This window comes from Macaca fascicularis, chromosome 10 (genome assembly GCF_037993035.2).
Source record: "Macaca fascicularis isolate 582-1 chromosome 10, T2T-MFA8v1.1".
In the NCBI taxonomy this organism is placed as follows: domain Eukaryota; kingdom Metazoa; phylum Chordata; class Mammalia; order Primates; family Cercopithecidae; genus Macaca; species Macaca fascicularis.
This window is the reverse complement of record NC_088384.1, coordinates 75,590,289-75,662,377: the sequence shown is the minus strand read 5'-3', so window position 1 is coordinate 75,662,377 and position 72,089 is coordinate 75,590,289. Positions and strand designations below refer to the sequence as shown.

The 72,089-nt window shown below is 39.8% G+C and overlaps 1 long non-coding RNA gene across 5 annotated transcripts; it reads right to left on the bottom strand.

Moving 5' to 3' along the window:
* Positions 1 to 31,473: 31,473 nt before the first annotated feature.
* Positions 31,474 to 65,672, bottom strand: LOC123567291 (uncharacterized). Of its 5 annotated transcripts, none has more exons than XR_012418326.1 (4): positions 65,385 to 65,672; positions 62,429 to 62,625; positions 32,602 to 32,782; positions 31,474 to 31,618 (listed from the first exon to the last, which is right to left on the bottom strand). It is a non-coding gene; the product is annotated as an uncharacterized lncRNA (long non-coding RNA). The 5 variants fall into 5 exon arrangements; XR_006690217.2 differs by having other exon boundaries at positions 62,429 to 62,628; positions 65,385 to 65,670; XR_012418325.1 differs by lacking the exon at positions 65,385 to 65,672 and adding an exon at positions 64,565 to 64,674.
* Positions 65,673 to 72,089: the final 6,417 nt, after the last annotated feature.

Here is a 72,089-nt window from a genome sequence, read left to right as displayed (position 1 = left end):
GAGTTTAATATTTATGTTTTCTACTGACATACTATAAACCGCTTGATGGTGAGTTCTGTATCTGTCTCATTTTATGCAAAATACTGGCACAATGAGTATGGGTTGATTTGGAGGAATAGTGGGGGTTGACTTGGATCAATATTAAGTTATAAACCATATAAAGGTGGTAGTTATGTGTGGTTTTCATACTGATGTATCTCCATCTTCACTATTAGTTTGGCATACAGTAAAAATGAATGGCCATTGAAATGGCATAATGGCACAACTGCGGAGTAGATTAATTTCCAGGGCTTTTCAGTGATGGATGCTGGGAAAGTAAGTTTACTATGTTGTCTACAACTTCTCATTTCCTCGCTGTCCCTCTCAAGCTTCCACATTTGTGTTCATCATTAAATGTGTGTCCCTTCCTTACTGCCCATCTTTTCCTTCCTCCTCCTCCTCAGAGTGTGCTGTCAGAAGTTACCATAGTCACAAGACTATTGGTTATAAAAGTTTGAATTCCCTGTTGACTCTGCTCTCCTTCCCATCCCCAGAGAATTCAGATATTAAGATCTATTCATTTTCTATCATCCAGGAGATGTGAAGATGACTTGCTGAGAAAGCGATACATATTTCAAATTATTGTCATGTCAGTTAAGTATCCATAATGAAATCCCATTACATACTTCCAAAATGAGAGGATGAGAGCCTTTAATTTTTTAAGTCTCAGTTTTTTGCCTACTAAATTAAGTTTTAGTAGAAAATATTCAAAAATGTTTAAAACAGTAAAGTTGTAGTCAGATGCTTTTCTGGTAACATTCTTATAAGAGGTATACAAGGACTTAGGCACTTTGTCACTAGTAATTTTCAGTCATCTCTGTTCATCTCTGCTCTTTTCCAGTGCCTTCCACCTTACAGCTTGGTCTCTTGGGCAGCAAGGGATTAAGATAGAGCTATTCAGTGCGTGGTATCCATGCTATGTTCCCCAGAACTCTTTTGCTGCCAACCCGTCTACTTTGGCCAAGATGGGAAGGGAGGGGAGGGAAGGGAAGCAGAGGTGGGAGAGGAGGAGGAGAGGAGAGAAGAGGAGAGGAGAGAGAGAAATATTTAATTTTTATGAATAATGAGTAAGTTCATGCAGTATTTAGTGGTAGAAGAAGAGATTTCCACAAAACTCTAAAATGCTAAGACATGAATTACTCATCATAATATCAAAGTATTCAATATGCTTCTATGGAGATTTCCACAAAACTCTAAAATGCTAAGACATGAATTAGTCATCATAATATCCAAGTATTCAATATGCTTCTATGTTAAACTAATCATTTTGAAAAGGAGGAAGCAGGAAACAATGAGGCTTTGTATCAAATTAATTTGGGAATGGTGGTTCTTTTCCTTTCCTATTTTTTAATATAAATACTCCATGACTCCTGGAATAGTTGGATAAGATCCCCCTCGCCATCAATAATTGCCTAATGAGACGTGGAGCTCTCTCTCTCTCTCTCTCTCTCTCTGCCAAGGATTCTTGGAGAACAACGTGGGGTAGAGAATCACTGGCCCGGATGACTTGGTTCCTGGGGAATGAATCCAGGCTGTTGAGGCACTCGTGGAACCAAAGAGAAGGAAACATGAGCCTAAGAAGTTTAGGTTTCACTCTGGAGAAAATCCGAGAATGATTCTAGGAACCTTTCACCGTTCAATCCCTAGGTTTGCCAAACAGAAGCTATGGAGTCCTCTTCTCTTGTGCTAACAAGCTACACCCCAAGCAGTGAAACTGCTGCTATAGAACAAAGGAGATCTCCAAACCCACTCTATTCTAGATCCATAATCCTGATAGCTGAAGGCACGAAGCTAGAAGCAGTGTCTTGTGGCTTAAACTTCAGGCCTTGTCCCTGGACGCATGACGCTTCCAGCAATGCTGCTGGCTTGCCGAGGCTCATGGCAATCGGATTCTCTTTCTGAACCTGAGTTATCTCACCTATAAAAAGTGAGTAGTACCAGATACATAAATTATAGACCATTATTATGTGAAGTCTCTAATATTGTCCAAAGAAACGCCTGAGGAATTATTTTTTCCCAGCACATTTACTTTACCTGGGAGTGGAGTGGGTTGGGATGGAGGGTAAGAGTACCAGGATATTCCTCTGCCTGACTCCAGGGGGCAGCAGCTACTTGGGTAAAGGGAGGTCTATGAGCCAATATCCACTGGATGGGTCACCTTAGTTGTCTTAAACCCTAAGGTAGAGACAGATCCAACAAAACGGACTTTTTAAAAGAAACATAAAATCCTCAGAAGTCATGCCCCATTTCTAAAGAAACTATGGCTCCCAGGAGATCCTCAGAACATGAAAATCATTGGTGAAAGGATAGTATTTCTGCTGAAGTGTTTTCCTTAGATTTTCCTGGATAGGTTTTTGGTGAGAGCAGATTTATTTTTAACAAATGCACACACATGGCATCCTCTTTCTTGATGACAAGGACTTTTTATTTTTTCCAAAATGTGCCTGGCAAGCCCCGGAGCCAGAGAAACAAGATTGGGAAGCCTGATGTTACACAATGCATTGCAAGTGATAGCCGAAACTGGTCTGGTTTCCAGACACCTCCTGATTCAACAGAAATGTGTTGCATTAGCACTCAGAGTTTCTAACCTAGTAGCAAATCTGCATCTTTACTCTATTTTTCCATCTCATTAGTAGGAAGGAAGGAAGGTAACTTAATAGCAGAGGACTCAGAGAATTCTAACAGAATTGCCAGCTCTTTTTTTTTTTCTCTCCTGTGTGGCTTTAAGCCTGGTGCTTGCCGCAGAAGAAGCCCGTGAAATTCTTGAAGCTAGGAAGCTAAGGTTTCTGAAAGAATGAATATGCACGGCACACATAATCTACAATTTATTAGCCTGCTTCACTGGTCATTACTGAGATTTGATTGTAATGCTTAGTGGCGTTAACATCCCTTCCACATCCCCCTAACAACATTTATGGTCAGTAATAATATTAGTTCAGTGCTTGAGCTGTGCTCTGAAGAATGAATCTGCTAGAGCTCATCTTGCCTCATTACTTCTAACAGGGCTCCTGTAGTCATGTCACACTCTGGTGACATGCCAGACAGAACGACATCTTTTAAATATTATCTCTGACATATTTCATTTGAAATGCTAGCCTTTCAATTAGTGCTATAGACCAGGAAGTGACAGATTCTGGAGGAAGCATTGCTTCTCTAGATGAACATAATGATAGTAGGGTATCACAACAGTGTGGCGGGACCAGAGAAGATTCCCATGAACGAATCCATGAAAGCCTCTTTGAACTTGTTTCCTCACCGCAGGTGGACATTGTTGGTGCTCTCTTTGGATGTCCTCATATCCCTCTTATTGGCAGTGTGCACCTGTTCCCCCAGTTTCCACTTGCTTTGCTACTAATGGCTGCCTTCTGCTCCCATGGGCACCTGCACAGAGCCTGAGTCTCACAGGCACCCATAGCTAGTGACTAACTGGTGGAGAAGTACAAAAGCTTGGCTCCTCTGCTTTAAGGCTGGGCAAACTCTGGGGTGTAATTTATGCTCCAGAGCCCCCAGCAGAAGCAAGCTGAGGTTGGGGTTTCACTTGAAATCACACTTTCGCTTGGCTTCCTCCCCCTCTTTTTCCTGCTTCCCACAATCCCTTATTGGCCTTTCCAGGGCATCTTTTCTTAATAAATCACTTGCCAGGAAGGTTTGGCTCAGGGTCCGTTTTGGGGAGAAGATGATATCAGATGCATCAGGCGGGGTCTTGAATCTCCAGCTGTGTGCAAGCCTTGTAACCATTCTGCTTCTGAATTTGCTCCCCTGCAGTGGGAACATCTCCTAGCAGCACAAACTCTATATCTTCCCCAAACACCCGTCTCCCTCCTTTACCTCCACTCAAGGTATGAGCTGTTCCAGCAGCTTGGGCCTTTTATGCAAGACAGCCTAAAGGGAATCAACACATTTTTTTTTTTTTTTAATAAAATGGGTCTCGCTCTGTCACCCAGGCTGGAGTGCAGTGGTGCGATCATAGCTCACAGCTTCTTCAAACTCCTAAGCTCAAGCCTCTGCCTCCTGTGTAGCTGCGACTACAGGCATGCATCACCAAGCTTTCAACACATTTTTAATTGCTTACTATTGTCATCAGTATTTGCATTTCCATCTTGTCTTCTCACTAACCAATTCAAATGTTTATTAGTAGATCCACTTTACAGTTAAAGAAACTGAAGTTCAGAAAGTTTATGAAAACTGAACAAATCCCACACCCAAAAGATGTGTGGCTTTTAACCCAGGCTTTCAACTCCAATCCACTGAATTTTTCACATATTGTACTACAATGGCCCCACTGGCAACCAGGCCATGATGTTCCCAATTAATATTTAGATAAGTTCACATCATAATCATGTTTGCAATGTGACAGAGACAAGTTTACTCCACAACCACAATGACTAGACACCCTCTTTTGACGAATGTGAGTAACTAGTGTTGTTTTTCTTTTCTTTTTCTGCCAATGACAACCTTAGCTTCACTTTAATTTTTCTGCCTCCTAGATGAAATTTGCCCTAATCTCTTGACAGCATTTAATCTAGAGCAAATCCCTGCTTTATTAATTTCTCCTTAAATTCATCCAAAGCCCTAACTCCATCAGAAACCTTCCTTCAATCCCCCTTACTGAGATTCTCCAAGGCTTCCTCTGAGTTCTATTCTCCCTTTGCTGCAGCAAACTAATAAACCTAACTTTGTTGACTTCAGATATGACCCTGATGGTTTCATCATCCAGGTTTCATCAACCCCTCAAGTTGTTTTCCAAAATAATTTTGCATAAGATCGACTATGCTGTTGACTAGCACCATGTTTTATGAAACGTTAGTCCCTATTCATTGTAAAATGTAAATGTACTGATAAAACCTTTAAAAAACAGACTGCCAGTTAAACTACATCAAAATACCTTTATGTTAGTCCTGAGCAACGCACAAATCAGTCACATCGCTTATCAGTTTATTTATTTTTACATATTTCAGAGGATGCGACTGTTTCTCCTAAGTTCAGTTGCACTGGTTGGCACAGGATAGATAATGTTTTTGCTTGTGCCTTGGTAACAAAACCTAACTGCTTTACCTGTGAGTAGCTTCCTTTCTTATTAACATAAAGCCCTTGGTGTAGCTTTGCAAGAAAATGTGGAATTGCATTCATTCCTCCAACATCAAACATATGCTTCATTAATATCAAATTAATATCCCAAAGCCTTATCCTTCTGCATTTCTGCCTTCAAGATATTTTGAGACCAAATTATTGATGGCAATTAAACAGAAACCAGATAGTAACAACATTGTACATAAAACAAATGAAGTGGTAACCAAGTTTTTATAAGTACAGGTAATGCTGCTAGGTTCTGACTTTCACCTGATGCAAAGGGATAGTAAAGGGCAACATCCATTCTAATTTTGGCAATAGTAAAGTGTGGGAAAACATTCACCTTAGTATCAATGAAATATGTGAATGTGGCTGCAATTAGTTATTTGAAATAGAATTTTTCTTCATATTACTTTACAAGTATAAAATAGAATAAACTTAGTAAAGGAGCAGAAACAAATAAAAATGGAATTAACTTTTCTCCCAACTAAAGGAAACATGAAAACACATTGTTTTTCTTCTTTTGGAAAAAGAAAAAAAACACATTTACATCTAGAGAGTCAAAATATTTCTAGGACCTACATCTGAAGAGTAATGTTAGTACTACTCTCTACTGCTTTTCAATGCATATTTAATTATGTTACCTGAAAAAAATAAATACTCCAAATAAATGATCTAATTCCGGTATTCCACGTACATAGATAGGCGAGAAAGGGAAATATTCCATGTACATAGATAGGTGAGGAAGGGAGACACTAGGTTTGGACGGAATAGAGCTTCCTTTGATTCAATCCCATGCCAGGAGTCAACTGCTTATAAGACATTGTCTACCCTCATCCCAACCCTAGTGACCCCTTCATTGTACCCAATACTGAGTGACCTAGTCATTACTTCTAAATGATCAAATCTTAGCATATGTGGGAGTAAGAATTGGTGCCCCACCCAAAACCTCTTTAATGTGCCATTTTACCCATCCCTCAGCTGCCATATTGATTGCTACTGACTTGGAGTTGTCCCCTACTTTAATTGACCTTGGACAACAGAAGTCACTTAACTTGTGGGCAGGTAGGGAGGAGGTAAGCAGGGTATTCATCCACTCCCTGGGAATGGTCTGCAGCTCGTGACTTCAGCCTCTGACATTAGGTACAAATTGGCTATCCTTGACCTCAAGGTGGGAATTACTCTGTGGTACAATTCATACTCCAGAAATCTCCATGAGGTTAGGCATGAAGTTAGGCTCACCTACTTACTTAACCCATTTTCCTGCCTCACCCTACTGAATTCACATCCCTTGCCCATGTTTTCCCCTAAGAGAGCCCCACTCTTACACTCACCTCAATAAATCACCTACACAAGAGTCCGCACCTCCAGCTCCAGGATCAAAGAAACTTAAACTAAGGAAACTCTATCCCAAGGGTCTTTGCATTTTTCTATTGAACCTGTTCCTTTCTCTGTCTCTCCATATGCAGTCAGTTCTACTCACAGAATCGAAATCAGAAAGACAAACCCGGCTTTGCCTTAGCTAAGTTACTTCATCTGCTACCACTCCTGTCTCATGAAGGGAAGAGAAAGAAAATTTCAAGCTGCATCCTCTACCAACCACCCCAAAGAAAGGAAATAAAGAGATAGAGACTTCTCAGCCATTGCCCAGAGATAATTTCAGAGCTTACAGAGAAAACCTTAAGGAAAGTCATTTTTGAAGCCCTGGACATTTGTCCATCCCCTTAGTAGGCTTCATTCTCATAAATGTGGTTTTAAAAGTTTTTCTTTGGATTCCATCATCTCTCCATCTATTATTGTCCTTTGTCCTTGGCCAGCTGTGCTGTGATTGGCAGATTTACGCGTGCAAAATTCAATTCCCTCTACAACTCTTTCCCTCCTCACCATGCTTATTTTCCCTAAATTCCTTCTTTTTCCACACTCGTCCGTGAGAGGGATGGTTGCTTTTTATCTGGGCAGTTCTTCTGAAAGCAAAGCCTTCAAAGGATGTGAATCAAAATATCTCTGTGTTGGAGAAAAATTTAAAAAAGAAATATCCTTTTGAATCAAAGACCTAAAATTTTCTTGGCCGTAATATTTTTTAAATTTATGCTAATTTTTTCCCTTCCCCTCATACTTTATTTGCATTACAAAAATACTTCTTTTTTTTTCACTGATGATTTAATTATCACTGTATCACAGTCTCTTAATAGATAGATGTTCACCTCAAATTACTCTTCAATTCCTTAAAGGTTTTACTCTTTAAATTCTTCCATTCTGTTCCTTTCACATAGTTTATGTAGGCATGTTTAACTTTTTTAAATATTCAGTTCCTGATTTATAGTTCTCAAACTCTTTTAGAAACCTTATATAAGATATAAATATAAAAAATAAAAGATTAGAAAAAAATTCTCTAAAATCCACTGTATTATGGAGTTTCCTTTGATCCCACTAGTCTGTCTTCTTTTTGATTTTATAAAGGACATGGATTTTGGTAAGCTCTTAAAGTCCTAAATAAACAGAAGGGTGATCAATTAGTAAGTCATAATGAAATGATTGTCCCTGAACCCAGATTTGTTTGCATTGGGAATCATAGCCTCTTTCCAGCCTTCCTGCCATGTTTCTATGCCATTTGACTCCTCTTGCTTTCTTGCATATCCCCAAAGTGTCAAGAGGGCACTAGGTGAGTCAAACAGGAGTCAATCAGGAGTCAAACATTTTCTGTAAAAGGCCACACAGTAAGAATTTTAGGCTTTGCTAGTCGTGTGGTCTCTGTCATGCTGCCCAACCCTGTGTTGGGATACAAAAACAGCTATAGACAATATGTAAACAAATGGAGCTATTTTATTCCAATAAAACTTTATTTACAAAAATGGGCCACAGGTTGGATTTAGACAATGGGCCATAGTTTGCTGACTCTTGAGTTAAAAGATAAGAGGACTCTGATATCTGAAGATATATATATACACACACACACACACATATATATATATACACATATATATACACATATATATATACATATATATATATATATATTTGGGCTGCTATAGTTATGAAAAGAAATTTTAGAAATACAAAGAGACACAGAAATACAAAAGAAAGGTCTCAAAATTTATCCATTAATTTAATATTATTGTTTAAGGGAATTCTCTAAATGGAAGTAATTTTGTCCTTGTATATTTCCTTTTCTATGGTCTGTTAATATTTGATGCAAGATTTCTGTTTTAAAGAAAAGATTTGGTACATTCACACTAAGGTGAGAATGGCTAATTAATTTATTATCTTTCCCAAAGTCATTTGCAATTTAACAGAGGCTAAGCCTGCTTTCTATAATCTAGGTCAGTGAAGGGGTAGGGAACTAATATTTGTTTGGCACTTACTAGGTTCCAGTTTCTGAATGTCAATCATGTCTTTTTTTTTTTTTTTTTTTTTTTTTTTTTGAGACAGAGTCTTGCTCTGTCACGCATGCTGGAGTACAGTGGCGCGATCTCAGCTCACTGCAACCTCCGCCTCTCGGATTCAAGCAATTCCCCTGCCTCAGTCCCACCGAGTAGCTGGAATTTACAGGCGTGTGCCACTATGCCTGACTAATTTTTTTGTATTTTTAGTAGAGATGGGACTTCACTATGTTAGCCAGGCTGGTCTTGAACTCCTGACCTCAGGCAATCCACCCGCCTCAGCCTCCCAAATTGCTGGAATTACAGGCGTGAGCCACCACACCCGGCCCATGTCATCTTTTTATTCCTCTCAGTAACCCTGTGAGATACAAAATACTGTGATATCGACTTTAAGGATATGGAAACTGAAACTTAGAGTAATTGAGTAACTTGGTCAGAAACAACTAGTTGGTAAGTTGCAGAACTGAAGCTCAATCCTAATACTCTCTTTTTCTAAAATCTGTTCCATACCCTTCAATGGTCCTACCTTACTTTGCAGTGGATCCAAAAGACCCTGGGATCCCAGTCCCCTTGGAGAATCTGCTGCAAGCTACAGGTTAAAAAAAAATTCTTATGAGTTTTGTACATAATTTCAGGAGCTTCACACAAGTGTGCACTAAATGTCAAAGGCTACACAAATCCCTCCAGGTCCCATCTTCCAGAGATATATTTCTCCGGAGCATTTCTTTAGAAGCTTAGAATCACATCACATGCCAGCTGCCTATGGACCCTTAGACTCAGCACTTCATTCCAGGTGGCCTTGAGATGCCAGATCAGCCCTGCAGTTACATTCGATAGAGAAAAGGAGAATGAGATAGGGCAAATCACTTATAAAAATTAGCTTTCTTAAATGTTTTTGCATTTATTATGCATTTCTCTCGTGCCAGACAGTGGTTTCAGGTTTTAGATGCATGCCCGGGAGGTAGATATATTATTATCCTAGTTTATGGAGGAGGATATTTTATTAGTCCGTTCTCATGCTGCAATAAAGAAATACCTGAGACTGGGGAGACTGGGTAATTTATAGAGAAAAGAGGTTAAACTGACTCACAGTTCTGCATGGCTGGGGAGGCTTCAGGAAACTAACAATCATGGTGGAAGATGAAGCAGAAGCAGGCACCTTCTTCACAAGGCGACAGGAGAGAGAGTGAGTGCAAGCAGAGGAAATGCCAGATGCTTATAAAACCATCAGATCTCCTGAGAACTCACTCACTATCACAAGAACTGCCTGGAGGAAACCGTCCCATGGTTCAATCATTTCCCACTGGGTCCTTCCTATGACACGTGGGGATTAGGGGATTACAATTCAAGATGAGATTTGGGTGGGGACACAGTCAAACCATATCAGATATTATGGTACATTACAGACGCAAGATAACTTGCCTTAAATCACACCCCTAGCAAAGAAAAGACCCAAACCAGGAAGTTTATTCTCCAGGGTGTCAGTTTTTATCCACCTTGACTGCCAGCAAGCCTTCCATAGACCTGTATGTGAAGAGAGGTCTCTGTGTCCTACATAGAAACAATTGGAAACCTCTGTGTTGAATATTTATACTTTAAAGCGCCTGGTATTTGTGCTATATAAATTGTCATCATTAAAAATGTGAAGGTAAATATTTATAAACAGCTGTTAAGGAAACTAGACTTCTGGGGAGAAATATTAAACTCCAATTTCTGCTTAGAGATTTTCTTTTAAAAATTGAAATACGCAGACTGACTCTAAATATAAACCTTTTTCCTATTGTAATTCTTCCTTTCATAGCCCAGCTAAATCTCTGCTAGAATTCAGCAATAGGTCCCCAGGAAAATAACTGCTTTGAAAAAATTTGGCTGAAATCAGATGCTACTTCTCACTTACTACAATGGCTAAAGCAAACAACACTAGCAATACCAATACTGTAACTGGACAAGATGTGGAGCAGCTGGAACTCTCAAATACTGCTGTGAGGGAATGATAAATGGTGCAAACCGTGTGCTAAATTGTTTGGCAGTTCCTAATAACGTTAAATTCGTTCACCTACCCTATGACCCATCAATTTCACTCCCAGGTATTTATCCAAGAGAACTGAAAAGATATATCCATCCAGATGAATCTAAAAGAATACTCATTGCAACTTTATTCATAAAAGCCACAAACCAGTAAACAACCCAAATGTCTATCAACAGATGAATGCATAAACAAATGGTGGTATAACCATATCATGGAATGTTACTCACCAATAAAATGAAACAAACTACATATAGATGCTCTAGATATATGTTCCTACATGAATGATCTTCAAAAACATCATTCTGAGCAAACAAAGCCAGAAAATGACTACGTAGTGTGTAGTTTCATTAATATGACATTAGAATATCCAAACTAATCTGTAATGACAGAAGGCAGATCCATCAGAGGTTTCCTTTGATGAGTGGAAGATTGAAACAAAGGGCACAGGCATGAGGGAATCCGTTGCAGTGATGAACAAGTTTTTTTTTTGTGGGGGGGGGAGATGGAGTCTTGTTCTGTCACCCAGGCCGGAGTGCGATGGTGCAATCCTGGCTCACTGCAACCTCCATCTCCCATGTTCAAGTGATTCTCCTGCCTCAGCTTCCCAAGTAGCTGGGACTACAAGGCATGTGCCACCATGCTCAGCTAATTTTTGTATTTTTTTTAGTAGAGATGGAGTTTCACTATATGTTAGGCTGGTCTTGAACTCCTGACCTCAGGTGATCTGCTGCCTCGGCCTCCCAAAGTGCTGGGATTACAGAGGTGAGCCACCGTGCCCAACGTAAGTTCTGTTTCTTGATTGGTGGTGGGTTCCATCATACTTGTCAAAATCCATACATCAGTATACTTAAAAATCTGTCTTTTATTGTATGTAAATTATACCTTAAAAAGTAACAGTACTGGAAGAAACACAAACACAGTTTTTCAATGAATGCCTGTCTTAATCCTTGGGAGGCTCAGCTGCGGGTCTGGCTTCCTATGCCACAGCCTTCCCTGCATGTTTACCGACCATGGCAGGTTCTTCTGCTGGTCCCCTCTGGTACTCAGAAGGGTTCAGGCAGGAAACAGATGCTTTTGAATACTTACTGCCCCACTTTTCCTGCTCTTTGAAGAATGCTAGAAAAAGGAGTCAATCTTTACATGCTTCCCTTTTCCAAAAAGTAGCTAGGATGGCAACACTCTGTCTTGACTTCCCCTGTGTTTAGATCCTCGAATCCAGACCTGAGAAATGACTGTGAAATTCTGACCAAGACTCACTGTTTTGGCAGCTTCCATTTCCTTTATTTGCTCCCCATCCAAAATTCTCCTCCCTCTTAGGGATATCTAATTTATATAATTTGTCTAGCAGGTATGGTACTGGTTTAGGCTACATTTGGGAATTCCAGCTGGGGCTGGGAGGAGGTGAAAGAGGAGGGCCGTTCCCGGAAGGTGCATAACAGGCATTTTCAGTGGGAGCTTTCCTCCTGCCACTCCGATAAGCCCCTCGGAGTTCCTGCCGCCTCCCTAGGAAAGTGTAAGCAAGACGGAAGGAAAGGTCAACAACCACAACCTAGGGAGTGAAAACGTCTCTGCCAATTTCGCTGGGGCCCGTCAGGGCGAGTAACCCTCCAACCCACTTAATGAATTTAGAGACACCTTAGCTTGATTTACATAACAATATTTTAAAGACCACGTGATTACTTTGGAGAATTAATTGTCTTTTTTTTTTTTTCCTTCCTTAACCTGATCTGCAGAGTTACAAATACTCTCCCAGAGAGCCTCAGAGGAGGCAGACTTGGCAGAGGAGAGAACGGAGAAAAATCCATGCCTTGCAAATGCCAAGCGGAAGAACAATGCCGTTAGCCGGCCGGTTGATGCTTAACTGCGGGATCGGGGCTCGGGCAGGGATCTTAAACATCATTTCGCGTGGGGAAACAGACATTCTCCTCTCCCGGAAGACAAGGCTGCGTGTAGGTTTATCTCGGCCTCCTGGAGGACCTGTGGTTTTCGGGAGAGCAGCTGCGAGGGGACAGAACGCTTCGCTGTGGTGGTTCCGCCGCGGGCTCCGCTGCCAGGAGGCCGGCGCGCGCGCAGCTCTGCCACGGGGCAGGCTGCCAGGGCCCGGGGAGCAGCGGCAGTCTTCCTCGGAGTAGCACCTGTTCTTCCTCTGCCTGCGCCGGGAACTCGCCACCTTCCCCCACCCCATGCTGCTTTCCCCTGCGTGGCTCCATTTTGTCTTTCCTGATGGCAGATGCCCCCGCGACCTTCCTCCCGAACACGTGCGGGGCGCTGGGGGAGGGGACGGCCACGTCAGGCGCATCCCCTTCCCCGACACCCCAAGGTAGCAGCAGCAGCAGGTGCTGTGACATTATGACAAACACTCAGGTCCCCGGTGACTGGATGCGTCACACGCTGTGTCTAACAGTCGCTGACATCTCATCAATCACGGCCTTGATTATGCTGCTGGGGTCCCTGGGCTCAGCTTTGGGCTCTTAACAGAATTTACTGCAAACTGAACATCCTTATTTCCAACGTAGGCAAACCCGTCTTGTTTAAAATGGCGTAATCCAGCTGGAAGATCACACTGGCACACTCAAATTGGCCCATCTTTTCTCTTGTCGATATTGCAATTAGGTGCGCATCCGGCAGCAGAAATTGCTGGGACGTTTTTCTCTCCTGCACTCTCCCACCGTTTGTTACAACTGAAGGACACATTTTGTTGTCCCTGAGAATGATGTATTTGAGGGAAGGCTGTGACTCAGTGTATGACAATTAAAGAGGAAAGGACACTGGTAATGATTAACTAGCTTGTCTACATGATGTGAGGCTGTTTTATCAACTAACATTGATTAAGCCAGTAGTCTGTGACCAGCCATGTGTGAGACTCTACTGGGAAACACAGGTAGGAAAAAAAATGATTATTGCCCTGAAGAGTCTCAAAATCTAGTTGATGAGATAATTGTGCAAATGTTTGGGTAGGAAAATATTGACCACTCTTCTTTGCCTGGTAACAAAGACAGTGGAGAGCCTGATCACAGTGCATGGATCTTCTCTTTTTCTAGATTGGTTCACTCCCTTTCCCCAGAATATTCCTGTGTGCTTTCTTCCTTTAGAAATAGGCTGATGGCATTGCTCTAACCTGAGGCCCCACCCCTCATGTATTTCTCTAAATCAAGGTCAGCAAGCTTTTTATATACAAGATCAAATAGTAAATAGTTAAAACTTTGTGAACCAAGAGGCAAAATGGAGCAACTGATATTGCTAAAAGATTAATAACCTTTTTTTACACTTTACATTTAAGAATTATAAAAACACTCTTTAGTTTATACACCATACAGAAAAAGGTGGTGGGCTGGATTTGGCCCAAGGTGCATAATTTGCTGTTTCGTTATCTAAATCCTATTTGTCTTTTAAGATCCAGCTCAAACCCCAGGTCCTATGTGAAATATATTTGACACTGCCCATCCAAAATTCTCCTCACTCGGGGGGCGGAGCAAGATGGCCGAATAGGAACAGCTCCAGTCTCCAACTCCCAGCGCGAGCGACACAGAAGACTGGTGATTTCTGCATTTTCAACTGAGGTACTGGGTTCATCTCACTGGGGAGTGCTGGACGATCGGTGCTGGTCAGCTGCTGCAGCCCAACCAGCGAGAGCTGAAGCAGAGCGAGGCATTGCCTCACCTGGGAAGCGCAAGGGGGAAGGGAATCCCTTTTCCTAGCCAGGGGAACTGAGACACACAACACCTGGAAAATCGGGTAACTCCCACCCCAATACTGCGCTTTAAGCAAACATGCACACCAGGAGATCATATCCCACACCTGGCCGGGAGGGTCCCACACCCACGGAGCCTCCCTCATTGCTAGCACAGCAGTCTGTGATCTACCGGCAAGGCCACAGGAGGCTGGGGGAGGGGCGCCCGCCATTGCTGAGGCTTAAGTAGGAAAACAAAGCTGCTGGGAAGCTCGAACTGGGTGGAGCTCACAGCAGCTCAAGGAAACCTGCCTGTCTCTGTAGACTCCACCTCTGGGGACAGGGCAATAACAAACGCAGCCGAAACCTCTGCAGACGCAAACGACTCTGTCTGACAGCTTTGAAGAGAGCAGTGGATCTCCCAACACGGAGGTTGAGATCTGAGAAGGGACAGACTCCCTGCTCAAGTGGGTCCCTGACCCCTGAGTAGCCTAACTGGGAGACATCCCCCACTAGGGGCAGTCTGACACCCCACACCTCACAGGGTGGAGTACACCCCTGAGAGGAAGCTTCCAAAGCAAGAATCAGACAGGTACACTCGCTGTTCAGAAATATTCTATCTTCTGCAGCCTCTGCTGCTGATACCCAGGCAAACAGGGTCTGGAGTGGACCTCAAGCAATCTCCAACAGACCTACAGCTGAGGGTCCTGACTGTTAGAAGGAAAACTATCAAACAGGAAGGACACCTACACCAAAACCAAATCAGTACATCACCATCATCAAAGACCAGAGGCAGATAAAACCACAAAGATGGGGAAAAAGCAGGGCAGAAAAGCTGGAAATTCAAAAAATCAGAGCGCATCTCCCCCGGCAAAGGAGCGCAGCTCATCGCCAGCAACGGATCAAAGCTGGACGGAGAATGACTTTGACGAGATGAGAGAAGAAGGCTTCAGTCCATCAAATTTCTCAGAGCTAAAGGAGGAATTACGTACCCAGCGCAAAGAAACTAAAAATCTTGAAAAAAAAGTGGAAGAATTGATGGCTAGAGTAATTAATGCAGAGAAGGTCATAAACGAAATGAAAGAGATGAAAACCATGACATGAGAAATACGTGACAAATGCACAAGCTTCAGTAACCGACTCGATCAACTGGAAGAAAGAGTATCTGCGATTGAGGATCAAATGAATGAAATGAAGCGAGAAGAGAAACCAAAAGAAAAAAGAAGAAAAAGAAATGAACAAAGCCTGCAAGAAGTATGGGATTATGTAAAAAGACCAAATCTACGTCTGATTGGGGTGCCTGAAAGTGAGGGGGAAGATGGAACCAAGTTGGAAAACACTCTTCAGGATATCATCCAGGAGAACTTCCCCAACCTAGTAGGGCAGGCCAACATTCAAATCCAGGAAATACAGAGAACGCCACAAAGGTACTCCTCGAGAAGAGCAACTCCAAGACACATAATTGCCAGATTCACCAAAGTTGAAATGAAGGAAAAAATCTTAAGGGCAGCCAGAGAGAAAGGTCGGGTTACCCACAAAGGGAAGCCCATCAGACTAACAGCAGATCTCTCGGCAGAAACTCTACAAGCCAGAAGAGAGTGGGGGCCAATATTCAACATTGTTAAAGGAAAGAATTTTCAACCCAGAATTTCATATCCAGCTAAACTAAGTTTCATAAGTGAAGGAGAAATAAAATCCTTTACAGATAAGCAAATGCTTAGAGATTTTGTCACCACTAGGCCTGCCTTACAAGAGACCCTGAAGGAAGCACTAAACATGGAAAGGAACAACCGGTACCAGCCATTGCAAAAACATGCCAAAATGTAAAGACCATCGAGGCTAGGAAGAAACTGCATCAACTAACGAGCAAAATAACCAGTTAATATCATAATGGCAGGATCAAGTTCACACATAACAATCTTAACTTTAAATATAAATGGACTAAATGCTCCAATTAAAAGACACAGACTGGCAAACTGGATAAAGAGTCAAGACCCATCAGTCTGCTGTATTCAGGAGACCCATCTCACATGCAGAGACATACATAGGCTCAAAATAAAGGGATGGAGGAAGATTTACCAAGCAAATGGAGAACAAAAAAAAGCGGGGGTTGCAATACTAGTCTCTGATAAAACAGACTTTAAACCATCAAAGATCAAAAGAGACAAAGAAGGCCATTACATAATGGTAAAGGGATCAATTCAACAGGAAGAGCTAACTATCCTAAATATATATGCACCCAATACAGGAGCACCCAGATTCATAAAGCAAGTCCTTAGAGACTTACAAAGAGACTTAGACTCCCATACAATAATAATGGGAGACTTCAACACTCCACTGTCAACATTAGACAGATCAACGAGACAGAAAGTTAACAAGGATATCCAGGAATTGAACTCATCTCTGCAGCAAGCAGACCTAATAGACATCTATAGAACTCTCCACCCCAAATCAACAGAATATACATTCTTCTCAGCACCACATCGTACTTACTCCAAAATTGACCACGTAATTGGAAGTAAAGCGCTCCTCAGCAAATGTACAAGAACAGAAATTATAACAAACTGTCTCTCAGACCACAGTGCAATCAAACTAGAACTCAGGACTAAGAAACTCAATCAAAACCGCTCAACTACATGGAAACTGAACAACCTGCTCCTGAATGACTACTGGGTACATAACGAAATGAAGGCAGAAATAAAGATGTTCTTTGAAACCAATGAGAACAAAGATACAACATACCAGAATCTCTGGGACACATTTAAAGCAGTGTGTAGAGGGAAATTTATAGCACTAAATGCCCACAAGAGAAAGCAGGAAAGATCTAAAATTGACACTCTAACATCACAATTAAAAGAACTAGAGAAGCAAGAGCAAACACATTCGAAAGCTAGCAGAAGGCAAGAAATAACTAAGATCAGAGCAGAACTGAAGGAGATAGAGACACAAAAAACTCTCCAAAAAATCAATGAATCCAGGAGTTGGTTTTTTGAAAAGATCAACAAAATTGACAGACCACTAGCAAGACTAATAAAGAAGAAAAGAGAGAAGAATCAAATCGACGCAATTAAAAATGATAAAGGGGATATCACCACCGACCCCACAGAAATACAAACTACCATCAGAGAATACTATAAACACCTCTACGCAAATAAACTGGAAAATCTAGAAGAAATGGATAATTTCCTGGACACGTACACTCTTCCAAGACTAAACCAGGAAGTTGAATCCCTGAATAGACCAATAGCAGGCTCTGAAATTGAGGCAATAATTAATAGCCTACCAACCAAAAAAAGTCCAGGACCAGATGGATTCACAGCTGAATTCTACCAGAGGTACAAGGAGGAGTTGGTACCATTCCTTCTGAAACTATTCCAATCAATAGAAAAAGAGGGAATCCTCCCTAACTCATTTTATGAGGCCAACATCATCCTGATACCAAAGCCTGGCAGAGACACAACAAAAAAAGAGAATTTTAGACCAATATCCCTGATGAACATCGATGCAAAAATCCTCAATAAAATACTGGCAAACCGGATTCAGCAACACATCAAAAAGCTTATCCACCATGATCAAGTGGGCTTCATCCCTGGGATGCAAGGCTGGTTCAACATTCGCAAATCAATAAACATAATCCAGCATATAAACAGAACCAAAGACAAGAACCACATGATTATCTCAATAGATGCAGAAAAGGCTTTTGACAAAATTCAACAGCCCTTCATGCTAAAAATGCTCAATAAATTCGGTATTGATGGAATGTACCTCAAAATAATAAGAGCTATTTATGACAAACCCACAGCCAATATCATACTGAATGGGCAAAAACTGGAAAAATTCCCTTTGAAAACTGGCACAAGACAGGGATGCCCTCTCTCACCACTCCTATTCAACATAGTGTTGGAAGTTCTGGCTAGGGCAATTAGGCAAGAGAAAGAAATCAAGGGTATTCAGTTAGGAAAAGAAGAAGTCAAATTGTCCCTGTTTGCAGATGACATGATTGTATATTTAGAAAACCCCATTGTCTCAGCCCAAAATCTCCTTAAGCTGAATAGCAACTTCAGCAAAGTCTCAGGATACAAAATTAATGTGCAAAAATCACAAGCATTCCTATACACCAGTAACAGACAAACAGAGAGCCAAATCATGAATGAACTTCCATTCACAATTGCTTCAAAGAGAATAAAATACCTAGGAATCCAACTTACAAGGGATGTAAAGGACCTCTTCAAGGAGAACTACAAACCACTGCTCAGTGAAATAAAAGAGGACACAAACAAATGGAAGAACATACCATGCTCATGGATAGGAAGAATCAATATCATGAAAATGGCCATACTGCCCAAGGTAATTTATAGATTCAATGCCATCCCCATCAAGCTACCAATGAGTTTCTTCACAGAATTGGAAAAAACTGCTTTAAAGTTCATATGGAACCAAAAAAGAGCCCACATCTCCAAGACAAACCTAAGTCAAAAGAACAAAGCTGGAGGCATCACGCTACCTGACTTCAAACTATACTACAAGGCTACAGTAACCAAAACAGCATGGTACTGGTACCAAAACAGAGATATAGACCAATGGAACAGAACAGAGTCCTCAGAAATAATACCACACATCTACAGCCATCTGATCTTTGACAAACCTGAGAGGAACAAGAAATGGGGAAAGGATTCCCTATTTAATAAATGGTGCTGGGAAAATTGGCTAGCCATAAGTAGAAAGCTGAAACTGGATCCTTTCCTTACTCCTTATACGAAAATTAATTCAAGATGGATTAGAGACTTAAATGTTAGACCTAATACCATAAAAATCCTAGAGGAAAACCTAGGTAGTACCATTCAGGACATAGGCATGGGCAAAGACTTCATGTCTAAAACACCAAAAGCAATGGCAGCAAAAGCCAAAATTGACAAATGGGATCTCATTAAACTAAAGAGCTTCTGCACAGCAAAAGAAACTACCATCAGAGTGAACAGGCAACCTACAGAATGGGAGAAAATTTTTGCAATCTACTCATCTGACAAAGGGCTAATATCCAGAACCTACAAAGAACTCAAACAAATTTACAAGAAAAAAACAAACAACCCCATCAAAAAGTGGGCAAAGGATATGAACAGACATTTCTCAAAAGAAGACATTCATACAGCCAACAGACACATGAAAAAATGCTCATCATCACTGGCCATCAGAGAAATGCAAATCAAAACCACAATGAGATACCATCTCATACCAGTTAGAATGGCGATCATTAAAAAGTCAGGAAACAACAGGTGCTGGAGAGGATGTGGAGAAATAGGAACACTTTTACACTGTTGGTGGGATTGTAAACTAGTTCAACCATTATGGAAAACAGTATGGCGATTCCTCAAGGATCTAGAACTAGATGTAACATATGACCCAGCCATCCCATTACTGGGTATATACCCAAAGGATTATAAATTATGCTGCTATAAAGACACATGCACACGTATGTTTATTGCAGCACTATTCACAATAGCAAAGACTTGGAATCAACCCAAATGTCCATCAGTGACAGATTGGATTAAGAAAATGTGGCACATATACACCATGGAATACTATGCAGCCATCAAAAAGGATGAGTTCGTGTCCTTTGTAGGGACATGGATGCAGCTGGAAACCATCATTCTTAGCAAACTATCACAAGAACAGAAAACCAAACACCGCATGTTCTCACTCATAGGTGGGAACTGAACAATGAGATCACTTGGACTCAGGAAGGGGAACATCACACACCGGGGCCTGTCATGGGGAGGGGGGCGGGGGGAGGGATTGCATTGGGAGTTATACCTGATGTAAATGATGAGTTGATGGGTGCAGCACACCAACATGGCACAAGTATACATATGTAACAAACCTGCACGTTATGCACATGTACCCTACAACTTAAAGTATAATAATAATAAATAAATTAAAAAAAAATTCTCCTCACTCTTAGGGATGTCTAATTTATACAATTTGTCTAGCAGGTAATCATATATCTATTTATCAGGTAGTATGGTGGGAAAAGGAAGAGTCTAAATTTTCAAATCAAACAGAATAATGTTCAAATTCTGATTTTTCAACTTACAACTGAGTGGCATTCTGAAAACTAACTTATCTGATTCTTGGTTTTCTTCTCTGTTCAGTTGGTAAAATGTCATATTAATAATTTATACAGAACATTATTAAAAGAAAATACATCAAAAAAGTTTATATCTATGTGTTAGTGTTTAGTTTTTTAAATTTCCTTACCTAGATTATCTAAAATTATTGACATAAAACATATACCTCCTTTACAGTACAAAGATTTAATTCATCTAATTCACAGGGCTATGTGCATGAAATAAAATGATATGTTTGAAATGTTGTAAAACCTTAGAAAATATTATATTTATCTCTTCATAAATTATTTCTATATCCTCATCAGGAAAATGCCTTGTGTTAGAAATTAAATTGCATTTTTCATAAGGACAAGTATACATCGTATACTTTAAGTTCTCCGCAATGCTTAATTAAGACCTGGTATTTGGCAGGTGGTAAGAATTATTTGCTATTAATTTAAATGATACCCAAAATGCTTTTATAATAAAACTTTTCCAAATAATGTTCTTTGTTTATTTCTATCTGATTGCCCTACTCCTCAATCTAATTCAATCTGTCTTCTCTCCCCAACACTCAATCAACTTCCATGTCTCTAAATCCAGTAAACATAATTCAGGACTCATCTTACTTGACTTTTCATTAGCACTCGATTCAAACATTCCCTTTTTTTGAAACCTGATCTCTTTGAATTTCATGACAGATATATACACTTCTTCCTAATTCTCTTCTGTCTCCATTCCTATCTCATTTGCATGATCACCCTCTTTTGGAAACAATTCACCATTAGCATTTCTAAAGACACAGTCCTTGTTGTTGTCTCTCCATGCTTTCCATCCATGCCTGTGGTTTCAGATAACACCTACACACAGATTCATCACTAAATTTAATATCTGGCCAAGAATTCTTGTCTCAGGTCTAGCTCACTCATGTCATTCAAAGAGCCCTGAAAGTCGACATGAGCAAGACTAAATCCAGGATCATGGTAACCACTCATCTCCAGCATCCACTAGTTTTTCTTTGGAGTTTTCTATCTCAGAAAATGGTGTCCCCATTCTTCCCCTCAAACAGGCCAGAAACCTGGGAATTATTCTGAACACCTCCCTCTTCTTCATCCCAGTAGGTAATCACCAAACTCTGCAGTTAGTCTCTTAAATAACTCTTGAATTCCTTGCACTCCCTTTTTTTCATGGTCAATGTCACCACCACAGACCTGATGCCTACGAACTGTGCTAGCTTACCTCCGCTTCCTCTGAACCTCCCCGATCTGTCCTCTACTCCACAGAATGATGTGCTCACAATGCAAAAATCCAAATTTGATCACATGACCTTCACACTTATGAACTCCTACTTACCCTTCATATCCATTCGTGTCAACCCTGAGGGACATCTCCCCTTAACTCCAGCTTTTACAGCATAATCTTAAACTGGTCCATCCTTCTTCTGAGTTGTTGTTTCAGCATGTCATTAATCACTCAGCAGGGTGATTATTTGGTAGTTTATCTCTCCTGCTAGGATCTTTGAGAGCATCTAATTGTCCCTGGGTCTACTGATGATTGAAATTCAAACATGGCACGGTGGTTGGCAAATACACACTCAATCAACATTTGTGCCATGAGTAAATGGATGGACACATTGGAAAGGATGGCTGGAAGAATTTGACCACCGAAACTCTCTGGTCTATATGAAGAGTCAACCATTAACCAGTTTTTTAAGTTGGAGTATTCATGTTTTTCTTTCAACAATGGATTATTTTGGGACTTCTAACATTCAACCATTCACACAGTGTCTAAATGCTTTTTTTTGCAGATCATTTGGCCTATTATGTTAGACAGTCAATCCCATTAGATGTAAGATGCAGAGACCCATCCAGGTGAACCCAAGTAATCAAAATTGATTATAAAAATAAAATGGAAATAAAGAACATAAAGCTTTTAGGAGTTTCTATCAAACCAGTTTACAAAATAACTGGGCCTCATGGGCGCCAGAAGTTAAGGGCTATTTGGCATCAGATTACCTCATGCTCTTTCATTTATGTGAGACAGGTGCTATCTGAGACCTGATGCTCTGAAGGTGACTTATACTCTAGTTACCAGTTGATTATTCCAGCTATGTCCCTTGGCTGACATGCTTATTTATGAGACAGAATCTGATCATCCCAGGTGGTGACCAGTTGGCCTGCTCAGATAGGCATCACTCAGCCAAAGGGCTGCGGCCACTGAATCAAGTCTGTGGGAATAAGAAAGGGAACACAGATATCAAACTGGCCTCTGCTTCCGTAGAGACACGTTGGGACTACCTCCCTCAGAGAGTGCTTGTAGGGCTGCACCCAGATCTCTTCTTGGAAGCCAGAACGTGCTTTTGTTGTTGAATGCTAGATTCACACCTGTACCCTCCCCCAGAGAACTGCCCTTAGCTATTAGAAGTGAATTTCTTTGGAATGGTTGATTTGACAGCACAGGGCCCTTAATTCTGCATTTGAAAAACTAGTACCTCACAAAATCAGAAGACAAGTCACAGAAGGGGAGAAAAAAATTGTAAATGACATATCTGGTGAAGGACCATTATCCCAAAAGTACAACAAACTCTTAAAATTCAATAATAAAAAAAAAATGAACAACTTAATGAAAAAAATGGGCAAAAGATCTGAACATCTCACCAATGAATGTCTACAGAGGACAAATAAGAATATAAAATGTTCAATATCATGTGTCAGTACAGATTGTAAATTAAAACAACAATGAGATATACCACTACATACCTATTAGAAAATCCAAAATGCTAACATCATATGCTGGTGAGGATGTAGAGCAACAGGAACTCTCATTTCTTGCTGATGGAAATGCAAAATGGCACAGCCATTTTGCAAGACGATTTGGCAGTTTCTTACAAAACTAAACATAGCCTTACCATATGATCCAGCAATCATGCTCCATGGTATTTATCCAAATGAGCTAAAAACTTACATGCACACAGAAACCTGCAAATAGATGTTTATAGCAGGTTTATTCATAATGGCCAAAACTTGCAAGCAACCAAAATGTCCTTCAGTAGGTGAATGGGTAAGTAAACTGTGGTACATCCAGACGTGGAGTATTATTCAGTGCTAAGAACAAATGAGCTACCAAGCCATGAAAATATATGGAAGAAACTTAAATGCATATTACCAATTGAAAAAGCCAATCTCAAAAGGCTGCACACTATTTTTCTAACCGTATGACATTCCTAGAAAGGACAAAACTATAAAAACAGTGAAAAGATCAGTGATTGCCAGGGGTTGGGGAAAGAGAGAAGTAAATAGAGCTCGAAGGACTTTTAGAGCAGAGAAAATATGCTGACTTTATAATGGTAGATACATGCCAGTGTGAACCCTAATGTAAACTATAAACTTTAGATGACAATGATGTGTTAACGAGAGTCATCTATTGTAACAAAAGTACCACTGTGGTGAGGGATGTTGACAGTTGCGGAGGTTGTGTATGTGTGTTCAGGGGTGTACATAGGAACTTTCTGTACTTTTTGCTCAATTTTGCTGTGAATCTAAAACTTCTCTTAAAAAAATAAAATGTATTAAATAAAAACTCTAAGGCCATTCATTCTGGTGGGATCAGGCCGAGGTCAGACTTCACAGGAATCCACATCTTTTGTTTAGCTTCTTCACCTGTCTTATCCTAGTTCCCCCGCTCCTTTCCCTGAGGTCATTCTCTCAATAAATCACTTGAGAAAAAACACCCGTCTCAGGCTCTGCTTCTAAGGAATCAACCTCAGACAGAGGTGCAGGCCTGGTGTACATTATTGTTGACCTGTTTCAAGCTTTTCTTCTACTTGAAGTAGTGGACCATGGCAGAGTGATTTTGATGGAAGAAGAGAGTTAACAGACATCACGAATATTGAAAAAAATAGAAAAAAAAAAATAGGCCTGAAGAGAGTTGAAAAGAAATCTCATCTGTGTTATCACCTGTTTTGAAGATTTGTCTGGGTGCCAGCTCCTAATTCTTTGGGAGGGAAACGAAATATTCTCAGTTTCTTTCACTCTTTGTGTTAGTTTCCTGTGGCTGTTCTAACAAATTAGCAGAAACTGGGTGGCTTAAAGAATAGATATTTATTGTGTCATAGTCCTGGAGGCCTGAAGTCCAAAACCATAGCTCGGCAAATCCACACTCTCTCTGGAGACTCTAGAAGAGAGTCCTTCCTTGTCTCTTCCAGTTTCTTGTGGCTTTGGAAATCCTTGGCTTGTGGCTGCATCACTCCAATCTTCACCTGTTTTCTTTTCTTTACTTTTTTGAGACGGAGTCTTGCCCTGTCGCCCAGGCTATAGTGCAGTGATCTCGGCTGACTGCAACCTCCGCCTCACGGGTTCAAGCGATTCTCCTTCCTCAGCCTCCCGAGTAACTGGCATTACAGGCGCCCACCACCACACCTGGCTAATTTTTTTTTGGATTTTTAGTAAAGACGGGGTTTCACCATCTTGGCCAGGCTGGTCTCAAATCCCTGATGTCGTGATCCACCTGCTTCGGCCTCCCAAACTGCTGGCATTACTGGCATGAGCCACTGCGCCCGGCCTTCACCTCTGTTTTCATGTGACCTTCTCTTCTGTGTCTGTCTTCTCCTCCATGTGTCTCATACAAGGAAAGACCTTTCTCACTGAATTTAAGCTTCACCCAGATAATACAGGATTATCTCATTTTTTAAGATCCTTAATTATATCTGCAAAGACTCTTATTCCAAATAAGGTCACATTCATAGTTTCCAGGGTTTAAGAGGGAGACCTATCTTTTGGAGGATCATCATTCAGCCCACTACACGCACTTAATTCGTTTTGACCCCCTACTTTGTTGTTGTTGTTGTTGTTTTGCTTTGTTTTTTTGTTTTTGGTTTTTTTGGTTTTTTTTTTGAGATGGAGTCTCACTCTGTCACCCAGTCTGGAGTGCAGTGGCATAATCTCGGCTCACTGCAACCTCCACCTCCTGGGTTCAAGCGATTCTCCTGCGTCAGCCTTCCCAATAGCTGAGATTACAGGCACCCAACACCATGCCCGGCTAATTTTTGTATTTTTAGTAGAGACAGTGTTTCTCCATTTTGGCCAGGCTGGTCTTGAACTCCTGACCTCAGGTGATCCACCCACCTCGGTCTCCCAAAGTGCTGGGATTACAGGCGTGAGCCACCATGCCCAGCCTTGCCCCAGAATTCTATATAATACTTCTGCTTACATATTGATGTCTGGTCTGCACAGTTCTTTCCACTAAATAACCTATTAATTACCATAGTAAACAAACATAAGAGTACCCACTGTCTAATGCCATTTTCCTATGCCCAGGCATAACCTGTGAGATGTTATTATTCCTATTGCACAGTTGAGGAAACTGAGTCTTGGGTGAGCTTTAATTTTTCACCTTTGGTATTTCAAACTTGGTATCTTCGCTGTGCTGCTCTCTCCTGTGATAATTAGAAATAGAAGGGGCTCCAGCAGGAAGAAACTTATCATGATCTTTGGGTAACCGTTTTATGTATAAGGCAAATAGTAATATTCATAGGAGCAGAATAGATTAAGAAGAGTTCAGGTCGGTATGCAAGGGCCCTCATTTGTCTTGTAAAGTGGTACGGTGGAATGAGAACAAGCTTTGAGTCTTACAGTAGTAACTGGAATCCTCACTGTTCTTTCACTGGCTTCCAGAACTTGAGCAAGCTGCAAATGTTTTCTAAGGCTGATTTCTAACCCATTAAATTAGGATGTCCCCACTTTGCTCACATGGCTGTTGAAAGAGTAATGGAATTAAGAATAAAATCATGCTCACCTGGCTCAATACATATTAATGTCCACATTCCTTGTTATGTACCTGCAGACCACAAGCAGGAAGGCACCTAGGATAGCTTTATATCTCTCCACGTATTAATTCTTTTCAAAGATCTCTTACCTACTCCTCCAGGCTGGCTCTCTCCTCTATCACACAGCTGGGAGAGAAAAGTCAGATATTATGCGTATTATAAATGTTTCCATTTCATCTCAATTGATGCTTCCTAGTTTATATAAGTTCTTTTCTTCAATTACCCCCAAAGCACCCATTTTTAAAAGATTGTGAGCCAATATAAACCTGGCATGAATTAAAGAGTGCTGTCAATTTTTTGGCACCCCCGCCCCACTATCCCCAGCAAATGGGCAAAATTTAATGTGTAAACCTGTTATACAAATGAGATAACAAGCTTGGTATTTGGAGAAAAAGGAAGTTATTCAGCAAATCAGTGGCTACTACGGAGGCTGTCAAGGCCTCTTTAGCCAGGGAGCTCAGACCAGCAGCATTAGCATCACCTGGAGGCTTGGAAGGCATGCACATCCATAGCACACCCCATACCTGCTGAATCAGAGTTTTTGTAGCAGGGCTCGGGAGTATGCCCTTAGCAAGATCTCCAAGTAATGATGCACACTAAATTTTTAGCAGCGCTCTATTGCAGCAATGGTTCTCAAATTTTAGTGTCCATCAGAATCACCTGGAGGCTTGTTAGAACAGATTGCTAGGTTTCACCTCCAGAGTTTGTGGTGCATGGATTTGGAGGAGGGCCAGAAAAGTCTGCATTTCTCACAGCCTTCCAGGTGACGGTGATGACGTTCAAGGTCCATAATTGGAAACAGTTGTACGAACACGTCCAGAGATTAAATTTATTAGTTTATTTTTCTCTTTGCATATGAATCCTTAAATAGGGAGTATTTTTTTTAAATTAATGATTTATATTACTTTTACACCTGGCCCATTACACGTAGGTTCTTTTACACTATCTTGATCACTGTTAAGTCAGCGCCTCCATTCTCTACAGACAGAAAGTCACCTGTCTCTTCTGTCTCCCTCAAGATATCTCTCGGACCATCCTCCTGACACTGGATATTGATCCAAGCTGATCGTCACTACCTCAAATCTATTGTATTCATCTGTTTTCTCCAGGGCACCACAAAACACACCTTCCCTCAACCACACCTTCCCTAAGCCACATTTTAGTTGCATTGCTCCCTGTCTGTAGAGTATTCAAGGACTCTTTAATTCCTACCATATTAAATATAAACTCTCTCTCTCTCTCTCTCTCTCTCTCTCCTGGGTTTTAAGTTCCCTGTGATATAATTTCTTTTTACAACCATTCCACTAACTCGGTAGCTCATTCTCTGCTCTGCTCAGATTGGTCCCCTCCCTGTGCCACACACCTGAAAATTCATTTTTCACCTCGACTACTGTTTTCACTCAGAATCCTCTGCTTTCCCATCCAAAACCAACATATCCTTCAAGGCCCAAATAAAGTGCTATCTCCAACCCAGGCTTCCACACCTGCCACCACCTCTCCCTATCCACTGCCCACGTTGCTATTCAGTGAAGCAACTCTTCAAGCTGAGATATCAGATACTTAACACTACACTCTAGGCCATTACCCCCAATCAAAATGGGCACAGAAATGAGCTTAGAAAATACATGGAAACTTTAATATTTCCTCAGTATTCTACCTCCTTATGAGGTTGGTTATTCAATGTATTTCTGAATCCACTCTCTCTTCATTGTTATTCACCAAATTAGAAACTCACCTAGAAGACTAATAGACTTAAAATATTTCTGTGCCTCTCCAAAATATCACATAATTCTGAGTATAAGGCCTGAAGATACCCGTTTGTATTCTAATTGAACAGAAGATATGCTAATAGATGTGCAGTGATGCTTGCACTTGATCTGGACGTCTTCACTTCATAGAGAGCCAGGTTCCTCTGACTTTCTCATTCACCACGTCGAAGAATAACACTAGAAATATTTGCTTAGTAAATTCCTTAGGATTCCACAGAACAAAATGGAGCTTATCTTCATCGCTTCAGTAAGGAGGGGAATACAAGGAGATGAAATTTATTATCAGGTCAAAAGCAGCAGATACCAAATAAAGCTGAAAATCAAGCATTGTGTCTAAGAGTAATAGTAAAAGAAATACAGTTTACAACTGAGGCATCATGTAAATACTGTGCCTTATCTTGGTTTAAATTAACATTTACAGGAGCTTTTTTTTTTAACCTAAAATATAATCTTGACCTCAACGCTATTTTTTTTTCCCCTTTTCATTTCTTGACATACACAATACTAAGGGGGATGTGAAGGAGGCACAGAGGCTGTGGTTAAATCTACTCCTAGCTACCATTATCTTCTCACTTTTCATGAGCTCTAATTTAAACATCTTATTTATAGTGCAATGTTCTTAAGAGTTTTCTGGGTGTATTTAAATGGGGATAGTTAATTGGAACTGTTCTAGCAGAAGCCAGCTTCAATCTCATCCTCCTAGGTGGCAGCCCTTCTCTGCTCCTGAAAAATAATGTAATTTTCTCTTCTTTCATCTAATTTTCATGTTTATTGTTACTACTCTGAATATTATGACCTAAAGTGTATGAGATTAATAATGTTTTTCTTTTTAATATTATTATTAATATTTTCAGTCTTCACATCATGAATTTGGCATTTTCCTACAGTACTTCCCACTGTTCTTGACATAAAAAATAAGTAAAGTCTAATGCAGGGAAAAACTTTAAAATAGTGTGAATTAGGAATTGAAAAGAAAAAGTGAAAACTACATGCTATGTTTTAAATATATGTTAAATGATCTTAGAAAACAAGCAGAAACTATTTCCCACTTCACAAAAATTTGCTCTACTCACCTACGCTTGTTCCCAGGTAATAAACACCTTAGATAAGAAGTACAATTGTATTATTTATGGCTAATTTGATGCCCAGTATGTAGGGCCACACGCAAAGTTAGGTTAACTTAAACATCAGCTTCTTTTGTTCTTCCCTAATCAATTGTCTTAAGGTGAGTTCTTCTGAAACAGATCCTGAGACAAGACTAAATTTTTTATGAGGAATGTGCTCAAGAAGAGACTGGTAAGAGAAGGAAAAGCAGGAGGAGGGAAGGGGCGGAGACCAGGCAGGAGATAATTTCAGGTGAGGCATCAACCTCTGCCTGATCTGCAGAGAGCTCCAGAGTACAAATAACACCTAGAGTTTATCCCTCCTTAAGACAAAGGATCTAGGTTTTCATACTCACCGGTCATTGACTGCTGATGACTTCTGGTGAACATTACTGCCCAGGCACTTCTGCCTCTCAGTATGTCTGTGCAAAGGTCACAGGTGCCTGGTATTGGCATTGATCAGCTTGCCCATCAAGTCAGCTACAAGAGTACTTTCTTGCTCCTCCTAAGGTTTGTGTTTTGGGGACGAGCCTCCAGCCATACTCTGTCCAGCCCATCAGAACTTCTGCACAGGAAGTTGTATGCAAGGAGGTCATAGTCTTCTAAAATGCTATTTGCTCATACTCCCAACTGAAGGGACACTCTATCTTTTCTTTGTCAGGGGTACTTCTCTCTTCAACCATGTATTAACTTAGTTACTGCTACATAACAAACCATCCCAAAATGTAATTGTCTTAAAACAACCACCATTTATTTAGCACAGGAGTCTATGGGTTGGCCAGTTGGGCTGGATTCAGCAGGGTGGTTCTTCTGGTCTTGGCTGGGCTCCCCCATGTTTCTGAGATCAGTTGCAGGTCAAATAAGAAATTTTCTGATTCTGGGTCAGGCGTAATCAGGTGGCTTTCAGGTGGCTTACGCCTGCAATCTCAGCACTTTGGGAGGCTGAGGCGGGCAGATCACCTGAGGTCGGGAGTTCGAGACCAACCTGACCAACATGGAGAAACTCCGTCTCTACTAAAAATACAAAATTAGCTGGGCATGGTGCCTGTAATCCCAGCTACTCAGGAAGGCTGAGGCAGGAGAATTTCTTGAACCCAGGAGGTGGAGGTTGTGGTGAGCCAAGATCACGCCATTGCACTCCAGCCTAGGCAACAAGAGTGAAACTCTGTCTCATAAAAAAAGAAAAGAAAAGAAAAAGAAAAGAAAGAAAGAAAGAAAGAAAGAAAGAAAGAAAGAAAGAAAGAAAAATTTTCTGATTCTGAATGAACTTTAGCTCATCTCTAGAGCCTCAGGTAAGACAAGTAGAATGACTCATGTCTCTTCCATATGGAATGTGTTCTCTCATCCTTCAGCAGAATATCCCAAGCTTACTCATGTGACAGTAACAGGGACACCAATATAATACATAGTGATGTGTAAGGTCTTTTAAGGTCTAGGCTTAGTACTAGCCCACTGTCATTTCTGCCACATTCTATTGGTAAAGCAAGTCACACAGCCAGGCTAGATTCAAGAGGTGGAAACTAGATACAGAGTTGTAATGCAAAGGGCATGGATACAAATGCAAGCAATTGAGCTTTTTTTCCAGCATACCACAGCCTTTCAACGCACAACCCTACTACTCCCAGAAATGTCAAATTAATTCCTGAACAAACCTAAATTTCCCAATGGAGAACCAAGAGGAGATTTCCTCTATCTTGTTTCCTGCCATCCAAAGAAGCTTCCAGTGCAAGTTCTTTTTTTCTGCAGGGATATGGAATAGAGATGGGCAGTTAAGTTCATTTCCTTTTTTCCCTAGCAGCAAGGACAAGACAGAAATTACTCTGAGTCAAATATCCCTCTAGATGCATTCAACAATGCTAATTTTCTATTTACAGGGTGTGTGTGTGTGTGTGTGTGTGTGTGTGTGTGTGTAAGGGGTAGTGTCATGCATCTTGTTTATCTTCGTGTGATATTTAATGATTAAAAATCACAAAAGTAAGTAAAGAACATAGTCAATGCGTATATTTAGCTCTTCTGCCAGGAGATAATTCCTCGTAGCTATGATTTGTGAATATAGATAAAGATAAATGTTCTTTATGCACTTTCATATGCAGGAGGCCATTTTACATAATTTGTAACCAAAGGCTGTCCATAGAGTGTGAAGTTAAGGGAAGGTCTTTATAAGCTTCAAATGTTGTTCCCAGGGAATTTCTTCACAATATGTAAAAGACATCCACTATTTAATCAGTTATGAGATATACCTCTTTTATATTTTAACATCTCTGAAATTGGGATACATCTTAAAATGAATGAGCTCTTAAAATTATTCATTACCATTTTCTTAATGGCCTATAAAATGGTGGTGAATCTTACAAACAATGTTGTCTTAGGTTCCATGATATATGATACCCAGAAATAATAGCTGTTTTATCATATAAAGCACTGGCCTGCAAAACACACACAAACTCATTAAAAAAGTAATAGGCAAGACTTTTGACACAAGTGCTCCATAATTTAACAGGTTTTACTTCTTAAACAATGAGTGAATTAAATTCCAAGTTCAGTCTAGTTGAGTGTATGCATGAGATACAATGACCAAGTTAATAAGATCAGAGGAATTCTTGAAATCTTCAGAATTATCCTTGAAATCTCTGGAGATAAAGGAAAAAAAAAACAACAACAAGTTAATAAGATCAGAGGAATCCTTGAAATCTTCAGAATTATCCTTGAAATCTCTGGAGATAAAGGAAAAAAAAAACTAAGTTAATAAGATCAGAGGAATTCTTGAAATCTTTAGAATCATCCTTGAAATCTCTGGAGATAAAGGAAAAAAAACCATTCTGGCTTCCTTAATTATCAGCTTAAATTTTAAGTTAGCTGTACACCGTAAAGGAGTATTACTGGATTACCATTAGAAAGTAGCCTCAGATGCATAAAATATGGCAATTCTCCTGGCTGATAATTTAGAAAAAGGGAATTGTGGAGGAATCAACTCAGATGTGGCATTTCCAACCTCACCCTCTAAGTTCATACCTCATATATTCTGTTAGAAAATATTTCTTCTCAGCTGGAGCAGTGGCTCATGCCTGTAATCCCGGCACTTTGGGACGTGGAGGCGGGTGGATCACAGGGTTAGGAGTTCAAGACCAGCCTGGCCACGTTGGTGAAGCCCTGTCTCTACTAAAAATATAAAAATTAGCCAGGCGTGGTAGCATGCACCTGTAATCCCAGTTACTCGGGATTCTGAGGCAGAGAATTGCTTAAATCTGGGAGGCAGAGGTTGGGTGACAGAACAAGACTCTGTCCCAAAAAAAAAAAAAAAAAAAAAAAAAATTTTTTCATTTCACAACTGATTACTAGTCTACAGCCCATCCAAATGTGCTCACTTTACATTTACATATACATATACATTTGAATCTATGTGTATGTTATAGTCTTAAGGGTATTTTTAAATGTTTATTTTTCTGAGTTTTCCACATCTTGCCAATTTTCCGTAGTACATATGTATTACCTTGATCATCAGAAATTTTTTTAGGTAAAGGAAAAATTATCTGCAGAAAAGCAAAACACAAGGGAACTAAATACTAAAAAAAACCCCAACAACAACAACAACCACCTCAATTGTTTCACTTACTGTATGCCAGGCCACTGACCAATGGAATCCTCACATTTTTATGTGGTCAGCACTGTTATCATCTTCACTTTACAGATGAGAATATCATAACACAGGATGAGTGCATCACTTGCCATAGACCACAGGTCTGGGTGTCAGCGGGGAGATTTGAGATCAGGCTCCAGAGTCCACACTACACACACTTTAATGGATAAGCAAGAAATGAACATGAATAAACAGGTCAGAGCCTCAAGAAGTCCTCCCACCTATTCCTAGCTGCATGACTGTGAATAGAGAATTTTATCTGCCTCAACCTCATTTTTCTTATTTATAATACAAGAATATGGGCATTAATAACTGTCCTTTTCAGAGGATCAAATGAAGTCACAGATATAATTATGGCTTGGAAACTATCAAGTGATGTTTAATATGCATTAGCAATATCGATCTCTTTTTTCCCTCAGAATTTAGGGAAAAAAAAAACAAACAGGAAGTGGTTATCTCCCTAGCACCTGTTTCCCAATCATATTGCTTCCCGCTTTCTGGCAATAAAGTAAATGTTAATTTAAACCAAGTTAAGGCACAGTGTTTACATGATGCCACAGTTGTAAACTGTATTTCTTTTACCATTACTCTTATCTTAGACACAATGATTGATTTTCAGCCTTATTTGGTATCTGCTGCTTTTGAGCTGATAATAAATTTCATCTCCTTGTATTCCCCTCCCTACTGAAGCAATGAGGATAAGCTCCATTTTGTTCTGTGGAATCCTAAGGAATTTACTAAGCAAATATTTCTAGTGTTATTCTTCGATGTGGTGAATGAGAAAGTCAGATGAACCTGGCTCTCTATGGAGTGAAGACGTCCAAATCAAGTGTAAGCATCACTGCACATCTATTAGCATACCTTCTGTTCAATTAGAATACAAACGGATATCTTCAGGCCTTATACTCAGAATTATGTGATACTTTGGAGAGGCACAGAAATATTTTAAGTCTATTAGTCTTCTAGTCTTCTAGGTGAGTTTCTAATTTGGTGAATAACAATGAAGACAGAGTGGATTCAGAAATACGTTGAATAATGTATTTGGCCTAAGCCCAGATACTGCCTCCGAATCCTTCCTAACAAGTGATCTAAGTAGCCATTTGCTATTGCCAATCAGACACAATGAACTTCTGAGATTAAATGTTTTTCCCATTCCTGTTGTAAATTAGTCTAAAATGCAATTACAAGCAGAATTGAGAGTTTAAAAATAAGGGGATTTTTTGAAACATGAACTTGATAGTAGACGTTGGCCTACCGCAGTTCTGTCACAAATTAGCTATTAGGCAGGTGGTTTCGCCTTTTGTTCTAAAGGAGGAGTTGGCTTCTGATCTCTAACAGAATCTATTATGTATTTTGAGCTGTAAATTATTTTTCTAACTTTTAACATGTTCCTAATTTATTTTTGCCTTTCTTCTTTCCCACCTGAAGTGCTATTTCTACTTATTTCTAATTATTTCTCATGGTGCATTTAAGCCACACTCCCATATTTTCAAATTCTGCATTCTTCACAAAGCAGTTTTTTCCAATTGATGGGGACCACATCTTTCACTGGCCAGCTCTAACTTTAATCATCCGTGGATTCAGCTAGCAGGATATGTTCTGGTGAACTAGATTGCAAGCTCCCCAGAGGGCAGGTAAAGGTATCATATTTCTTTGAACTGCAGTGCCCTGCAGAGAGTTATATACATAGTAGGTGCACACTGATAAATACCTAAGTTTAACAGCTTTATAATTTTCTTTTTTTTTTTTTTTTTGCAGTTGCAAGATTTAATAGAGTGAAAAGAGAGCTCCTATACGAAGGGAGGGACCTAAAGGGGGTTGCCAGTGCTGACTTGAATGCCTGGGTTTATATCCTGATCATTGTCCCTCCCGCTGTGCTCTCAGGCGATAGATGATTGGCTATTTCTTTACCTCCTGTTTTTGCTTACTTAGTATTTTAGTGAGCTCTCTGATTGGTCGGGTGTGAGCTAAGTTGCAAGCCCCATGTTTAAAGGTGGACACAGTCATCTTCCTAGCCAGGCTTAGGGATTCTTGGTCTAGGGAATCCAGCTAGTCCTGTCTCTCAGTGCCCCCTCTCAACAGAAAAACCCAAGTGCTATTGGGGATGTTGGCGACGACTGATCTAACTGCTTCCTGCTGAACTGGTGTGTAGTAGTGGTTGTGCAGCTGAGATTTCCTCAGGAGGGGTGCCTTCGATGTCATTAACATCAGAGCATGGGCTAGTAGGCCGGTCCAGGGGTCCACAGTAGATTTTAGTCATGGACTGCATCTGGGGCTCCATTTGAAAAACCATTTGTTGCTTTACAGCTTCAATTCTGGAAGAGACCAACTTAACAAGGAGGTTAAAGATACAGGGTCCAAAGAGGAATAACACTATTATAGCTGCTAGAGGTCCTAAGGAGGGGAGAATCCAGGGCATCCATTGGCTGAGGAGGCCCCAGGGTCCGGTGTTTTGAAACTCCTCTGCTCTACGTTGTATTCGATCTCAAATTTCTTTAACCTTCTCAGTGATGATTCCAGATTGATTAACATAATAACAGCATTCTTCCCCTAAAAATAAACAGGTTCCCTCTCTTTCAGCGGTTAGCAAGTCTAAAGCTCTTTGATTTTGAAGGACTACTGCTGCTAGGGCAAGGTGACTATAGAGTCAGCGACCTGTTCCATGTCACCATTTAGTTCTTGAGATACTTTGTAGTAGAACTGAGTAGAGGTTGTGATACCGCCAATGCCAGTACCTAGTCCACCTAGTACCCCTGCTCTGATAACAAAAGGAAGAATGGGTACTCTTTTGTTGCGGGGCTTAGGTTCGACATGATTGTATAAATCTTGTTCAGTGTAGATGGTCATAGGGGGCCCTAAGAACGAGAGGAAGCACGTAGATTCTGAAGAGCCATTCAAATAACAATAGGCTGAGGTACCACAGACAAAAAATATTCCTGAGGGTAGGCAGACTATTTGTGTGGGAGGGGTTACCCACCTGATGCATTGGGAGTTGGTTGTATCTACAGTATTGCTAAATTTTACATAAGTGAGATTTGAGGTATGGATTGTTTCCAGATTGGAAACAAGAGGTCCTACTAAAACGGAAGTGGTGTTTATTTCTGTGCTGAAGTTGTTCCATAGTTCAGGTACAGGGATTGAAATGTATGGCCTGAAGTGCAGGGGATTATTTGGCACACTTCACAGGCCCTATCTGTTTGATAGTTTTGAAAAGGCTTGGTCCAGTAAATAATAATTTGGCCATCTGATGGGTGCTGTCAATCACTAAGTGAAAGATTTGGTGAAGGGTTTTAAGTAATTTCCATTGGTTAGCTGCAGGCAAAAGTATTTTTCCTTCTTCGGTGGCTAGCCATCCTGAGGGGAGGAAACTGTCCTCGTGAGGTTCCCCATTCTATTTCTTCTTCTGAGTACTGGGGCTTGGTTTCCTGGAGGGGATTACCCCATACTAGGGGTCCTTCTATAATTTCTAATGGAGGGTCCTGCCTTGCAGCTCTTTTGGCTTCAGTATCCGCTTGGCGGTTACCTTCTATTTCCCTTTCCTTTCCGATGACCCCAGGAGTGTAAGACTGCCACCTCTTTAGGCTTCTGTAAACAGCTTTATAATTTTCAAAATGTTTTAAAGTTTGTTTGTTTGTTTGTTTTCAATTGATATAATTTCCCTGGTAGTTTTAACCCTAGAAATTTTGGTTAATACCAACATCTAGGGAAAAGACTGAAACTTCCTCTTCTAAGTTATAAACACATTTTGTTTTCTCATAAATACTAAGTCTAACTCATTATGCCAGGAGGATTAATGGATACAGAGAAGAGGTAAAAAAAAAAAAAAAAGGTCTCAAATAATAAACTTAAGATTTTTTAGGTTTCAGCTTTAACATGCATCACTCTGAGGCTGTTTTTAAGTGTTTTTAGTTATTGTATTTAATATTATTGTACATACTTAAGTATATTTTGTAGTTCATATGTAATTAATCCATAATGTGATCATATAAAATATAATATACATGCTATAATTTATAATGTATTTTATAACGTGAATATAGTTATTTTACAATTTATATAGTTGTACGAATTTTAGAATTATATTTAATTTTTGTATATAATCAATTGCTATTTATAACCTGTCTCTTTTTTAAAAAGTTGAAATTAATTTTCTAGAGTGTAGCTGACGTAATGAGATGTACTATAAAAAAACGGCTTTGTGATTTTTTACTTCCCACTTAGCCCCATGTCGTGTTGTTTGTTTTATTTTGATGTGAAATATTTTGCTTTTTTCTCTTTCCAATGCTGGCTTCCTCATTGTGGGCCCATCTAGTTAGTCAGGTCTCTGGGCCACATCAGGGAGTATTAAGAAAGTAGAGAGAATTAAGACACAGTTGGATTATATGATGAAGAATCTAACTGGAAAAAAAATTCCATTATCACCACCCTGGAAGCTGAGCTTTTTTCTTCACATCAAAGGAAGGGAGAGAAGGAGGGGAAATAAGTCTTCAAAATGGATTTCCTTTCAATTTCCACTTCAGTTCACTGTGGTTGGGTGTTTAGTACATTCCATACTCTCAGACCCTGAAAGAACTTGAATCTGACTTTCACACGTTGGGAACTTCAACTCAAGCAGATCTGACAGGAGAAGACAGACGCCCGAACAGATGCAGCTTGTGTAGAGACAGATTATTTTTTTAACCAAAAGTTGCTGATTTTTCTTCTAAAAAAACCTTTTCCCTGATGAGATAAGTTTTAAAGTGTGAAAATGTTGACATTTTTCTTTGCACATCACAGGTTTACTGTGCTTATTTTTATTTTTTATTTTTTTTTGTATCTAACGTAATCATCCTATGGTGACTCAAGAAGGCAATATTTAGATTCTGTCAAAACCCCTGGGCTATTGCCATGTTTTCTGAAACTTCTAGCATTTCACTGAGTGTACCAAGGGCCTTGTTTCCCCAATGTGTGAATTGCTGCAAATATTAAAACGTGGCCAATGCTGGAATCTTTATTGACAAGCTGATGAGGTTCATGTCCCCAGAGCTCCTTTCAAGTCTCACTACTCTTGTCAGAGAAATCACTACACCTGCTCCAAATTGCTACCTGCTGAGAAAATTAGAGCCTTACAGGCATCTGAAAAGGTTGTGAAAAAGAGGTGAGAATTCTGGACAAAGAAAGGAGATCTTCACATGCACAAGGTAAACTTAGTTGGTGTAAAATACGCATATGACCTTTTGTTCTGTATCTGACATGGAGAGAGATCTGAGAACAGAGATAATTATAGAGAAAATGGAGGAAAATGTTTGAAATGAGTATTCTCTCTGTTAGTCCAAGATCTACAGTTTCTGTAACCATGCAGCCAAACATACCACATAAGTTGGTTGAGTGACTTGTCCCTGAATGTAACAATGAGATAACAAAACCAAGAGAGAAAAACCCATATTCTCTGCCTCCATTTTCTTCTTTTTCTCAAGGACTTCATTTCCTTCTTTCTTTAGAGCAGGAGCCCCCAGAATGTGGTCCCTGGACCAGCCGTATCAGCATCACCTGGAAAGCTGTTAGGCCAACCAGTCTAGTGCCCTATCCCAGAACCCCAGGATCAGAAACTCTGGGGTAAAGCTCAGCAATCTGTGTGTTCCGAAGCTTGCCATATGTTCCCAATGCACACGAAAGTTTGCATGTCACTGCGCTAGTGTAGAGCATCAGCTGTCTCTGACTCAATTATTGATTTATTCTCATCAGCAAGCAATATGTCCTAGTATCTGCTACATTTTAAAGCAATTCTCCCATATCTTTATAACTTCTAGCTATCTTCCATCTCTCTCCTCTCTCACATCACTATTTTTTTGCTTGTTAAAATGTTGTCTATAGACCAAGTTACAGAATGGGAAACCTCAGACTTCATTGCCTCATAGAGACACTGACTTAACAATCTAGTGCCCAAGAAGTCATTAGAAGTATTCCAGAAATCAGATAAAAAGTTGCAGTACCCCAGACATGTTCAAATCTAAGAACAGATGCATTGAAATGGCTGTAAAAATAATTTTATTTCACTCATAATAGTTCTCCACCAAACTAGCATGGCGTGATGCAATGGGGAATAAAAGTCAAGCACACGACTTCTCCATCAGGAGTGAAGGACAAGAGCTGAACATTTGTACACCTTTCTAGCTTTTAGAGGGACTGCCTAAGGGACTGGATTCTCTGCCTCACCTGAATCAGGGTGCTGAGTAGGAACTGGCATACTTTCTGTGCCTGGGGCTGCTGAGAACAAAAGAGAGTTCAGTGGCATATTGAAGCACCAGGAAACCTTCAGTATTGCAGACAGAAGCCAGTACAACTCAGGGCAACTAGGAGAGAATGTTCAGTTCATAACTTTTCTTCCAGGAGCAAAGAGGAGAAGAGTGAAATATGCAGCCAATGTTTTAATTTTGGGGGGAGATTTATTGCCTAAGGAATTACCTTCTATCTCCCCTGACTAGAAGCTATGATGGAACAGGTATACTTTGGTTACCTAGAAGCTGATGAACTCAAAAGAGAGCTCAACAGCTTGCTGCAGTGCCAGAGGGAACAAAAGATTACAAGTTTCTGAAATAAAAAAAAAAAATAAAATAAAATAAAAAAGCTTGCAAACCACGCTTGGAAGTTACACATATAAATCAAGACAAGATGCATTTCCCAAGATATCTGAGAGTCCCCCGAATCTCTAGCTGAGAAGAGTGGGGAAGGTCTTCTGTACAAAACCAGTCCACAGAGACTGTGAAAAGAAGCAGTTTTTCCAAATGCAAAATTCCCACCAAAAAATAAGGCATACAAACAAACAGGGAACCATGGCCCAATCAAAGGAACAAACTGGATATCCAAAAACAGACTATAAACAAACAAAGATTTATTAATTTGAATTATCTGACAAAGAATTCAAATTTTTTTTTTTTTTTTGAGATGGAGTCTTGCTCTGTCGCCCGGGCTGGAGTACGGTGGCACGATCTCGGCTCACTGCAACCTCTACCTCCCTGGTTCAAGCAATTCCCTTGCCTCAGCCTCCCAAGTAGCTAGGATTACAGGCATGTGCCACCACACCCAGCTAATTTTTTTGTATTTTTAGTAGAGATGGGGTTTCACCATGTTGGCCAGACTGGCCTCGAATTGCTGGCCTCAGGCAATCCACCTGCCTAGGCCTCCCAAAGTGCTTACAAGCGTGAGCCACCGCGCCTGGCCCAATAATTTTCTTTTAAAAGGTCAATGCACTACAAAAAGCACAGACAGAAAACTAATGATAGCGAAAAAGAAAACACACACTCGCACACACACACTCGCACACACACACTTGAACCAAACAAGACTATTAACGAAGAGAAACTATAAAAGAAGAATCAGACAGTAATTCTGAAGAATACATTCACTGAATTAAAGAAAAAAATACTACAGAAATTCAACAGTACGACTTATGAAGCAGAAGAGTCAGCAAACCCTTACGAGAGCTGAGCAACATACACATTATGAAAATTCCAGAATGAGGAGAGGGAAATGGGTAGAAAGCTATTTTTTTTTTCAAATGATGACCAAAAACATCCTACCATGAAGGAAAAAAAAATGGAAAACAAATATGGAAAATTGATGAACTTCAAATAGGATAACCCAAAAAGACTCGCATCAAGATACATACAACGAAGCACTCAAAAGTCAAAACAAAGAAATAACCTTGAAAATGACAAGAGAATGTTGACTGTCACATACAAGGGAACTCCCACAAGCTTGTCAGTGAATCGCTCAGTAGAAACTTAAGAGCCCAGAAAGGAGAAGCATAATATATGCAAAATACTAAAAGGAATAAAAATGCCAGTAAAAATACTCTATCAGACAAAACTGCCCTTCAAAAATGAGAGCAAAATAAAAACCTTCCCAAATAAGCAAAAGCTGAGGATGTTCATCACTTCCAATCTGCCCTGTAAGAAATGCTAGAGGGATTTCTCCAAGTTGAACTGAAAGGATGCTAGACAGCAACACGAAAGCATATGAAAATATAAAGCTCTCTGGTCATGATAAATCTATAAACAAATACAAAATCTTACAGTATTGTAATGATGGTATGTAAATCACTTTTTTTTTTTTTCTTTTTTTTTTTTGAGACGGAGTCTCGCTCTGTCGCCCAGGTTGGAGTGCAGTGGCCGGATCTCAGCTCACTGCAAGCTCCGCCTCCCGGGTTTTACGGCATTCTCCTGCCTCAGCCTCCCGAGTAGCTGGGACAACAGGCGCCCGCCACCTCGCCCGGCTAGTTTTTTGTATTCTTTTTAGTAGAGACGGGGTTTCACCGTGTTAGCCAGGATGGTCTCGATCTCCTGACCTCGTGATCCACCGGTCTCGGCCTCCCAAAGTGCTGGGATTACAGGCTTGAGCCACCGCGCCCGGCCGTAAATCACTTTTAATGGTGGTATAGAATTTAAAAGATAAAAGCACAAAATAACTATAAAACTATGTTAATGAATACAAAACATAAAAAGATGTAATTTGTGTCTGCAGTAACATATAGCAGGAGATGGAGATGTAAAGATGAAGAGTTTTTGTATGTTACTGAAGTTAAATTATCATTTTAAAATAGACTGTTATAACTATAAGAACTTTTATGTAATTCCCATGGAAATCACAAAGAAAATACCTATGTAATCCCAGCACTTTGGGAGGCTGAGGCGGGCGGATCACCTGAGGTCAGGAGTTCGAGACCAGCCTGACCAACATGGAGAAACCTTGTCTCTACTAAAAATGCAAAAAATTAGCCAGGTGTGGTGGCACATGACTGTAATCCCAGCTACTCAAGAGGCTGAGGCAGGAGAATTGCTTGAACCCAGGAGGTGGAGGTTGCAGCAACCCGAGATTGCGCCACTGCACTCCAGCCTGGGTGACAAGAGCGAAGTGAATCTCTGTCTCAAAGAAAAAAAAAAAAAGATACACAAAAGAAACTGAGAGTGGAATCAAGATTGTCACCAAAAAAGAACAAAGGAAGGCAGCAAGAGAGGAAGAGAGAGGAATAAAAATAAATACAAGACAGAAGAAAACAATTAACAAAATGGCAATAGTAAGTCCTTTTCCATCATTAACTTTAAATGTAAATGGATTAAATTGCCCAATCAAAAAACATACAGTGGCTGAATGGGTACAAAAATGAGATCAAACTCTATGTTTTCTACAAGAGATTCACTTTAGATGTTAGGGCACACATAGCCTGAAAGTGAAAAGTTTAGAAAATATATTTCATGCAAATGATAACCAAAAGAGACCAGAAGTGACCATGCTTATATCAAACCAATAGATTTAAAGTCAAAATTTGTCACAGGAAAAATAAAAAGGACATTATATAATGACAAAACTGTAGATTCACCAGCAAGATGAAACAATTGTAAATATGTCTACATCTAACAACAAAGTATCCAAAGAAGCAAATATTGACAGAATTGAAAGAAATAGTATAAAAATAATAGTTGATTTCAATACTCAGTTTTCAATAATAAATAAAATAACCAGACAGAAAATTAACAGGAAGCTAGACTTGAACACTGTAGACCAATTAGACCTAACATACATACAAGGAATGTTTCACTCAATGAGAGCAGAACACATTCCTCTCAAGCATACATGGAACATTCTCCAGGATAGAACACATGTTAAGCCACAAAACGAGTCTTAGCAAATTTAAGAAGATAGAAATCATACCAAGTATTTTTTTTTTTCTGGGCACAATAAAATAAAACTACAAATCAATAGCAAAAGGAAAACTGAAAATTTTACAAATATGTGAAAATTAAACAACACACTCTTGAACAACAAGCAGGTCAAAGAAGAAATCACAATGGAAATTAGAGATTGGGCGCTGTGGCTCACGCCCGTAATCCCAGCACTTTGAGAGGCCGAAGCGGGTGGATCACTTGAGGTCAGGAGTTCGAGAGCAGCCTGCCCAACATGGTGGAACCCTGTCTCTACTAAAAATACAAAAATTAGCCGGGCATGATGGCTAGTGCCTGTAATCCCAACTACATGGGAAGACGAGACAGAAGAATCACTTGAACCCAGGAGGCGGAGGTTGCAGTGAGCTGAGATCATGCCACTGCACTCCAGCCTGGGCAACAGAGTGAGACTCTATCTGGGGGAAAAAAAAAAAAAGCGAAATTAGAAATGCTTTAAGATAAATGAAAATTATAATACAACATGTAAAAACATGGTATGCAACAAAAGCAGTACCGTGGAAAGTTTACAGCAGTAAATACCTACATTAATAAGAAAGACTTCAAGTCAACAACTTACCTTTATACTTCAAGAGATGGGAAACAGAAAAAAAAATTACACACAAAGTTATTATAAGGAAGAAAAAAAATAAAGATTAAAGCAGAAATAAATAACCAGGAGAATAAAAAAGCAATAGAGAAAAATCAATAAAACTAATAGTTGTTTTTAATTAAAGATGAACAAAATTGACAAATTCTCAGACTAAGAAAAAAAGTAAAGATTAAATAACAAAAATCATAAATGGGAAGAGATATAACTGATGCCACAGAAATAAAAAAGATCATAAGAGATTACTATCAACAATTATATACCAATAAATTGGATGAGCTAGAAGAAATTGATACATGCATAGACACATACAACATACCAAGACTAACTCATGAAGAGTAAAATATCTGAACAGACCTATAACTTGTAAAGAAATCGAAACACTAACCAAAAACCTCCCAACAAAGAAAGCCCCAGGACCATATATCTTCACTGGAGAATTCTACCAAATATTTAAAGAATTAATGTTAATCCTTCCCAATACCAAGACTAACTCATGAAGAATAAAATATCTGAACAGACCTATAGCTTGTAAAGAAATCGAAACACTAACCAAAACCTCCCAACAAAGAAAGGCCCAGGACCAGATATCTTCACTGGAGAATTCTACCAAATATTTAAAGAATTAATGTTAATCCTTCCCAAACTCTTCCAAAATGTCAGAGAGAAGGGAACACTTTCAAACTCATAAGAATAGCATAACCTTGATACCAAAATGAAAAGTGCTACAAGAAAAGAAAACAACAGACCAAGGTTCCTAATGAATATTGATGCAAAAATCTTCAATAAAATACTAGCAAACCAAACTTGACAACACATTAAAAGGACCACACGCCATAATCGTGTGGAATTTTTTATTCCTGGAACGCAAGGATGTTCCAACATGTAAAAATTGATCAATGTAATATACTACATTAACAGAACAAAGGTCAAAACCCACACAATTATCTCAATTGGTACAAAAAAGTATTTGACAAAATTCAATGCCCTTTCATGAAAAAACACTCAAAAAATCAGGAGAAGAAAAAAGTTACTTCAACATAATAAAGGCCATATGTGAAAATCCCACAGCTAACATTATACTCTATGGTGATACAGTAAAATGTTTCACTCCAAGATGAATAAAACAAGGTTGCCCACTCTCACAGCTTTTATTCAGCATAATACTGAAAGTTCTAGACAGAGCAACTAGGTAAGAAAAAGAAATGGAAGGCATCCCAATTGGAAAGGAAGAAGCAAATTTAGCTCTGCTCACAGATGACATAAGCTTATAGTTAGAAAACTCTAAGGATTATACACACCCACACACAATTAGAACTAATAAATGTAGCAAAATTGCAGGATACAAAGTCAATATACAAAAATCAGTTGCATTTCTATATACCAACAATGAACAATCCAAAAAGGAAATTAAGGTAACAATTTCATTAACAATAACAGCAAAAGGAATAAAACATTTAGGACCAAAATTAACTGAAAAGGCTACAGACTTGTACACAGAAAACTACAAAACATTACTAAAAGAAATTAAAGATACAAATAAATGGAAACACATCCCATGTTCATGGAGTAAAAGACTTATTAGAATTAAAATATGCATACGTCCCAAAGCAACTTAATATTATTAAAAGTTCATACTACCTACAGATTCAATGCAAATCTTATCTAAATCTCCATCAAAATTCCATGATTTTTGCATAAATAGGAAAAAAATCCATCCTGGAATATATATGGGATCTCAAAACTTGCCTTGCATAGCCAAAGCAATCTGAAAAAGAAAAATGAAGCTGGAGGCCTTATACTCTCTGACTTCAAAATGTATTACAAAGCTACAGTAATCAAAACACTATAGCACTGTTCTAAATACGTGGAGACCAACAAAACAGGATAACAAGCATAGAAATAAACTCTTATGTATATGGTCAAATGAAGTTTAACAAGGGTGCTAAGACTACATAAGAGGGAAATGATAGTTTCTTCCACAAATATGACCCAATTTATTTTCTTTGTGACAACTGTCACTATGTAACATTATGCTATTTATTTTCTGTTTTACTACCTGTTGACCACCTCTACGTACACAATGCAGAATATAAGCTCTGTGAGGAAAGGAAACTCATCACTCTGTAATGTTCCCTGAGGTACTCCAGCTTCTAGAACATTGATATTAATTTTTTAAATGTAGATGAAATAAATGAAAGAGCACACCTTTCATTCTCTCATGCTCACTCTGCTTCAGACTAAAATGGCCCTTCCTATGCCTTTTATCTGGCTAGATCCTTTGGCTCTCATTGGGGCTCAAGTATTGCTTGCTCTGGGAAGCTTTCTCTACTTTTGTGAAATCTCTCTCTTGAAAACACAGATCTCCTTTGTAGCACTTACCACAGTTGCTGTTTTCCTGTTTATGTGATTGCATTTGACTCATATCTGTTTCCCCAATGACAGAGACTTTTCATTTGTGTCACATCTTCCACCATCTCAATGTGCACAATAACTGCTCCATAGAGGTTTACTGACAAATCCCTCTAGTGGCTTGCTGTTGCATGCCTCTGCATCCTGGTTTTCCCAGGACAGCTCTGGTGAATGCCTCTTGCCCTGGCATCATTGTAAATAAAAGCATCCCAGTTTGGACGATTGATTATATGGTCACTCCAGTTATGCAACATTATATGGTCACTCCAGTTATGCAACACTGAAAATCCAGTAGGATTAAAAATCTAATTAAATCACTTAAACATGATTAGCTTTTAAGCAGTATTTAAACATAAATCAACATTTTGAAACTGCAGGTCACCACCTAATAGTGGACCATGACTACTGTTTTGTATGTGTGACTCTGGATACACTAGAATAGCATATAAATCATTCAAATTGAACAACAAGTGGACCAATAAAAGTTATTTGGGAATACTTTCTTTAAAATGTAGCTCTGGATGTGTAGGTCATAATGTAAATTACTTAGCTTTAGGTTGTGGGTTGAAGTGATGCTGAGGGTCCCTCCCAGATTTCACAGACGAGGCTGGTGCAGCCATCTCCTAGTTGCTTTGGGTGTTGGCTGCTAACAGTTTGAAAATACCCTCTTCTCAGGAGACTTGTTCTCTAAAGAGCCCCGCCCCTGGAAAAACCTTGAAGTTTTCCTCTCTCCCCAGGGTCCCGTGATGACCAATCACTAAAAGGATAGTAAAGACCAGGCCCTGATCTCAGGGGGATCAACTATGCAGTACACTTTAAGTTCCAGAACTGTTTAGTGGGATCAGGCTGAAACCAGATTCCGTATGAGCCTATGTCCTTTCCCGTCTTCCTCCCCTGCCCCATCCTGCTTCCTTCACTCCCACACAGGGTCCTCCTGAAAAGCCTCTCTCAGCACATCTCTACAAAAATCCACATTTCGAATTCTATGAACTTAACCTAAAACAGCTGTCATTTTAAAAATATGAAGAAAGGCTGAGCCCAGCGGCTCATGCCCTGTAATCCCAACACTCTGGGAGGCCGAGGTGGGAGGATTGCTTGAACTCCGGAGTTCGAGACTAGCCTCGGCAACATAGCAAGACCCTGTCTCTAAAAAGAAGAAAAAAAAAAGTATTAAAGAAAATAACACTCCATAGTCTATATAGTTTAATCAATCAATATGAATACATTATTTTCAAATGATGCCACTCTAAATTTACAGGAGTTTTCATTTTCTGCATATTCTCTAGAAAACGTGTAAATTTTTACATGGAAATCTTGAACAAGCAAAATGCTGTATTGTTTTTTGAACCAAGACTCAGGTAAACAGGTGTGCCAGCCATCTGTCAGCATGTTGGGGATGCTCTTCCCCAAAATGTGTCAGTCTAGACATCAGTTCAGATAAGACTCGAAAACTACAATGCATTGAGGAACATAGGATCAAAGATGAAGCCCTGTTTTTTTCTAGAAGCCAAAGCAGGTAAATGTAGGTGAATGGCAAGGCCGCTTTGGAAAATGTGACTTTGGAGTTAGCCGTGCTTTTTCACTGAAGAGTCCTCCCACTTCATCCTCAGACAGGAGATGAACAGGCAGTCAATGCAGATTCCCCACTCCCAAAGTTATCAGGGCCACCCGTCAGCCAGCCCATGCAGCCTCTACTGGGTCCCTGCTGGGTGCCTGGCTCCATCACCTCACGCTGCTCGTTGTTTGACAAATGCCAAGGCTTCTGTGATGATGCATCTCTCCTGGGGTTCATGGAACAGTGTCCAGACAAGAGAAAATAAACCACAGGCTCTGAACAAGAAGAACAAATGGGAGATTTTTGTACCAGTTGAAAACAGGCTCCAGAAAACATACACAAGGGGAACAAGCACACCTTAGCCACACCATCGTGACATTTCATTTGGAAACTTATTTATTTATGGAGAACTCACCTTTGAAAGGCATTCAAACTGTGTTTTTAGTTTTTGGGATGTGTGTGTGTGTGTGTGTGTGTGTGTGTGTGTGTTTACCAATATCACTAGGCAGGAATCACCTGGGTTTGCTGCAGGTTTTGAGAGAAAAGGGAGTCGAAAGAGCAAGGGAAAAGGAAGAGGCGACTGTTGAATCAAAATTAGGATTCTTAGAAACTCACAAAATAGCCACCAAGTAACCAGAGTTCATTAGCCCAATATTCTGCACAGAACAAGAGCTCCTCATTCCCTCTCAGTATCCCTTCCTAATTAGAAGCCAATTATCAGGATTTGCTAAATAAATTCTCATTCCTCCGAACAACGAAACATGATATCAAAAAAGAGACAGATCTTTACGGTTTGATATGAAATATGCTCCAAGATACAATGTTTAATGAAAAAATAAAATTAAAAAAAGCAATGTGCAAAACATTTGTGGCATAGCAACCAAGAATCACTTTATATATGTGCATATATAAAATATCTGTACGTATAAATGTGTGTCATATATGTATAATATAATATTCTATATGTATAGAGACACACACACATACACGTGTATTTTGAGAAATTAGGAAGCAGATGTGGGAGGGAGATCCTTTTCACTGTTTTGCTGTTTTCCTGGAATTTGTATTTTCCTGTATACTTCTATTACCTATTCATAAGCATTTAAAAAGACTGCAACCCACAAATCAAAACCACCAATAACATGCTAAACAATATGATTTTGGCTGTGAAAAATGGGTGATTAAATACTGCTGATCATATTTGCAAAGCCAAATTCTTTATGTATGTTATTTATTGGAATTCCTATAGGTGCTTTGAAAATATTTTGATGATTTTTCCTTCCCAGGATACCATAATGGGTTCTTAAACTAGAACTGGTATGTTTTAGTACAGTGCTCTTAACGAGACATCTGTATTTCCTGATTCAAAATTGAACCCTTAGACAAAATGTGTGCAGAGGGAGAGCCCAGATTTTCCCACCCCCAAAATAATTCCAAGGCTGCCTTGGAGAGAGATTGTCTTGAACCATGGATCAAAGTCACACTTGATCCTTATGAGGAAAAGACTAAGTAACTTTGAATAAATAAGGTATTTATCTCTTTGTAAGAAAGAGGGATTCTGAGATAGATGAAGACTTTGAAGTTCAGATTGATTAATACTGAATTGTATTAAGGAGTGGCATTCTTAATCTTTTCAAAAATATTAGGAATAAAAACTGGAATCTCTGAAATGTTTGCTTGAGCACAAAGTGTAGCACAGGCCTAGAAATTCTCAAGGATGTAGCTGCTAAGAGCTAAAAATATCTTCCAGGGGAGGCTGTGCAGAGAGAGAGTAGGGGGAGGAGGTGGAGAACCCGGAAGAGCAGCCATCTGAGCAGATTTCACACGATTAATAGGGGGTTTGTTGGCTGGTGGACTTTAAAAATAGAACCTCATTTCTGAGGGGTGGGTGCCCTGCTCCAGAGCCCTAAAAGGAGCCTGCTGAGAGGGATGATTAAAATGAAAGATTGTGCAGCTTTAAGGAAATGTTGGCCTAAAGAAATGGCACCGATTACTGATGCTCCAGCCACCTTCTAAAAGGTTTCTGCAAATTGCTTTCCTTGGATGAAATACCAAATATCTGTTCCCAAATGTTATGAAGCAAAATAAATCACATTCCATTGACACATCCAATATGTCGTATCAGAGACCCCGAATCCAAACAAAGCCAAGCTGCTGCTACCTCCGAGCTATTACATTTCTTTCTCTTGCTTTTGTATTAAGGCTGCAAGATGAAAACTTGTTCCTTGCAAACAAACAACAATTATCTCTGCCTCCTCCCTGCACTGGAGGAGAAATCGAATCAGCACCTAACAAGATTTCAGAATTCAAAAGTAACTCAAAGAATTTACTCCAACCCCCAACTCTTGTAAATAAAGATGGTGAATCCCAGAAAGCATAAACCACTTACCCAAAGCCACTTTGCTAAAGAGCAACACAAGCAGAACTAGAATCCAGATCACTCAACTCTCAGCTTATCAATAAATACCCCTTTTGTTAAATAGGCATACACTGAAGCATTCAAGGTAGTATTCCTTTCCAAGACTTCGCATAAAACAAAAGTTTCAAGAAAAAGGTGATTTTCAAGCAGTAGCAAGTGCATGAAAGTGGCATTTTTCTGACATATGCAGTGACACGATCTCGGCTCACTGCAACCTCCACCTCCCTGGTTCAAGTGACCCTTGTGCCTCAGCCTCCTGAGTAGCTGAGATTACAGGCGCCTGCTACCATGCCTGGCTAATTTTTGTATTTTTAGTAGAGACCGGGTTTCACTATGTTAGTCAGGCTGGTCTCAAACTCCTGATCTCAGGTGATCCACCTGTCTCGGCCTCCCAAAGTGCTGGGATTACAGGCATGAGCCACTGCACCCAGCCTTTTGTTGCATTTTATAGATGAAAATACTGAGGAGCAGTGCGAGTGACAGTATTTATTCAGGTATAGAAGTTGCTGTTGGATCACATTCACCAGCAGGTATGCCCATCTCTCAACTACTGCAAGTATTGGCTGCTAAGAACTAATGGCTGCCTCCTTCTCCAGCAAATACGCCTGTTCTGGAAATGCCTGAGAGAGTGCCAATGAATAATTGATACGGGCTACAAAAGGCCAGCCATCTTGCTTCAACTGTGTGGTTTCAGTCACACTCCAGAGCTCCCCTTGTGATCAGACTGAGGCTAGACTCCAGCTGGGACCACTTCCTTATTCAACTCGTTCCTCTGCCCTTCTCTGCCCCTGCAGGTTTGTCCTGAGACCCTGCCTTCGATAAATCAAGTGCTTCTAGGAAAGCTGACCAGAAACCTTAAGTGAGTGTGTAGGAGAGACAGCAAATGCCAGATAGCAAGTTGTGATAGTCTACATCTTTTCCATCTCATTTTCACTTTGGTCTCCATGCAAACGTGTAAAGAGACTGGGAGTTCTGCATATTTCTGCTGTGAGCAGATGCTTGTGATCTTGTTTGGTAATGTAGAATATTTTCCAGCTTTTCTGCTTAGTCACATGCATTCTGAGTTGTCTATTCGATTTTGCCGCACCCTTTCAGTCATCTTTAAATTTTTCCTAAAAACAAATCAGCAAAAAGAAGATTTCTTTCTTCTTCTTCTTCTTTTTTTTTTTTTTTTTTTGGTATGGTAATGAATAAACAAGCAAAGAAACAGACATGCAGGCACAATGAGAATTCTCAGTCACTGACATGTAATGGAGCTTGGGGTGGCTCCCTTGCCCGATAACGAGGGCTGAGACTGTGATTGATCCAGCAGATCAAGAGCCCTCAACAGATATTTAGAGTGACAAAAAGCTCAGCAGTTTGCTCAGTTGAGATTCATTGGCTGTAAGAAACAAAAAACGACTCTTCCCAGCTGATCCCAGTGTGACCGTTAATTTTAGATGTCAGCTTGACTGGATTAAGGAATACCTAGAAACCTGGTAAAGAATCATCTGGAGGTGTTTCTGTGAGGGTGTTTCCAGGAGAGATTGGCACATTTATCTGAGCGGAGTAGGTACAGAAGATCCACCCTCAATGTGGGCAGGTACCCTCCAATCTGATGGAGGCCCTAAGAGAATGAAAACAGAGAAAAGACAAATGTGTCCATCTATCTGCTGGAGCTAGGTTGCACTCTTCCTCTCCTGTCCTTATACAATTCCAGGCTGCCTAGCCTTTGGACTCCAAGATTTACATCAGTCCCCCAGCAGGTTATCAGGCCTTTGGCCTCAGACTGAGTTATAACATCAGCTTTCTTGGTTCTGAGGTCTTTGGACTTGGACTGAGCCATGCCACTGGCATCCCAGGGTCTCCAACTTGCTGATGGCCTGTTGTGGGACTTCTCAGCCACCCTAATGCCATGAGCCAGTTCCCTAATAAATTCTCTCTCATACTTATATTTCTATGTCTGCATCAGTATATTCTCTTGGTTCTGTCTGGAGAATCTAGATTAATATACCCAGCAAAAATGGTATTTATTGATAAGGTATGGGGAAGCTCAAAGGATTGGAACAACAGATATGGAGAGAGTATGGAGCAGACAATGCTGTGCAGCCTTGTTTGAGGGCTGCTACAGAATGTTCTTCCATTTGCTCTTTGGATTCAAAGTTCAGGTAGAGAGTCCGGCTAGCCAAGTTGAGGTCACAGCCTCACTGCTTGACTATATTGGATCAATGAGAGTAGAGATCTAGGGAATTGGCTGTATAACTCTGGCTGCATATTAAAATCACTTGTTAGGGGCTCTAAAAAAAACCTGATACTTAGGCCACACCGCAGGTTAATTAAATCAGACTATCTGGAGGTAGAACCAAAGCGTTTGGTATTTTTAAAACCCCCAAAGTGATTTAATCATTAGCCAAATTTGTAAAATACTGATATAGAGAAAAAGCCTTCAGAGAGTACTTGAAGTCTTTTGTAGGAGGACAGGACACAATGCTTAATTAACATCATGGCGTGACTATAACAAACTGGACAAAAAGATAATTTTCCAAAAGAAAATTGCATTACATTTAAGAAGCAGGAGGACGAATACTAAATCACAAATCAATGAGTCAGTTAAAAACAGACAAAGATCCATTGCACAGGCAATCTAGTTGAACGTTGTTCTAACACTTAGAGTAAGGTCTAGCACATAAGAGATGCTCAATAAATATTTACTGAATAAATAAGTAAATGAATAACGAGAGAGTCTTGAAATGTCATGTATCATGTAACTCCACCAAGAGAATTACCTGTTTTTCTTGTTTAATCCAAGAAACCCTCTATAACAGATTAAAAGGAGCAAACTTTGTTCAAAAAGAGGATAAAACAAAGAGATTGGGGAAATAAGCAATGCATTTATGAAAAATTATTATAAAATTTCTGGAGGCTTATTAAGTTTTGCACTGCTCTACTAGACCCTAACGTTTTGCCTAACATTACTGTTGATAATCACATTCTGCTGATCTCAATTTGCTATACTATACTCTTTTTTGTTTACATTTCTAATACTATCATCTGCTTTGACTAGTCAAATATAGGCCATCTGGTTCATCTTTCTAACACCTTGCTACTGAAAGTGTAATTGGTGGGCCCATAGTGCCTTCCTGAAAGTGCTAGAAATGGAGAATTCAAGGCCCTATCTTAGACCTACTGAAGGAGCATTTGTATTTTAATAAGATCCACAAGGGAACCATATGCACATTGAAATTTGAAAAGAACTGGCTAGCACAAATGGCTCATATGCCTAAAATGGCTGATTGTACCTGTCATTCAAACCCACTGGGAAGAAGTATGGGAACATGGTATTCTGAGCATGGTGCCCTTGATGGCTGCTACCAACTCTAATCAATCTGCCTCTCCTAAGACAAATAGCAAATGAATGCAGTGAGGCTCTGGCTTCTGCTGGGGTCCTGGGCATAGAGAATTGTGTGGATCTTTTAACCTCATAATATGAACAAGTAAAATGATAAACAGCATCATAGCCTAGTTAAGAACCTAAAAACAGAAAATTCTGGGGAAAGACTGAGCATACAAAGATCTGGGGTCCCTTAAGGGAGTACTGATGTAAATTCAGTATGAACGTGCCAAATTCCCAAAATGCCAAGTGGGAGATGAACAAGGAAGCTGAGTATTTCCTTCCTTAGGGGAGAGAGACTACGGGGAGATAAGAGACGCAGCAGGTGCCAGCCTGCCTGATTCTACACTGCAGCTCAGGGGGATAGAGGCGCCTGTGCTTTCCATGACTGTAGGATCCCTGCTAGGATACTCTAGCCACCACGCTAGAATTCCAAGGAGCCATCAAAGGAAAATAACATGCAAACTATGGGAACCCATTAGCCAGAGAGAAGATCAAGTGGAACTCTCAGGACTTACACTCAGCAAAATGGAATTATTAGAGCAGAAAAAAAAAAAAAACCAACCCTGAATTAGAAAATAAATTAAAGGTATTTTAAAGGAGATTTGTGTATATCTTACACAGTAGATTCATTCAAAGAGAAAATGGAGCTGCTGAGATTCACATCAGCAGACTTGGAAGGTCAATCTGAGAACTTCTCAAGCAGACAGCATCTACCAGGAGACAGATGTCATGAGAGATCCACAGAATGGAATCAGTGGCCTAAAATGTGAGTAATAGTAGTTGCAGAAGAACAAAAAGGAATGCATAGAGAAAAACCAACAATAAATACTAGAAGAATAATTTCCAGAGATAATGAAAACCTGAAGTAGCACATTTTAAATGTTCATTAAGATTCAAGCTGGATTTTAAAAAAAGACACATCCATATGTACATCATGAATAAATTCCTGATTTCTAAAGAAAAAGAACATCGAAAGTCAGAAAAAAGGAATTCACTGTAAAATAATACCACCAACAGTGGAAGGAAATGGACAATGGAACAGCATCAACTTATATCCAGCCAACATATCATTTATCTGTCAGGGTAAACAAAAGCTACTTGAGGAGAGAAAATAATTTGGAAAGAATAAAACTGAAATACGCCAACTGAGAAAAGTGCTAAAAAGACTCTATCCCAAAGACAAGTGAAAAAATTCAGAAACCCGAAAAGATGAGTGAGCAATGATTATGTATACACAAGCTGCACGTACATATGTGTGTATATATTTGTATGAAATATTTATACAAGCTCATATATATTCAGCTATATAGGTAAACATGAACAATGTTCATAACTGAATAAGAATAGGTTATATTGCAATGTGTACTATCAGAAATTAATGACAATAATTAAGAAAATAAAGAAGTACAATTAAGAAAACATTAATTTTTTAGAAAGTTAATAAATACTAGATCTCATCTGTCAAGCCTAGGAGAAATGGTTACCAGGGAAATAGCAAAAACATTTCAGCATCTCTTTAGAGGAATTACAAAAGGAAGGAAGAAGAGTGGAAGTATCCTTTTAAAATTTCATTTTATTGGAATGAAGCAAAATGGAAAGAAAACTGACGATTTTTTTTTCTAAGGAGGAGGAAGAAATCTCCTTTTTAAAGGATAGTAGGTACTGGTATCTGATCATTTAGATCAAGAAAATAAAAATTAACCATCAATAACAAGGGAGAAAAAATTAGGCTTTCCCAAGCTGGCAAAGAGAGAAAAAGAAAAAACTGCTCAAGTAAAACACAGAAAAAGAAGAAACAGCTATATGTCCAAAGGTAAATCTAAAATAAGATAAAAGTCATATAGCAAGTATATCAGTCACCATATAAAAGGTAAAAGAATAAGATTTCATCATTAAAAGGCAAAGGCAACCCATTTCTTTGTAAAACAAAACACAGTTGGATGTTATATATAAGAAATACTTAAATTAAATTTAAAATAACATAAATATAAATGGAGTGAGCAAAAAGATACCCAGAAAAATGGACACAAAAGGGCAACAAAAGTGACAATATCAACAAAGTAGAATTTAAGCTTGGTAGAACCAGACAGGCACCAAAGGGACATGATACAGTGAAAAACAGCACAATTGGAGATGATACAGCCGTCATAACTGATGTGAGGCAATCACCATAGCAGCTCAAATCTTAAAGCAATTTTATTTGGAATGCAAGGAGAACTTGCTAAAAATATAATTATGATGAAAACATCAATATCCTTCTCTCAAAACTGAAAGATCTAGTGAAAAAATAGAAAACAGAGAAAATAAAAAAATACAATTAATAAACAACTTGATATGAATTACATCTTATCCTTTGAAAGTACTTTTAAAAATACTCCTAGAATAATTTTAAAAGTTGATCATATATGTGGTCACTGAGGAAAAAGAAAAACAGAAAAGTGTGTAAGTGAACAGCTTTTATAAACTACGTTTTCTCATAATAAGCTAATAAAACTAGAGATAAATGATTGATGACAAAAAATCTTAATGACGTGACAACAATGAAGGAGCATGCTTCTAAATATTCTTTGATCAAAAAGGAAATTAAAAGGGAAATTAAAACCTGTACAGAGGTCAATGAAAAGGAATACGTCATCCATAATAAAACCTGCAGAACAAATCAAAAGCTATCTTTAGAGGAAAATTTATAGCCTTAATTGTCTTCATTATTGAAAGAGATAACTGGTTTAAAAAGTAATTTTTCATCTCAAAACTGAAAGATGAACAGCAAAATTAAACAACAGTTAAGGAAATTTTGAAATATTTTAAAATGGGGGAAAAGAAGAGACAAATGATTTCAAAAGCTTGTCCTTTGAAACATTAATAAAATAGATGAAATATCTCATGATTCTGACAAAGAAAATTTCGAACAAAAGCAAAAGCAGATGGAACAAGGAATAAGAAAGACACAGCCACAAACACAAGAGATTACAATTGTGGCGAGAAAATACTATATCTAATTCTATGGCAACAGATAAAAATGAAGCTTTTTTTTAGCAAAATATCTTTAACTCACTGACTTTCACAATTTTTACCCTTATTTTACTATTTTACTCTCCTTTTTATATATCTCGTTTTAACCAACCACCTTCTCTTCTATGCCCAGCTCCCCTACCTTTAATTGGCACATTTTTCTTCAGTCGAGAGCCACTTAATTTGACTGGCCTACTGTGTGTCTGAGAGGAGAGCTCAGTATATGCTCGTTCTCTGCTCTTGTTTTCATACTTTTCTTCCAAGTTCCTGGAGCATCTCTTGCATGCACCCCATTGAGGCCATGCGTGGCATCTCTCGCCTCCTTAAATATTTCAGAGCACTTTCACATTCATTGTAGTATAATCTCACAGGGTTCTTTTTTCTATTTTTTAAGTAGCAATTTTTAAGATTTTAGACTGAAAAGTAAATGTTATACTCCAGGTGATAGTTTTATATGAAAAGTAAAATGAATTATTTTGACAAGCTAAGTGAGAGGAAGTTTTTCACTAGTTTTTAATTATCAAAGACATTTACACACACACATACACATACACACAGAGAGAGAGAGAGAGAGAGAGACATTCAGGATACAGCTAATTATATTATCTCACCAGGAAGATAGGTCAGCCATGATTTTCAGCCTCAAGAGACTTAGGATCTAGTAAAAGTGCTTAGAACTTAGTGAGATTTTAGAAGTTGCATAACAGTTTATATAACTGGTAGGGACCTAACTGATAGGAGGAGGAATGTACCTCTGAGATTCCTGTTTTCCTCAAACTTAGACATTCTCTTATGTGGATCACATACTTTTCAGGTCACTCTAAAAGTAGTCTCAACTTCCAGAGAGAAAAAATATGTAATATAATCGATACCAAATGTTCACTCTCTGTTTAGTAAGTGTTTGCTGTGTAACAAACCACTCTCAAATTAATAGTTTAAAATAATGACAAATTATTCAGCTCACAATCTGTGGATCAGCAATTTAGGCTGGGTTTGGCTGGGTTGGGAGTTCTATGGTTCTCACTGAGCATTTGCAGGTCAGTTCTTGCTTGTACAGGAGTTTGACTGGGGCAACTGGGTTGATCAAGATAATAAAAATTAACCATCAATGACAAGGGAGAATGAAGTAGGCTATCCCAAGCTAGCAAAGAGAGAAAAAGAATTAACAGCAAAAGTAAAACAAAGAAAAAGAAGAAACAACTATATGTCCAACAGTAAATCTGGTTTATGTGATCTCAAATCATGCAGCAGGATAGCTCATTCTTTTTAATGTGGTAATGGGCAGGGTTTGTGAAAGAATCAAAGTGTGTGAAGCATCTTAAGGCACAGACTTGAAACTGGTGCAGCGCCATCGCTACTAAATTCTATTGGCTAAAGGAAGTCTCAAGGCCTTTCCAGATGCAAGGGGTGAGGAAAGAGACTCTTAACAGGAGAAGCTGCAGAGAGACATTGCAAGGGTATAGATACACAGCAGAGAAGGATTATAACCTTTATGCAACTCCAGTAACCTACATCTCATTTCAGTCCTGTGGATGCATGCTTGGCCCAAAGGAAACGTTCTCTGTGCCTATTGTCAGTTCCATTCAATCGCACACTCTCTTGCTTCTCCAAGTAGGAGTCAGGCATCAGTCCCTGTGCCTCCCACCTTTAAATTCCATAGGCATATGTCAGGTTTTCCCAGTGGAGCTCCATAACCAACCCTTCTCCTTTACTTCCCCACTACCTTTCTTCTGTGGTGGGGGAAATTCATGCTTTCCAACAATTCTCTCCACTATCAGCTCTCCTCAGCCTCTCTTGATCACCTTGTCTCCATTTATGGATGATGTGCTAAGGGCTGAAAAACTAGTTTCATGGGCTTCTTAGTTTGGGTTCCCATAGAAGCAACAGGGGATGTGAATGAAAGATTAGTTAATGAGATAATCTCAAGAAACACAGATTGGAGAGAGGGAAAGAGAGACAGGGAAAAGAAGAAAGCCAGTGCAAGGTGTATTTTTCAATACGGTTATCACTGTGGCCAAAAACTCTGGAAGTCAGTGTACAGTACAGATTTTAAAGTTGTCCCACCAGGGATTGAGAGGGCTGGAGCACTTATACACCCATCTATGTATAAACACACCATTTTCTACAATCTATCCAGCATAAACCGAGCGCTGCTCTGGGTGAGGGGTGGTTAATTCCCTGGCGCTTCCAGCCTGCTGTGAAGATGTGTAGGCAGAGCAGGCACCAACAGCCAGAAAAAAAAAAAAAAAAAAAAAACATCCAGCAAGAAAGAGAGGTTCTGGCAGTTGGGAAGTCAGGCCCATTTACACTGAAGTGATAAGAGTGAGATGTGGTGATAGCTCCCTGGCTGTCATCCTTGTCCTCTGTCAATGTGTAGCAACACCGTCTAACTCCAAGGCAACAGGAAACATGGAAGTTAGTATTCTAACATAAATGCAATACTCTCAAAATGTCGTTCTCTTAGTCTCATCCTCTCCCAAAAGCCTCTTGTATCCTTCTAGCTGATCCCTAATTTTACCAGTTATCCATATTTGCATTCCTGTTGTTCAGATAGCCTTTAATCCTGGTACTGAGATTCATTGCTCTCACTTTTTCTTTACCTGTATTCTCTATTACCATAGATTATCCTTGGAAACATCTTCTCTGATATATATCTTTGCATCTACTACATGGTCTGGCCCACAGTAGAGGCTCAACAAGTATTTCTGGAATAAATGAATTAATAAGCGAGATTCATTATTCTTTGCGATCGGGCATCTAGGGTATTTTCCATGACAATACCAAACACAAAATATGGCTGTGTATTATCTCTTCTAGGTTCCCTTGAGAGGTGCAGGTTCTCATTACCTGAAAGTGTGGATTAGTTTGAACCAGCGGTTTATCATGGAAGAAATTCAACCTGACAACTCCCATTTGTCATAGTCATTGTATTTCCTGCAACTTTTAAAACTTTACTGAAGGTCTACGCCTATCACTTTCTATTTGGTAAGCATAGATTTCCATGAGTTTTATGCATTATCTAAGACTAAGAAACTGCATTTCTGTCTCCCGCCACCTTGCCCCCCTCTTTCTCTCTGCCGCTCTCCCTTCTGTCTCTCAGCACACATACAAACATAACAATTGAATTATGCTTTTCATGTTGTTCTCTCTGCCAAGAATTTTATTTTACTTTCATCATTGTCTATACACCTCAATTGTTTTTAGTAAACTTTCTATTGAGGTAAAACACACAAATAGAAAAGTACACAAATCATGAAAACACAACTCGGCGAATTTTCACAAGTGAACACACGTGCTCAATCAGTGCTCCTTCCCCAGTCTTGGGAAATCCAGCAGTGCACTCCAGGGCTCTTTCTGTTGAGGGCCCCTCACTCTTCTGGGAAGACCTGTGACAACCCCACTAAGGCTCTCTCTCCCATATAGTTTATGGCCAGGGTATGGAAATCCCCAGGGGACCCCCTTCCCTGGGGAAGGCCGATCTCTGGCCTCTGCTCTGCTCCGTCTTCCTATCATGGCATTCGTTTTGTTTTCCCATTGTGAGTGCTATTAGCTGACCTTCTTGCTATCAACTATTGTTAGATCTCTGTCTATAAATGTATGTTACTTCCCTCGCTCTCTGCAAGTTCTTTAAGTTTGTAGACTGGAATTTGTTTGAAGGGATTCTGTTACATAAAGTAACTTCCCCATGAGCAGCCTTCACCTGTTCTTTGCATAGGACACTCTTATCTTTTTGGAAGGAAGTGCCACAATGCTTCAGTCTAATTCACACTGTATTCCCTGTGCCTCAGACAGTGCTTGGTTCAGTGTCTATGTGCAAATAGTTGCTCAATTAACGTGGGATAAATATTTGCCTGGTTTGAATGTTAGAGATTTTTGGTTTCTTCCTAATCTTTGAATGCGGGCAACTCTCTTAGCCAGACAGGTTTATGAAGTGGAGGGTGTGCAGTGGCTTATTAGGTGAATACATAGCAAATTGGGCCAGCCAGTTGTATGAAAATGATGGTGTTGTTTTGTAAAAGTTTTCTGCTAATTTTCTACTGTCCAGCCCAAAGAATCACCTACCAGCTTTAAATGTCTCCTCACAATGCATACATGCATAGCTCCCCACAAACATCCAGTGAGTATCATTCTGTACAGTGGACTCTGATGAACAGCTGCCAAGCTGGGGGCCACTTCCTCTTGTGAATCCATACTGCCTGGGCTCCAAGCCAGTTCTCTAGAGCAGGGATGCAGGCCATGAAAAGGAACAACCGTAAAGATCAAGTTTTCAAACTATCTTTCCTTTAGCCCTCTACCCCATGGGGACAGATGGGCCAAGTAGCCTATTTCAGGGATCTGTTCTCCTTTTCTGACTACCACCACATTCCATTTCTCTATTATTTCAATAGGATCCTCTACTATGTTTTCAGAGAACACCATATCCTGCTGAAAATTTAAATGTTTCTGTAATTATTTTTGGCATCTTCCTCTGAATTAGTCTAAATTTATTTAATCTTGAGCTAATATTCTCTATTGTCTTTAGTCACAGGCTTCAGCAATCACCAGTGTATCTAGTTGCAGGTCTCTTAATTTATACTATATTCTCCCATCCTCAGCAGACATCAGAGAGAAATGTCAGTGGATTTCAGGAGACAAAATGGAAAGAAGTCATTGCTCTACCACCTTTTCCTGGAAATCTTATTCTGTATTTTAAAACACCTTTTAAAATTACTAAGATGCTCTGACGCAAATATTCACACATTGCAACTAAATGCTACTTCCTTTGAAGCAGAAAGAAATAAAATAGGAAGAATAAACCACTAAATAAATAAATTTCATAAGCTGACCATTCTCAAAGGAGACTTTGGGGGGTGATGTTCTGTTATCCTCAGGCAAGCCAGTGGGACAGTACCTAAACGAGTGCCTCAGAAGTGGTTGAGCAGTGAGCTTGTGAGCTTTGAAACTCTTTTAGGTAATGTCTTGGCTTTGATTGCTACTCTGTCCATATTTATATTTTCTTGGGTTATGATTCTTTGTTCACTAACAGCAAATCAGAGATTGGAGAAAGAAGAAACTCAGTCAGCAACTAATCACACATTCCTTCTAAAGTCTAGAAAAGCTGCCAGAAAACCATTCTGGTGGATTTTGGAAGTGCTACTTCTCATGTCCCTTCCCGAGCCAACTTGTCGTAGATGTTTCTGTGTCTTATGAAAAATTACTTGTCTGATGAGGGCAGAATGTATAAACAGGCCCAATATGGCATGCACGTATACCAACCCCCAACCATAGGACTGGTGAATGGCCATGGCACCATGTGGGCACATTCCCCCTGTTTTCCCTCTGCCTCCACGCCAGATGCTCACTACTGCCCCCTGTGCACTCGGATCTTTTTAACCAAACATTTCAAGTATATGGGCTATTTCTCAAACTGGGTTCCACAGGGTTCTGAGGTCCCATGGAGGTGTCTCATGGGAAGTGAGGGTCGTTCAAGGGGAACTCTGAGCATGTGAGTCTCCAGGTGCTTCATCATCAGTTCAGATAGAACTCTGTTTACCTGTCTTACTCATGGGATTCCTCACAAAATTCTGATGCAAAAAAAGTTCTCCTGATAAGTCAAAAAACTCCTGCTACCCATAGGATACTGACCCATCAGTCTTCTACACTCCAAAACTCTCTATATTTTAATCAAGTACTCTGTAAATAATACTGCATCAGATATTTAAATTGTGTAATTTCACTTCATTTTCCTTCTGTCTCTTCTGTCAATGTCCTAGTAAAATCAACGGTCTCTCCTCCTCCTTTGGGTGGCACCCTGGCAGGTCCTAAGCCTTTTCTTTCAGGCATATAATTGGATGAATGGGGACTGGAAATTGGCAGGTATGTTGGCCAGCCATAGTCATGAGGGCTGGGTGGGACTCCCACTCACTGAGCACATTGGCAGCAGCTGGCCAGAGTCATAATTAAAACCAGCTTTGCTCCAGCTTTAGCATAAGGCTCAAAAGTGACAGTCAATAGTCCATGGGTCTGAAATATTCAGGCTAATGGGAAAGATATCTTAGACCCGAGTCTCTCAAAACTCATCACCGAGACAACAATCTAAACAACTAAATGTCCAACTGCCTATTCTCCTGCTTTAATTTACTCTGCAGAATATGTGGCACGCAAGCAGTGTTGCTCAGTTGGCCCCACTCCCACCAGGTAAGACCCACTGGCTTGGAATCCCCACCAGTCAGTGTCAGCAGGCTGGATACTGCCTAAGATGACTGAGTTCCCTGGGGGAGGGGCAGCCACCATCACTGCAGCCCCAGTCAATCATTTTCTCCTGCCGGTGCCAGGGAACTGGGTGGTTTGGATCAGAAGGAATTCCCCACAGTGCAGCGCAGTGGCTGTGGCAGGTCATGGCCAGACAGCTTCTTTAAGTGGCACCCAAATCCACCCCTCATCATTGGGTGAGTCCGCCCTGCAGGAATTCCAGCAACTCCAGCCAGGGGTATACAGACAGAACTCTTTATCTCCCTGGGATGGAGCCCCTGTGGGGAGAGGCAGCTGAGGTCTCCACGGTTCAGCCAACTTAGTCTCTCCTGCCTGCTGGCTCTGGAGAGTTTGAACAGTCTGGATAAGGGAGGCTCTCCCCAATGCAGTGCCCCCACTCTGCTAAGGGGCAGCCCAGACTGCTTCTTTAAGTGGGTCCTTGATCCTGTTCCTCCTGACTGGGTGAGACCTTCCAACAGGGGTTGCCACTTACCTCATACAGGGGTGTTCTGGCCGGTATTAGGTCAGTGTGCCTCTGGGACAGAGCTCCCAGAGGAAGAAGCAGGCTGCCATCTTTGCTGTTCTGTAGCCTCCACTGGTGATACCTCCATGTTAAGAAGGGACTCAGGCAAATAGGGTCTGGAGTTGACTCCCAGCAAACTTCAGCGGTGCTACAGAAGAGAGGCCTGACTGCTAAAAGAAAAACAAGGAAATAGAAAGCAACAACACCAACATCAACAAAATGACCCACAAAAATATCCCGTCCAAAGGTAAGCAGCCTCAAAGTTTGAAGGTTTATAAACCCACAAAGATAAGAAAGAATCAATGCAAAAATGCTGAGAACTCAAAAAGCCATAGTTCCTCTTCTCCTCCAAAGGATTGAAACATCTCTTCAGCACAGGAACAGAACTGGGCTGAGGCTGAGGTGGATGATTTGACACAAGAATGCTTCAGAAGGTGGGTAATAATGAATTTCGCTGAGCTAAAGGAACATGCCTTAACCCAGTGTAAAGAAGCTAAGAACCATGATAAGACATTACAGATACTAATAACAAGAATAACCAGTTTAGAGAGGAACATAAATTACCTGATGGAGCTGAAAAACACAACTTGAGAACTTCACAATGCAATCACAAGTGTCAATAGCTGAATAGACCAAGTGGAGAAAAGAATCTAAGAGCTTAAAGACTATCTTGCTGAAATAAGACAGGCAGACAAGGCTAGAGAAAAAAGAATGAAAAGGATCAAACAAAACCTTCGAGAAATGTGGGATTACGTAAAAGACTGAACCTATGACTGACTGGGGTACTTGAAAGAGATGGGTAGAATGGGACCAAGTTGGAAAACATACTACAGGATATCATGCGGGATAATTTCCCCAACATAGCAAGACAGGCCAACATTCAAATTCAGGAAATCCAGAGAACCCCAGTAAGATACTCCATGAGAAGATCAACCTAAAAACACATAATCATCAGATTCTCCAAAGTCAAAATGAAAGAAAAAAAAAATTAAGGGCAGCTAGAGAGAAAGACCAGGTCACCTACAAAGGGAAGCCCATCAGACTAACAGTGAACCTCTCAGCAGAAACCTTACAAGCCATAAAATATTGGGTGCCAATACTCAACATTCTTACAGAAAAGAATTTCCAACCCAGAATTTCACTTCTGGACAAATTAAGCTTCATATGTGAAAGAGAAATAGAATTCTTTTCAGACAAGCAAATGCTGAGGGAATTTGTCACTGCCAGGCCTGCCTTGCAAGAGCTCCTGAAGGAAGTATTAAATATGCAAAAGGAAAACTATTACTAGCCATTGCAAATGCACACTGACGTTCACAGACTGATGACACTATGAAGCAACTACATAAACAAGTCTGCAAAATAACCAGCTAGAATCATGATGACAGGATCAAATTCACACATAACAATATTAACCTTAAATGTATATGGGCTAAATGCCCCAATTAAAAGACACAGAATGGCAGTCTGGATAGATTCAAGCCTCTTTTGGTGTGCTTTATTCAAGAGACCCATCTCACATGCAAAGACACACATAGGCTCAAAATAAAGAGATGGAGGAAACCTTACCAAACAAATGGAAAACAGAAAAAAGCAGTGGTTGCATTCCTAGTTTATGACAAAACAGACTTTAAATCAACAAAGATCACAAAAGACAAAGAAGAGCATTACATCACAGTAAAGGGTTCAATTCAACAAGTTGAGCTAACTATCCTAAATATATATGCACCCAACATAGGAGCACCCAGACTTATAAAACAAATTCTTAGAGACCTACAAAGAGACTTAGACTCCCACGCAGTAATAGTGGGAAGCTTTAACACCCCACTGTCAATATTAGGCAGATCATCAAGACAGAAAATTAACAAGGATATTCAGGACCTTAACTCAACTCTGGATCAAGTAGACCTGATAAGATATTTACAGAACTGTCTCCCCCAAAACAAGAGAATGTACATTCTTCTTGGTGCCACATGACACTTCCTCTAAAATTGTTCACACAATTGGAAATAAAACACTCCTCAGCAAATACAAAAGAACTAAAATCATAACCAACAGTCTCTCAGACCTCAGTGCAATCAAATTAGAATTCAAGATTGAGAAACTCACTCAAGGCCGGGCGTAGTGGCTCACACCTGTGATCCCAGCACTTTGGGAGGCCGAGGCGGGCGGATCATGAAGTCAGGAGATCAAGATCACGGTGAAACCCCATCTCTACTAAAAATTAAAAAAATTAGCCAGGTGTGGTGGTGGGTGCCTGTAGTCCCAGCTACTCAGGAGGATGAGGGAGGAGAATGGCATGAACCCGGGAGGCAGAGCTTGCAGTGAGCTGAGATCACACCACTGCACTCCAGCCTGGGTGACAGAGCAAGACTCTGTCTCAAAAAAAAAAAAAAAAAGAAAAAGAAACTCACTCAAAACCACACAACCACATGCACACTGAACAACCTGCTTCTGAATGACTCCTGGGTAAATAATGAAATTAAGGCAGAAATCAAGAAGTTCTTTGAAACTAATGAGAACAAAGAGACAACATACCAGCATCTCTGGGAGGCAGCTAAAGCAGTGTTAACAGGGAAATTTATAGCACGAAATGCCTACATCATAAAGCTAGAAAGATCTCAAATCAACATCTTAACATCGTAACTAAAAGAACTGGAGAAATAAGAGCAAACAGACTCCAAAGCTAGCAGAAGACAAGAAATAACTGAGATCAGAGTAGAACTGGAGATGGAGACATGAAAAAACCTTCAAAAATCAATGAATACAGGAGCTGGGTTTTTTTGAAAAAATTAATAAAGTAGACCACTAGCTAAACTAATACAGTGCAAAAAACAGAAGAATAAATAGACACACTTAGAAATGATAAGGGGATATCACCACTGACCCCACAGAAATGCAAACAACCACCAGAGAATACTATACACACCTCTATGCAAATAAACTAGAAAAATCTAGAAGAAATGGATAAACATCTGGATGCATACACCCTCCCAAGATTGAACCATTAAGAAGTTGAATCTGCCGGGCTCGGTGGCTCAAGCCTGTAATCCCAGCACTTTGGGAGGCCAAGACGGGCGGATCACGATGTCAGCAGATCGAGACCATCCTGGCTAACACGGTGAAACCCCGTCTCTACTAAAAAATACAAAAAAACTAGCCGGGCGAGGTGGCGGGCGCCTATAGTCCCAGCTACTCAGGAGGCTGAGGCAGGAGAATGGCGTGAACCTGGGAGGCGGAGCTTGCAGTGAGCCGAGATCTGGCCACTGCACTCCAGCCTGGGCTACACAGCCAGACTCCGTCTCAAAAAAAACAAAAAAAAAGAAGTTGAAAGAAGTTGAATTCCAATAGCAAGTTCTGAAATTGAGGCAGTAATAAATAGCCTACCAACCAAAAAAAAAAAAAAAAAAAGAAAGAAAAAAAAAAAAAAAAAACAGGACCAGATGGATTTATAGCTGAATTCTACCAGAAGTACAAAGAGGAGCTGGTACTATTTCTTCTGAAACTATTCCAACAACTGGAAAGGAGGGACTCCTCTCTAAATCACTCTATGAGGCCAGTATCATCCTCATATGAAAACCAGGCAGAGATACAACAAAAAAAAAGAAAACTTCAGTCCAATATCCCTGATAAACATCAATGCGAAAATCCTCAATAAAACACTGGCAAACCAAATCCAGCAGCACACCAAAAAGCTTTTCCAGCATGATCAAGTTTGCTTCATCCTTGGGATGCAAGGTTGGGTTCAACATACACAAATAAATAAACATGATTTATCACATAAACAGAACTAAAGACAAAAACTACATTATTAGCTCAATAGATGCAGAAAGGCCTTCAATAAAATCCAGAATCCCTTCATGTTAAAACCTCTTAATAAACTAGGTATTGAAGGAACATACCTCAAAATAATAAGAGCCATTTATGACACACCCACAGCCAATATGATACTGAATGGGCAAAAGCTGAAAGCATTCCTTTTCAAAAACAGCACAAGACTAGGATGCCCTCTCTCACCACTCCAGTTCACCATAGTATTAGAAGTTATGGCCAGGGCAATCAGGGAAGATAAAGAAATAAAGGATATTCACATAGGAAGAGAGAAAATCAGATTGTCCTTGTTTGCAGATGATATGATCCTATAGCTAGAAAACCCCATTGTTTCAGTCCTGAAGCTTCTTAAGCTGATAAGAAACTTCCGCCAAGTCTCAGGATATGAATTCAATGTGCAAAAATCACAACCAGTCCTATATACCAGCAACAGACAAGCAAAGAGCCAAATCATGAATGCATTCCCACTCACAAGTGCTACAAAGAGAATAAAACACCTAGAAATATGACTAACAAGGGAAGTCAAGGACCTCTTCAAGGAGAACTACAAACCACTGCTCAAGTAAATCAGAGGAGACAAAAAGAAATGGAAAAACTTTCCATGCTCATGGATAGGAAGAATCAATATCATTAAAATGGTGATACTGTCCAAAGTAATTTATAGATTCAATGCTATTACCATGAAACTACCATTGACATTCTTCATAGAATTAGAAGAAAACTATTTTAAAATTCATATGGAACCAAAATTAGCCATATAGCCAAGACAATCCTAAGCAAAAAGAACAGGGCTAAAGGCATCACAGTACCCGACTTCAAACTATACTACAAGGCTACAATAACCAAAGCAGCATAGTACTGGTACAAAAACAGATAAATAGACCAAAGGAAAAGAATAGAGAACTCAGAAATAAGACCACACATCTACAATCATCTGTTCTTTGAAACCTGGCAAAAACAAGCAATGCGAAAATAATTACCTATTTAATAAATGGTTCTGGGAGAACTGGCTAGCTATGTGCAGAAAATTCAAACTGGACCCGTTCCTCACACCTTTTACAAAAATTAACTCAAGATGGATTAAAGACTTAAATGTAAAACCCAAAACTATAAAAACCCTAGATAAAAATCTAGGCAGTACCATTCAGGTCATAGGTACGGGCAAAGATTTCATGATGAAAACACCAAAAGCAATTGCAACAAAAGCAAAAATTGACAAATGGGATCTAATTAAACTAAAAAGCTTCTGCACAGAAAAAAAAAATCATCAGAGTGAACAGACAACCTACAGAATGGGAGAAAATTTTGCAATCTATCCATCTGTCAAAGGTCTAATATCCAGAGTCTACAAGGAACTTTCCAAAAAAAAAAAAAAAAAAAAAAAACATTAAAAAGTGGACAAAAAACATGAACAGAAATTTCTCAAAAGAAGACACACATACAGACATATGATAAAAAGCTCAATATCACTGATAATTAGAGAAATGTAAATGAAAACCACAATGAGATACCATATCATTCCAGTCAGAATGGCGATTATTAAAAAGTCAAAAAACCACAGATGCTGGCAAGGTTGCAGGGAAATAGGAAAACTTTTACACCATTGGTGGTTACTTCAACCATTGTGGAAGACAGTGTGGTGATTCTTCAAATACCTAGAACCAGAAATACCATTTGACCCAGCAATTCCATTACTGGGTATATACCCAAAGGAATATATATCATTCTGTTATAAAGATACATGCATGCGTATGTTCATTGCAGCACTATTCACAATAACAAAGACATGGAATCAACCCAAATGCCCATCAATGATAGACTGGATAAAGAAAATATGGTACATATATACCATGGAATACTATGCAGCCATAAAAAGTAACAAAATTATGTCCTTTGCAGGGACATGGATGGAGCTGGAAGCCATTATCTTCAGCAAACAAACTCAGGAACAGAAAACCAAACATTGCATGTTCTCACTTATAAGTGGGAGCTGAACAATGAGAACACATGGACACATGGAGAGGAATAGCACACACTGGGACCTGTCAGGGGTGGGGGAAAAGGAAGGAGTACATTAGGAAAAATAACTAATGCAGGCTGGGCTTAACACCTCAGTGACATGTTGACAGGTGCAGCAAACCACCATGGCACACGTTTACCCATGTAACAAACCTGTACATCCTGCATATGTACCCCAGAACTTAAAATAAAATTTAAAAAAGAATATGTGGCACCTTTTACACGTTGCATACACTCTACACTAAATATTATTGAACATCCCCAGTTACTCTTCTTCTAAATAAAAATATCAGCAACACTCACAGGCTGCAAATGAAGTATTACAATGTTCCTTGAAAAAAAAGTTCTAAATCTTATGATTAAACCATAATTAAATAACCTAAAATAGTTTCATGGTGTTAAAAAACAAAAATAAAAGGAGCTGTGTGAAGTGTTTATTAGCCAGAATGTAATAACTCTTTTTTAAATTGGGGATGGGGAGGTATGTGTGCATGTGTGTGTTTATCATGGCTATTAAACTTAATTTGGTGCTCACTGAGTTGTAAAATAAATGAAGAATCACTCTACACTCTTTATGTCAGCCAAATGCTGGGAAGCTAAAAATCACTTGAGATCTAGTTGAACAGGTGCACATGGCGGTTTTCTGCCAAAGAGATGGAGCTGCCAGCAACAAAATTCTATTTCTTTCCCCCACTTCTAGCTAGAGGAACTGTGTTTGTTGATCCTTGACTTCAGCTCAAAAGCAAATGTGGGTTTCTTGGGGACTGGTCTGGTGAGATGGATGAGTGAGGGTGCTGAGTGACATAGACACACACCACATACATAGACACAGGTGCAGCCTCCTAGGGATGAATCAGGTGCCACCTTACAAGTTCTGCTCCCTTATTTTATCTGCAGAAGAGAGGGCTAGAAGAAAGAAAAAAGAGCATCATTTCCTATAATTTGCTTCAAATAGAGCAGAAAATTGTTAGCCATAGTGGAAGGGCATCCATAAATAAACCTTTCATGAGTGGTTTGTGGCTTCCTTAAGTGTACACACACGTACAAAAATAGAATATGTATTTTTGTGTTTTTTGAATTTTTGTGTACATAAAAATATTTCAAAACAGAAGCATATGTTTATTTTCAGCAAGAAATGAAATATACCTTTGTTTCTTAATTATACCTAGTGTTGTCAAGTTGTAAAAGGGTAGACTGAAGCTTCAGAATGGGCAAGTGTCCTAGTTATGGGAAAGAAACTTTTGGTCCAGGGCTTGGTTGCCTTAAGGAACTTTCCCCACCGAAGACTTAGGAGGTTTCAAGTAGAACTAGAATCGATGTTCTTATTAAATACACTGAAAGTGATATCTATGTTGCATAATATGAAGGCCACCTTTCCCCAAATATTCAAAGCACCATTGCTTTATTTCTGTTGGTTAATCTCTTTGGATAGGTACACTTCTTCCTTAAATTCCTCTTTTAAAATGCAAATGCCCATAGGAAAACATAATACATCATGGCACAGGTTAGTTTTACAGATCCACTTCCTCCCTCCCTGAGGTCAAATGGAAGAGTGAAATCAAAGTGAGAAAATGTTGACAGAGAAAGGAAATCGGCTATTGGGCCACTCATGTCTCTGCTTCAGTTTGTGTAAGTCTGGCTCAAGGCTATCTAAGCTAGCCGTTAGCTGCCCAACAACTTTGCCCAGTTTTTTTTTTTTCTTTCTTTTTTTCTTTTTTTCTTTTTTTGAGACAGAGTCTCCCTCTGTCGCCCAGAGTGAAGCGCAGTGGCCGGATCTCAGCTCACTGCAAGCTCCGCCTCCCGGGTTTACGCCATTCTCCTGCCTCAGCCTCCCGGGTAGCTGGGACTACAGGCGCTCGCCCGGCTAGTTTTTTGTATTTTTTGTAGAGACGGGGTTTCACCGTGTTAGCCAGGATGGTCTCGATCTCCTGACCTTGTGATCCGCCCATCTCGGCCTCCCAAAGTGAACTTTGCCCAGTTTTAAAGTTCATTAATAATCACTGAAGCTATTGGTATGCAAACCATCCAGCAAAAGAATCCAACAGATACACAGCAAACGCCTAGCTCTCTCTCCAAGTTTGTTGAATTTCCATCTAGCACCTTTGTCTCAGTCATTGTCACTCTACTGTAGCTTTCCAAAAGGCTTCCCCCGTTGATTTCCCCCACAACTCCCGCACATTTTCACAATGCAGCCAGAGTGATTTGGTTTTCCAAGATGTAAGTCTGACCTAGTTAGCTCTCTGCTTAAAACTCTTCTGTACTTTGTATTTTCCATGGAATAGGGTCCGGATTCCTAAATGGTCTGACAGGGGAGGGCTCCCCCAGCCTCTGCCAGCATGGCATCTCCCTCTTCCACCTGCTTCCCAAGAACTCTCCTTCAAAAGTTCTTTGAAGTCCCCATTTCTTTCTTCACCTACTCATCCTTAAGGTCCAAGTCTTACTCCCTCAGAGAATACTTCCTGATTTCTCCAATTAGATCAAAATGAACTATAAATAGTAAGCTTTCTTTGGCACTACATTTTTCTCCTTAATGATGACCTCCACAGTTGAAATTGCCCATTGGTTTTATGTATTATTTGGTAATGCCCATCTCCCCAACTATATTGTAAATGACAAATAAGCAGGAAGAAAGGCTGTTTCATTAACTCTGGGCACCTAATTAGCTAACATTTCCCAGCCTCCTTTTTAGTTATGTATGGCCATATGCCAGGGATATGACCAATGGAATGTGGACAGAGGGAATGTGGACCACTTCAAGAACAGGCCCATATGAAATTTGCATGTGTAATGCTCCATATTATTTTTTCTTAAACTGACTGGAACATAAAAAAGGATAAAGACCTTGGAAGTCATGTTTTGAAGACAGGGTTACCACAAGGCAGAAAAAGTCTGAGTCACAAACAGAAGGACATTTACTCAAACTATTCGGGAACTTTTTGTAGAGGCAAGCATTGCTCTAATAAAACACAATTCTATTCTCCATGGCTAGCATAGTGTCTAAAACATAGTAGATATTCAACAAATGAAAGCATTGGTTCTTGGTATGTGGGAGATTCTTTGTACTTGGTAGAGGCAACTGGGTGTCTGCATTTGATCAGGATTTTGGGGAACAATGCCATTTTTCTATGATTATCTGAAGAAGAATGGAAGATTCTCAGCTACCAAGGAGAGAATTAAGATTTCACATAACAAAAAATGCCTGATTCTTGGCTGGGCATGGTGGCTCATGCCTGTAATCCCAGCACTTTGGGAGGCCAAGGCAGGTGGATCATGAGGTCGGGAGTTCGAGACCAGCCTGGCCAATATGGTGAAACCATGTCTCTGCTAAAAATACAAAAATTAGCCAGGTGTGGTGGCACACGCCTGTAGTCCCAGTTGCTTGGAAGACTGAGGCAGAAGAGTCGCTTGAACCCAGGAGACAGAGGTTGCAGTGAGCTGAGATCATGCCCCTGCACTCCAGCTTGGGTGACAGAGTGAGATACTGTCTCAAAAAAAAAAAAAAAAAAAAAAAAAAAAAATTGATTCTTAGTTTTTTTATGTACTCAATCGAGGTAATTACATGTGCACTCAAATTTAATGACGATCAACCAAGTATTAAAACACTAGTTCAAGTACCTGAGATTTCCATCTGATCCCGGTTGGAAACTTCTGTGAGACATATCAAAGAAGAATAGAAGCAGATTCTGCAGAGCTGGGCAGACCTGTGTGTGACTTAGTCTATTCCAAGTTTGGGCTGTGTCACCTTGAGGAAGTCCTATGATCACTTCAAGCTTCAGTTCATCCT